Source organism: Rhinoderma darwinii, chromosome 3, assembly GCF_050947455.1.
Source record: "Rhinoderma darwinii isolate aRhiDar2 chromosome 3, aRhiDar2.hap1, whole genome shotgun sequence".
NCBI lineage: Eukaryota > Metazoa > Chordata > Amphibia > Anura > Rhinodermatidae > Rhinoderma > Rhinoderma darwinii.
Genome location: NC_134689.1, coordinates 398,421,990 through 398,494,078, shown reverse-complemented (window position 1 = coordinate 398,494,078; position 72,089 = coordinate 398,421,990). Strand labels below are relative to the sequence as shown.

General features: G+C 43.3%; 2 protein-coding genes across 4 annotated transcripts; one reads left to right on the top strand and one right to left on the bottom strand.

The window, feature by feature from the left end:
- Window positions 1–37,809: 37,809 nt before the first annotated feature.
- ODAD3 (outer dynein arm docking complex subunit 3) lies at window positions 37,810–54,212 on the bottom strand. 3 transcript variants are annotated; one of them, XM_075859063.1, is made up of 15 exons: window positions 54,019–54,212; window positions 52,930–53,019; window positions 52,540–52,661; window positions 51,367–51,444; window positions 50,280–50,459; window positions 49,394–49,429; window positions 45,070–45,171; window positions 44,850–44,975; window positions 44,456–44,578; window positions 43,339–43,482; window positions 42,957–43,117; window positions 42,048–42,204; window positions 41,768–41,923; window positions 39,995–40,079; window positions 37,810–39,730 (listed from the first exon to the last, which is right to left on the bottom strand). In XM_075859063.1, the coding sequence occupies exons 2-15, from the start codon at window positions 53,012–53,014 to the stop codon at window positions 39,600–39,602; spliced, it is 1,686 nt and encodes a 561-aa protein (XP_075715178.1). In that variant the 5' UTR covers window positions 53,015–53,019; window positions 54,019–54,212; the 3' UTR covers window positions 37,810–39,599. The 3 variants fall into 3 exon arrangements, with proteins under 3 accessions (XP_075715178.1, XP_075715177.1, XP_075715179.1); XM_075859062.1 differs by having other exon boundaries at window positions 52,930–53,016; window positions 54,019–54,211; XM_075859064.1 differs by lacking the exon at window positions 49,394–49,429 and having other exon boundaries at window positions 52,930–53,016.
- Window positions 54,213–54,379: 167 nt separating this feature from the next.
- PRKCSH (PRKCSH beta subunit of glucosidase II) lies at window positions 54,380–69,010 on the top strand. The gene is made up of 17 exons (XM_075859065.1): window positions 54,380–54,546; window positions 55,075–55,191; window positions 56,049–56,144; window positions 56,911–56,968; window positions 57,069–57,186; window positions 57,621–57,750; window positions 57,989–58,073; window positions 59,027–59,105; window positions 59,510–59,596; window positions 59,681–59,815; window positions 61,117–61,192; window positions 61,277–61,346; window positions 64,909–64,998; window positions 65,159–65,233; window positions 65,322–65,421; window positions 66,886–67,029; window positions 67,882–69,010. Exons 1-16 carry the CDS (start codon window positions 54,459–54,461, stop codon window positions 67,009–67,011), a joined length of 1,530 nt encoding a protein of 509 aa, XP_075715180.1. The 5' UTR covers window positions 54,380–54,458; the 3' UTR covers window positions 67,012–67,029; window positions 67,882–69,010.
- Window positions 69,011–72,089: the final 3,079 nt, after the last annotated feature.

The following is a 72,089-nucleotide window of genomic DNA, read 5'->3' as shown; positions in this document are numbered from 1 at the left end:
GTAATAAGAGGATCAGGAGCCGGGTTACTGTAATAAGATGTTACAGGGTAATAAGAGAATCAGAAGTCGGGTTACTGTAATAAGATGTTACAGGGTAATAAGAGGATCAGGAGCCGGGTTACTGTAATAAGATGTTACAGGGTAATAAGAGGATCAGGAGCCGGGTTACTGTAATAAGATGTTACAGGGGTAATAAGAGGATCAGGAGCCGGGTTACTGTAATAAGATGTTACAGGGTAATAAGAGGATCAGGAGCCGGGTTACTGTAATAAGATGTTACAGGGTACTAAGAGGATCAGGAGCCGGGTTACTGTAATAAGATGTTACAGGGTAATAAGAGGATCAGGAGCCGGGTTACAGTAATAAGATGTTACAGGGTAATAAGATGATCAGGAGTCGGGTTACTGTAGTAAGATGTTACAGGGTAATAAGAGGATCAGGAGCCAGGTTACTGTAATAAGATGTTACAGGGTAATAAGAGGATCAGGAGCCGGGTTACTGTAATAAGATGTTACATGGTAATAAGAGGATCAGGAGCCGGGTTACTGTAATAAGATGTTACAGGGGTAATAAGAGGATCAGGAGCCGGGTTACTGTAATAAGATGTTACAGGGTAATAAGAGGATCAGGAGCCGGGTTACTGTAATAAGATGTTACAGGGTAATAAGAGGATCAGGAGCCGGGTTACTGTAATAAGATGTTACAGGGGTAATAAGAGGCTCAGGAGCCGTGTTACTGTAATAAGATGTTACAGGGTAATAAGAGGATCAGGAGCCGGGTTACTGTAATAAGATGTTACAGGGTAATAAGAGGATCAGGAGCCGGGTTACTGTAATAAGATGTTACAGGGTAATAAGAGGATCAGGAGACGGGTTACTGTAATAAGATGTTACAGGGTAATAAGAGGATCAGGAGACGGGTTACTGTAATAAGATGTTACAGGGTAATAAGAGGATCAGGAGCCGGGTTACTGTAATAAGATGTTACAGGGGTAATAAGAGGCTCAGGAGTCGGGTTACTGTAATAAGATGTTACAGGGTAATAAGAGGCTCAGGAGCCGGGTTACTGTAATAAGGTGTTACAGGGTAATAAGAGGATTAGGAGCCGGGTTACTGTAATAAGATGTTACAGGGGTAATAAGAGGATCAGGAGCCGGGTTACTGTAATAAGATGTTACAGGGGTAATAAGAGGATCAGGAGCCGGGTTACTGTAATAAGATGTTACATGGGTAATAAGAGGATCAGGAACCGGGTTACTGTAATAAGATGTTACAGGGTAATAAGAGGATCAGGAGCCGGGTTACTGTAATAAGATGTTACAGGGGTAATAAGAGGCTCAGGAGCCAGGTTACTGTGATATGATGTTACAGGGTAATAAGAGGATCAGGAGCCGGGTTACTGTAATAAGATGTTACAGGGGTAATAAGAGGATCAGGAGCCGGGTTACTGTGATATGATGTTACAGGGTAATAAGAGGATCAGGAGCCGGGTTACTGTAATAAGATGTTACATGGTAATAAGAGGGTCAGGAGCCGGGTTACTCTAATAAGACGTTACAGGGTAATAAGAGGATCAGGAGCAGGGTTACTGTAATAAGATGTTACAGGATAATAAGAGGATCAGGAGCCGGGTTACTATAATAAGATGTTACAGGGGTAATAAGAGGATCAGGAGCCGGGTTACTGTAATAAGATGTTACAGGGGTAATAAGAGGATCAGGAGCCGGGTTACTGTAATAAGATGTTACAGGGGTAATAGGGTAATAAGAGAATCAGGAGCCGGGTTACTGTAATAAGATGTTACAGGGGTAATAAGAGGATCATGAGCCGGGTTACTGTAATAAGATGTTACAGGGTAATAAGAGGATCAGGAGACGGGTTACTGTAATAAGATGTTACAGGGGTAATAGGAGGCTCAGGAGCCGGGTTACTGTAATAAGATGTTACAGGGGTAATAAGAGGATCAGGAGCCGGGTTACTGTAATAAGATGTTACAGGGTAATAAGAGGATCAGGAGACGGGTTACTGTAATAAGATGTTACAGGGGTAATAGGAGGCTCTGGAGCCGGGTTACTGTAATAAGATGTTACAGGGGTAATAAGAGGATCAGGAGCCGGGTTACTGTAATAAGATGTTACAGGGTAATAAGAGGATCAGGAGACGGGTTACTGTAATAAGATGTTACAAGGTAATAAGAGGATCAGGAGCCGGGTTACTGTAATAAGATGTTACTGGGTAATAAGAGGATCAGGAGCCGGGTTACTGTAATAAGATGTTACAGGGGTAATAAGAGGCTCAGGAGTCGGGTTACTGTAATAAGATGTTACAGGGTAATAAGAGGCTCAGGAGCCGGGTTACTGTAATAAGGTGTTACAGGGTAATAAGAGGATCAGGAGCCGGGTTACTGTAATAAGATGTTACAGGGGTAATAAGAGGCTCAGGAGTCGGGTTACTGTAATAAGATGTTACAGGGTAATAAGAGGCTCAGGAGCCGGGTTACTGTAATAAGGTGTTACAGGGTAATAAGAGGATCAGGAGCCGGGTTACTGTAATAAGATGTTACAGGGGTAATAAGAGGATCAGGAGCCGGGTTACTGTAATAAGATGTTACAGGGGTAATAAGAGGATCAGGAGCCGGGTTACTGTAATAAGATGTTACAGGGGTAATAAGAGGATCAGGAGCCGGGTTACTGTAATAAGATGTTACAGGGTAATAAGAGGCTCAGGAGCCGGGTTACTGTAATAAGATGTTACAGGGTAATAAGAGGACCAGGAGCCGGGTTACTGTAATAAGATGTTACAGGGTAATAAGAGGATCAGGAGTCGGGTTACTGCAATAAGATGTTACAGTGTAATAAGAGGATCAGGAGCCGGGTTACTGCAGTAAGATGTTACAGGGTAATAAGAGGATCAGGAGCCGGGTTACTGCAGTAAGATGTTACAGGGTAATAAGAGGATCAGGAGCCGGGTTACTGTAATAAGATGTTACAGGGTAATAAGAGGATCAGGAGCCGGGTTACTGTAATAAGATGTTACAGGGTAATAAGAGGATCAGGAGTCGGGTTACTGTAATAAGATGTTACAGGGGTAATAAGAGGATCAGGAGCCGGGTTACTGTAATAAGATGTTACAGGGTAATAAGAGGATCAGGAGCCGGGTTACTGTAATAAGATGTTACAGGATAATAAGAGGCTCAGGAGCCGGGTTACTGTAATAAGATGTTACAGGGGTAATAAGAGGATCAGGAGCCGGGTTACTGTAATAAGATGTTACAGGGTAATAAGAGGATCAGGAGCCGGGTTACTGTAATAAGGTGTTACAGGGTAATAAGAGGATCAGGAGCCGGGTTACTGTAATAAGATGTTACAGGGGTAATAAGAGGATCAGGAGCTGGGTTACTGTAATAAGATGTTACAGGATAATAAGAGGCTCAGGAGCCGGGTTACTGTAATAAGATGTTACAGGGGTAATAAGAGGATCAGGAGCCGGGTTACTGTAATAAGATGTTACAGGGTAATAAGAGGCTCAGGAGCCGGGTTACTGTAATAAGATGTTACTGGGTAATAAGAGAATCAGGAGCCGGGTTACTGTAATAAGATGTTACAGGGTAATAAGAGGATCAGGAGCCGGGTTACTGTAATAAGATGTTACAGGGGTAATAAGAGGATCAGGAGCCGGGTTACTGTAATAAGATGTTACAGGGGTAATAAGAGGATCAGGAGCCGGGTTACTGTAATAAGATGTTACAGGGATAAGGGGTTCAGGAGCCGGGTTACTGTAATAAGATGTTACAGGGGTAATAAGAGGCTCAGGAGCCGGGTTACTGTAATAAGATGTTACAGGGTAATAAGAGGATCAGGAGCCGGGTTACTGTAATAAGATGTTACAGGGTAATAAGAGGATCAGGAGCCGGGTTACTGTAATAAGATGTTACAGGGGTAATAAGAGGATCAGGAGCCGGGTTACTGTAATAAGATGTTACAGGGTAATAAGAGGATCAGGAGCCGGGTTACTGTAATAAGATGTTACAGGGTAATAAGAGGATCAGGAGCAGGGTTACTGTAATAAGATGTTACAGGGTAATAAGAGGATCAGTAGCCGGGTTACTGTAATAAGATGTTACAGGGGTAATAAGAGGCTCAGGAGCCGGGTTACTGTAATAAGATGTTACAGGGTAATAAGAGGATCAGGAGCCGGGTTACTGTAATAAGATGTTACAGGGTAATAAGAGGATCAGGAGCCGGGTTACTGTAATAAGATGTTACAGTGTAATAGGAGGATCAGGAGCCGGGTTACTGTAATAAGATGTTACAGGGTAATAAGAGGATCAGGAGCCGGGTTACTGTAATAAGATGTTACAGGGTAATAAGAGGATCAGGAGCAGGGTTACTGTAATAAGATGTTACAGGGTAATAAGAGGATCAGTAGCCGGGTTACTGTAATAAGATGTTACAGGGTAATAAGAGGATCAGGAGTCGGGTTACTGTAATAAGATGTTACAGGGGTAATAAGAGGATCAGGAGCCGGGTTACTGTAATAAGATGTTACAGGGTAATAAGAGGATCAGGAGTCGGGTTACTGCAATAAGATGTTACAGTGTAATAGGAGGATCAGGAGCCGGGTTACTGCAGTAAGATGTTACAGGGTAATAAGAGGATCAGGAGCCGGGTTACTGTAATAAGATGTTACAGGGTAATAAGAGGATCAGAAGCCGGGTTACTGTAATAAGATGTTACAGGGTAATAAGAGGATCAGGAGTCGGGTTACTGTAATAAGATGTTACAGGGGTAATAAGAGGATCAGGAGCCGGGTTACTGTAATAAGATGTTACAGGGTAATAAGAGGATCAGGAGCCGGGTTACTGTAATAAGATGTTACAGGGTAATAAGAGGATCAGGAGCCGGGTTACTGTAATAAGATGTTACAGGGTAATAAGAGGATCAGGAGTCGGGTTACTGTAATAAGATGTTACAGGGGTAATAAGAGGATCAGGAGCCGGGTTACTGTAATAAGATGTTACAGGGTAATAAGAGGATCAGGAGTCGGGTTACTGTAATAAGGTGTTACAGGGTAATAAGAGGATCAGGAGCCGGGTTACTGTAATAAGATGTTACAGGGGTAATAAGAGGATCAGGAGCCGGGTTACTGTAATAAGATGTTACAGGGGTAATAAGAGGATCAGGAGCCGGGTTACTGTAATAAGAGGATCAGGGGCCGGGTTACTGTAATAAGATGTTACAGGTGAATAAGAGAATCAGGAGCCGGGTTACTGTAATAACATGTTACAGGGTAATAAGAGGATCAGGAGCCGGGTTACTGTAATAAGATGTTACAGGGTAATAAGAGAATCAGAAGTCGGGTTACTGTAATAAGATGTTACAGGGTAATAAGAGGATCAGGAGCCGGGTTACTGTAATAAGATGTTACAGGGTAATAAGAGGATCAGGAGCCGGGTTACTGTAATAAGATGTTACAGGGGTAATAAGAGGATCAGGAGCCGGGTTACTGTAATAAGATGTTACAGGGGTAATAAGAGGATCAGGAGCCGGGTTACTGTAATAAGAGGATCAGGGGCCGGGTTACTGTAATAAGATGTTACAGGTGAATAAGAGAATCAGGAGCCGGGTTACTGTAATAACATGTTACAGGGTAATAAGAGGATCAGGAGCCGGGTTACTGTAATAAGATGTTACAGGGTAATAAGAGAATCAGAAGTCGGGTTACTGTAATAAGATGTTACAGGGTAATAAGAGGATCAGGAGCCGGGTTACTGTAATAAGATGTTACAGGGTAATAAGAGGATCAGGAGCCGGGTTACTGTAATAAGATGTTACAGGGGTAATAAGAGGATCAGGAGCCGGGTTACTGTAATAAGATGTTACAGGGTAATAAGAGGATCAGGAGCCGGGTTACTGTAATAAGATGTTACAGGGTACTAAGAGGATCAGGAGCCGGGTTACTGTAATAAGATGTTACAGGGTAATAAGAGGATCAGGAGCCGGGTTACAGTAATAAGATGTTACAGGGTAATAAGATGATCAGGAGTCGGGTTACTGTAGTAAGATGTTACAGGGTAATAAGAGGATCAGGAGCCGGGTTACTGTAATAAGATGTTACAGGGTAATAAGAGGATCAGGAGCCGGGTTACTGTAATAAGATGTTACATGGTAATAAGAGGATCAGGAGCCGGGTTACTGTAATAAGATGTTACAGGGGTAATAAGAGGATCAGGAGCCGGGTTACTGTAATAAGATGTTACAGGGTAATAAGAGGATCAGGAGCCGGGTTACTGTAATAAGATGTTACAGGGGTAATAAGAGGATCAGGAGCCGGGTGACTGTAATAAGATGTTACAGGGTAATAAGAGGATCAGGAGCCGGGTTACTGTAATAAGATGTTACAGGGGTAATAAGAGGCTCAGGAGCCGTGTTACTGTAATAAGATGTTACAGGGTAATAAGAGGATCAGGAGCCGGGTTACTGTAATAAGATGTTACAGGGTAATAAGAGGATCAGGAGCCGGGTTACTGTAATAAGATGTTACAGGGTAATAAGAGGATCAGGAGACGGGTTACTGTTATAAGATGTTACAGGGTAATAAGAGGATCAGGAGCCGGGTTACTGTAATAAGATGTTACTGGGTAATAAGAGGATCAGGAGCCGGGTTACTGTAATAAGATGTTACAGGGGTAATAAGAGGCTCAGGAGTCGGGTTACTGTAATAAGATGTTACAGGGGTAATAAGAGGATCAGGAGCCGGGTTACTGTAATAAGATGTTACAGGGTAATAAGAGGATCAGGAGTCGGGTTACTGCAATAAGATGTTACAGTGTAATAAGAGGATCAGGAGCCGGGTTACTGCAGTAAGATGTTACAGGGTAATAAGAGGATCAGGAGCCGGGTTACTGTAATAAGATGTTACAGGGTAATAAGAGGATCAGAAGCCGGGTTACTGTAATAAGATGTTACAGGGTAATAAGAGGATCAGGAGTCGGGTTACTGTAATAAGATGTTACAGGGGTAATAAGAGGATCAGGAGCCGGGTTACTGTAATAAGATGTTACAGGGTAATAAGAGGATCAGGAGTCGGGTTACTGTAATAAGGTGTTACAGGGTAATAAGAGGATCAGGAGCCGGGTTACTGTAATAAGATGTTACAGGGGTAATAAGAGGATCAGGAGCCGGGTTACTGTAATAAGATGTTACAGGGGTAATAAGAGGATCAGGAGCCGGGTTACTGTAATAAGAGGATCAGGGGCCGGGTTACTGTAATAAGATGTTACAGGGTAATAAGAGGATCAGGAGCCGGGTTACTGTAATAAGATGTTACAGGGTAATAAGAGAATCAGAAGTCGGGTTACTGTAATAAGATGTTACAGGGTAATAAGAGGATCAGGAGCCGGGTTACTGTAATAAGATGTTACAGGGTAATAAGAGGATCAGGAGCCGGGTTACTGTAATAAGATGTTACAGGGGTAATAAGAGGATCAGGTGCCGGGTTACTGTAATAAGATGTTACAGGGTAATAAGAGGATCAGGAGCCGGGTTACTGTAATAAGATGTTACAGGGTACTAAGAGGATCAGGAGCCGGGTTACTGTAATAAGATGTTACAGGGTAATAAGAGGATCAGGAGCCGGGTTACAGTAATAAGATGTTACAGGGTAATAAGATGATCAGGAGTCGGGTTACTGTAGTAAGATGTTACAGGGTAATAAGAGGATCAGGAGCCAGGTTACTGTAATAAGATGTTACAGGGTAATAAGAGGATCAGGAGCCGGGTTACTGTAATAAGATGTTACATGGTAATAAGAGGATCAGGAGCCGGGTTACTGTAATAAGATGTTACAGGGGTAATAAGAGGATCAGGAGCCGGGTTACTGTAATAAGATGTTACAGGGTAATAAGAGGATCAGGAGCCGGGTTACTGTAATAAGATGTTACAGGGTAATAAGAGGATCAGGAGCCGGGTTACTGTAATAAGATGTTACAGGGGTAATAAGAGGCTCAGGAGCCGTGTTACTGTAATAAGATGTTACAGGGTAATAAGAGGATCAGGAGCCGGGTTACTGTAATAAGATGTTACAGGGTAATAAGAGGATCAGGAGCCGGGTTACTGTAATAAGATGTTACAGGGTAATAAGAGGATCAGGAGCCGGGTTACTGTAATAAGATGTTACTGGGTAATAAGAGGATCAGGAGCCGGGTTACTGTAATAAGATGTTACAGGGTAATAAGAGGATCAGGAGCCGGGTTACTGTGATATGATGTTACAGGGTAATAAGAGGATCAGGAGCCGGGTTACTGTAATAAGATGTTACATGGTAATAAGAGGGTCAGGAGCCGGGTTACTCTAATAAGACGTTACAGGGTAATAAGAGGATCAGGAGCAGGGTTACTGTAATAAGATGTTACAGGATAATAAGAGGATCAGGAGCCGGGTTACTATAATAAGATGTTACAGGGGTAATAAGAGGATCAGGAGCCGGGTTACTGTAATAAGATGTTACAGGGGTAATAAGAGGATCAGGAGCCGGGTTACTGTAATAAGATGTTACAGGGGTAATAGGGTAATAAGAGAATCAGGAGCCGGGTTACTGTAATAAGATGTTACAGGGGTAATAAGAGGATCATGAGCCGGGTTACTGTAATAAGATGTTACAGGGTAATAAGAGGATCAGGAGACGGGTTACTGTAATAAGATGTTACAGGGGTAATAGGAGGCTCAGGAGCCGGGTTACTGTAATAAGATGTTACAGGGGTAATAAGAGGATCAGGAGCCGGGTTACTGTAATAAGATGTTACAGGGTAATAAGAGGATCAGGAGACGGGTTACTGTAATAAGATGTTACAGGGGTAATAGGAGGCTCTGGAGCCGGGTTACTGTAATAAGATGTTACAGGGGTAATAAGAGGATCAGGAGCCGGGTTACTGTAATAAGATGTTACAGGGTAATAAGAGGATCAGGAGACGGGTTACTGTAATAAGATGTTACAGGGTAATAAGAGGATCAGGAGCCGGGTTACTGTAATAAGATGTTACTGGGTAATAAGAGGATCAGGAGCCGGGTTACTGTAATAAGATGTTACAGGGGTAATAAGAGGCTCAGGAGTCGGGTTACTGTAATAAGATGTTACAGGGTAATAAGAGGCTCAGGAGCCGGGTTACTGTAATAAGGTGTTACAGGGTAATAAGAGGATCAGGAGCCGGGTTACTGTAATAAGATGTTACAGGGGTAATAAGAGGCTCAGGAGTCGGGTTACTGTAATAAGATGTTACAGGGTAATAAGAGGCTCAGGAGCCGGGTTACTGTAATAAGGTGTTACAGGGTAATAAGAGGATCAGGAGCCGGGTTACTGTAATAAGATGTTACAGGGGTAATAAGAGGATCAGGAGCCGGGTTACTGTAATAAGATGTTACAGGGGTAATAAGAGGATCAGGAGCCGGGTTACTGTAATAAGATGTTACAGGGGTAATAAGAGGATCAGGAGCCGGGTTACTGTAATAAGATGTTACAGGGTAATAAGAGGCTCAGGAGCCGGGTTACTGTAATAAGATGTTACAGGGTAATAAGAGGACCAGGAGCCGGGTTACTGTAATAAGATGTTACAGGGTAATAAGAGGATCAGGAGTCGGGTTACTGCAATAAGATGTTACAGTGTAATAAGAGGATCAGGAGCCGGGTTACTGCAGTAAGATGTTACAGGGTAATAAGAGGATCAGGAGCCGGGTTACTGCAGTAAGATGTTACAGGGTAATAAGAGGATCAGGAGCCGGGTTACTGTAATAAGATGTTACAGGGTAATAAGAGGATCAGGAGCCGGGTTACTGTAATAAGATGTTACAGGGTAATAAGAGGATCAGGAGTCGGGTTACTGTAATAAGATGTTACAGGGGTAATAAGAGGATCAGGAGCCGGGTTACTGTAATAAGATGTTACAGGGTAATAAGAGGATCAGGAGCCGGGTTACTGTAATAAGATGTTACAGGATAATAAGAGGCTCAGGAGCCGGGTTACTGTAATAAGATGTTACAGGGGTAATAAGAGGATCAGGAGCCGGGTTACTGTAATAAGATGTTACAGGGTAATAAGAGGATCAGGAGCCGGGTTACTGTAATAAGGTGTTACAGGGTAATAAGAGGATCAGGAGCCGGGTTACTGTAATAAGATGTTACAGGGGTAATAAGAGGATCAGGAGCTGGGTTACTGTAATAAGATGTTACAGGATAATAAGAGGCTCAGGAGCCGGGTTACTGTAATAAGATGTTACAGGGGTAATAAGAGGATCAGGAGCCGGGTTACTGTAATAAGATGTTACAGGGTAATAAGAGGCTCAGGAGCCGGGTTACTGTAATAAGATGTTACTGGGTAATAAGAGAATCAGGAGCCGGGTTACTGTAATAAGATGTTACAGGGTAATAAGAGGATCAGGAGCCGGGTTACTGTAATAAGATGTTACAGGGGTAATAAGAGGATCAGGAGCCGGGTTACTGTAATAAGATGTTACAGGGGTAATAAGAGGATCAGGAGCCGGGTTACTGTAATAAGATGTTACAGGGATAAGGGGTTCAGGAGCCGGGTTACTGTAATAAGATGTTACAGGGGTAATAAGAGGCTCAGGAGCCGGGTTACTGTAATAAGATGTTACAGGGTAATAAGAGGATCAGGAGCCGGGTTACTGTAATAAGATGTTACAGGGTAATAAGAGGATCAGGAGCCGGGTTACTGTAATAAGATGTTACAGGGGTAATAAGAGGATCAGGAGCCGGGTTACTGTAATAAGATGTTACAGGGTAATAAGAGGATCAGGAGCCGGGTTACTGTAATAAGATGTTACAGGGTAATAAGAGGATCAGGAGCAGGGTTACTGTAATAAGATGTTACAGGGTAATAAGAGGATCAGTAGCCGGGTTACTGTAATAAGATGTTACAGGGTAATAAGAGGATCAGGAGTCGGGTTACTGTAATAAGATGTTACAGGGGTAATAAGAGGATCAGGAGCCGGGTTACTGTAATAAGATGTTACAGGGTAATAAGAGGATCAGGAGTCGGGTTACTGCAATAAGATGTTACAGTGTAATAGGAGGATCAGGAGCCGGGTTACTGCAGTAAGATGTTACAGGGTAATAAGAGGATCAGGAGCCGGGTTACTGTAATAAGATGTTACAGGGTAATAAGAGGATCAGAAGCCGGGTTACTGTAATAAGATGTTACAGGGTAATAAGAGGATCAGGAGTCGGGTTACTGTAATAAGATGTTACAGGGGTAATAAGAGGATCAGGAGCCGGGTTACTGTAATAAGATGTTACAGGGTAATAAGAGGATCAGGAGCCGGGTTACTGTAATAAGATGTTACAGGGTAATAAGAGGATCAGGAGCCGGGTTACTGTAATAAGATGTTACAGGGTAATAAGAGGATCAGGAGTCGGGTTACTGTAATAAGATGTTACAGGGGTAATAAGAGGATCAGGAGCCGGGTTACTGTAATAAGATGTTACAGGGTAATAAGAGGATCAGGAGTCGGGTTACTGTAATAAGGTGTTACAGGGTAATAAGAGGATCAGGAGCCGGGTTACTGTAATAAGATGTTACAGGGGTAATAAGAGGATCAGGAGCCGGGTTACTGTAATAAGATGTTACAGGGGTAATAAGAGGATCAGGAGCCGGGTTACTGTAATAAGAGGATCAGGGGCCGGGTTACTGTAATAAGATGTTACAGGTGAATAAGAGAATCAGGAGCCGGGTTACTGTAATAACATGTTACAGGGTAATAAGAGGATCAGGAGCCGGGTTACTGTAATAAGATGTTACAGGGTAATAAGAGAATCAGAAGTCGGGTTACTGTAATAAGATGTTACAGGGTAATAAGAGGATCAGGAGCCGGGTTACTGTAATAAGATGTTACAGGGTAATAAGAGGATCAGGAGCCGGGTTACTGTAATAAGATGTTACAGGGGTAATAAGAGGATCAGGAGCCGGGTTACTGTAATAAGATGTTACAGGGTAATAAGAGGATCAGGAGCCGGGTTACTGTAATAAGATGTTACAGGGTACTAAGAGGATCAGGAGCCGGGTTACTGTAATAAGATGTTACAGGGTAATAAGAGGATCAGGAGCCGGGTTACAGTAATAAGATGTTACAGGGTAATAAGATGATCAGGAGTCGGGTTACTGTAGTAAGATGTTACAGGGTAATAAGAGGATCAGGAGCCGGGTTACTGTAATAAGATGTTACAGGGTAATAAGAGGATCAGGAGCCGGGTTACTGTAATAAGATGTTACATGGTAATAAGAGGATCAGGAGCCGGGTTACTGTAATAAGATGTTACAGGGGTAATAAGAGGATCAGGAGCCGGGTTACTGTAATAAGATGTTACAGGGTAATAAGAGGATCAGGAGCCGGGTTACTGTAATAAGATGTTACAGGGGTAATAAGAGGATCAGGAGCCGGGTGACTGTAATAAGATGTTACAGGGTAATAAGAGGATCAGGAGCCGGGTTACTGTAATAAGATGTTACAGGGGTAATAAGAGGCTCAGGAGCCGTGTTACTGTAATAAGATGTTACAGGGTAATAAGAGGATCAGGAGCCGGGTTACTGTAATAAGATGTTACAGGGTAATAAGAGGATCAGGAGCCGGGTTACTGTAATAAGATGTTACAGGGTAATAAGAGGATCAGGAGACGGGTTACTGTTATAAGATGTTACAGGGTAATAAGAGGATCAGGAGCCGGGTTACTGTAATAAGATGTTACTGGGTAATAAGAGGATCAGGAGCCGGGTTACTGTAATAAGATGTTACAGGGGTAATAAGAGGCTCAGGAGTCGGGTTACTGTAATAAGATGTTACAGGGTAATAAGAGGCTCAGGAGCCGGGTTACTGTAATAAGGTGTTACAGGGTAATAAGAGGATCAGGAGCCGGGTTACTGTAATAAGATGTTACATGGGTAATAAGAGGATCAGGAACCGGGTTACTGTAATAAGATGTTACAGGGTAATAAGAGGATCAGGAGGCGGGTTACTGTAATAAGATGTTACAGGGGTAATAAGAGGCTCAGGAGCCAGGTTACTGTGATATGATGTTACAGGGTAATAAGAGGATCAGGAGCCGGGTTACTGTAATAAGATGTTACAGGGGTAATAAGAGGATCAGGAGCCGGGTTACTGTGATATGATGTTACAGGGTAATAAGAGGATCAGGAGCCGGGTTACTGTAATAAGATGTTACATGGTAATAAGAGGGTCAGGAGCCGGGTTACTCTAATAAGACGTTACAGGGTAATAAGAGGATCAGGAGCAGGGTTACTGTAATAAGATGTTACAGGATAATAAGAGGATCAGGAGCCGGGTTACTATAATAAGATGTTACAGGGGTAATAAGAGGATCAGGAGCCGGGTTACTGTAATAAGATGTTACAGGGGTAATAAGAGGATCAGGAGCCGGGTTACTGTAATAAGATGTTACAGGGGTAATAGGGTAATAAGAGAATCAGGAGCCGGGTTACTGTAATAAGATGTTACAGGGGTAATAAGAGGATCATGAGCCGGGTTACTGTAATAAGATGTTACAGGGTAATAAGAGGATCAGGAGACGGGTTACTGTAATAAGATGTTACAGGGGTAATAGGAGGCTCAGGAGCCGGGTTACTGTAATAAGATGTTACAGGGGTAATAAGAGGATCAGGAGCCGGGTTACTGTAATAAGATGTTACAGGGTAATAAGAGGATCAGGAGACGGGTTACTGTAATAAGATGTTACAGGGGTAATAGGAGGCTCAGGAGCCGGGTTACTGTAATAAGATGTTACAGGGGTAATAAGAGGATCAGGAGCCGGGTTACTGTAATAAGATGTTACAGGGTAATAAGAGGATCAGGAGACGGGTTACTGTAATAAGATGTTACAGGGTAATAAGAGGATCAGGAGCCGGGTTACTGTAATAAGATGTTACTGGGTAATAAGAGGATCAGGAGCCGGGTTACTGTAATAAGATGTTACAGGGGTAATAAGAGGCTCAGGAGTCGGGTTACTGTAATAAGATGTTACAGGGTAATAAGAGGCTCAGGAGCCGGGTTACTGTAATAAGGTGTTACAGGGTAATAAGAGGATCAGGAGCCGGGTTACTGTAATAAGATGTTACAGGGGTAATAAGAGGCTCAGGAGTCGGGTTACTGTAATAAGATGTTACAGGGTAATAAGAGGCTCAGGAGCCGGGTTACTGTAATAAGGTGTTACAGGGTAATAAGAGGATCAGGAGCCGGGTTTCTGTAATAAGATGTTACAGGGGTAATAAGAGGATCAGGAGCCGGGTTACTGTAATAAGATGTTACAGGGGTAATAAGAGGATCAGGAGCCGGGTTACTGTAATAAGATGTTACAGGGGTAATAAGAGGATCAGGAGCCGGGTTACTGTAATAAGATGTTACAGGGGTAATAAGAGGATCAGGAGCCGGGTTACTGTAATAAGATGTTACAGGGTAATAAGAGGATCAGGAGCCGGGTTACTGTAATAAGATGTTACAGGGGTAATAAGAGGATCAGGAGCCGGGTTACTGTAATAAGATGTTACAGGGTAATAAGAGGATCAGGAGCCGGATTACTGTAATAAGATGTTACAGGGTAATAAGAGGCTCAGGAGCCGGGTTACTGTAATAAGATGTTACAGGGTAATAAGAGGATCAGGAGCCGGGTTACTGTAATAAGATGTTACTGGGTAATAAGAGGATCAGGAGCCGGGTTACTGTAATAAGATGTTACAGGGCAATAAGAGGATCAGGAGCCGGGTTACTGTAATAAGATGTTACTGGGTAATAAGAGGATCAGGAGCCGGGTTACTGTAATAAGATGTTACAGGGCAATAAGAGGATGAGGAGCCGGGTTACTGTAATAAGATGTTACAGGGCAATAAGAGGATGAGGAGCCGGGTTACTGTAATAAGATGTTACAGGGTAATAAGAGGATCAGGGGCCGGGTTACTGTAATAAGATGTTACTGGGTAATAAGAGGATCAGGAGCCGGGTTACTGTAATAAGATGTTACAGGGGTAATAAGAGGCACAGGAGTCGGGTTACTGTAATAAGATGTTACAGGGTAATAAGAGGATCAGGAGCCGGGTTACTGTAATAAGGTGTTACAGGGTAATAAGAGGATCAGGAGCCGGGTTACTGTAATAAGGTGTTACAGGGTAATAAGAGGATCAGGAGCCGGGTTACTGTAACAAGATGTTACAGGGTAATAAGAGGATCAGGAGCCGGGTTACTGTAATAAGATGTTACAGGGGTAATAAGAGGCACAGGAGTCGGGTTACTGTAATAAGATGTTACAGGGTAATAAGAGGATCAGGAGCCGGGTTACTGTAATAAGGTGTTACAGGGTAATAAGAGGATCAGGAGCCGGGTTACTGTAATAAGGTGTTACAGGGTAATAAGAGGATCAGGAGCCGGGTTACTGTAATAAGATGTTACAGGGTAATAAGAGGATCAGGAGCCGGGTTACTGTAATAAGATGTTACAGGGTAATAAGAGGATCAGGAGCCGGGTTACTGTGATATGATGTTACAGGGTAATAAGAGGATCAGGAGCCGGGTTACTGTAATAAGATGTTACATGGTAATAAAAGGGTCAGGAGCCGGGTTACTCTAATAAGACGTTACAGGGTAATTAGAGGATCAGGAGCAGGGTTACTGTAATAAGATGTTACAGGATAATAAGAGGATCAGGAGCCGGGTTACTATAATAAGATGTTACAGGGGTAATAAGAAGATCAGGAGCCGGGTTACTGTAATAAGATGTTACAGGGTAATAAGAGGCTCAGGAGCCGGGTTACTGTAATAAGATGTTACAGGGTAATAAGAGGATCAGGAGCCGGGTTACTGTAATAAGATGTTACAGGGTAATAAGAGGATCAGGAGCCGGGTTACTGTAATAAGATTTTACAGGATAATAAGAGGATGAGGAGCCGAGTTACTGTAATAAGATGTCACAGGGTAATAAGAGGATCAGGAGCCGGGTTACTGTAATAAGATGTTACAGGATAATAAGAGGCTCAGGAGCCGGGTTACTGTAATAAGATGTTACAGGGTAATAAGAGGATCAGGAGCCGGGTTACTGTAATAAGATGTTACAGGGTAATAAGAGGATCAGGAGCCGGGTTACTGTAATAAGATGTTACAGGGGTAATAAGAGGCTCAGGAGCCGGGTTACTGTAATAAGATGTTACAGGGTAATAAGTGGCTCAGGAGCCGGGTTACTGTAATAAGATGTTACAGGGGTAATAAGAGGATCAGGAGCCGGGTTACTGTAATAAGATGTTACAGGGTAATAAGAGGCTCACGAGCCGGGTTACTGTAATAAGATGTCACATGGTAATAAGAGGATCAGGAGCCGGGTTACTGTAATAAGATGTTACAGGGGTAATAAGAGGATCAGGAGCCGGGTAACTGTAATAAGATGTTACAGGGTAATAAGTGGCACAGGAGCCGGGTTACTGTAATAAGATGTTACAGGGTAATAAGAGGATCAGGAGCCGCGTTACTGTAATAGTAACAAGATGTTACAGGGTAATACGAGGATCAGGAGCCAGGTTACTGTAATAAGATGTTACAGGGTAATAAGAGGATCAGGAGCCGGGTTACTGTAATAAGATGTTACATGGTAATAAGAGGCTCAGGAGCCGGGTTACTGTAATAAGATGTTACAGGGGTAATAAGAGGATCAGGAGCCGGGTTACTGTAATAAGATGTTACATGGTAATAAGAGGATCAGGAGTCGGGTTACTGTAATAAGATGTTACAGGGTAATAAGAGGATCAGGAGCCGGGTTACTGTAATAAGATGTTACAGGGTAATAAGAGGATCAGGAGACGGATTACTGTAATAAGATGTTACAGGGGTAATAAGAGGATCAGGAGCCGGGTTACTGTAATAAGATATTACAGGGTAATAAGAGGATCAGGAGCCGAGTTATTGTAATAAGATGTTACATGGTGATAAGAGGATCAGGAGTCGGGTTACTGTAATAAGATGTTACAGGGTAATAAGAGGATCAGGAGCCGGGTTACTATAATAAGATGTTACAGGGTAATAAGAGGATCAGGAGCCGGGTTACTGTAATAAGATGTTACAGGGTAATAAGAGGATCAGGAGCAGGGTTACTGTAATAAGATGTTACAGGGGTAATAAGAGGATCAGGAGCCGGGTTACTGTAATAAGATGTTACAGGGTAATAAGAGGATCAGGAGCCGGATTACTGTAATAAGATGTTACATGGTAATAAGAGGATCAGGAGCCGGGTTACTGTAATAAGATGTTACAGGGTAATAAGAGGATCAGGAGCCGGGTTACTGTAATAAGATGTTACAGGGTAATAAGAGGATCAGGAGCCGGGTTACTGTGATAAGATGTTACAGGTTAATAAGAGGATCAGGAGCCAGGTTACTGTAATAAGATGTTACAGGGTAATAAGAGGATCAGGAGCCGGGTTACTTTAATAAGATGTTACAGGGTAATAAGAGGACCAGGAGTCGGGTTACTGTAATAAGATGTTACAGGGTAATAAGAGGATCAGGAGCCGGGTTACTGTAATAAGATGTTACAGGGTAATAAGAGGATCTGGAGCCGGGTTACTGTAATAACATGTTACAGGGTGATAAGAGGATCAGGAGTCGGGTCACTGTAATAAGATGTTACAGGGTAATAAGAGGATCAGGAGCCGGGTTACTGTAATAATATGTTACAGGGTAATAAGAGGATCAGGAGTCGGGTTACTGTAATAAGATGTTACAGGGTAATAAGAGGATCAGGAGCCGGGTTACTGTAATAAGATGTTACAGGGGTAATAAGAGGATCAGGAGCCGGGTTACTGTAATAAGATGTTACAGGGTAATAAGAGGCTCAGGAGCCGGGTTACTGTAATAAGATGTTAAAGGGGTAATAAGAGGATCAGGAGCCGGGTTACTGTAATAAGATGTTACAGGGTAATAAGAGGATCAGGAGCCGGGTTACTGTAATAAGATGTTACAGGGTAATAAGAGGCTCAGGAGACGGGTTACTGTAATATGTTGTTACAGGGTAATAAGAGGATCAGAAGCCGGGTTACTGTAATAAGATGTTACAGGGTAATAAGAGGCTCAGGAGCCGGGTTACTGTAATAAGATGTTACAGGGTAATAAGAGGATCAGGAGCCGGGTTACTGTAATAAGATGTTACAGGGTAATAAGAGGATCAGGAGCCGGGTTACTGTAATAAGATGTTACAGGGTAATAAGAGGATCAGGAGCCGGGTTACTGTAATAAGATGTTACAGGGTAATAAGAGGATCAGGAGCCTGGTTACTGTAATAAGATGTTACAGGGGTAATAAGAGGATCAGGAGCCGGGTAACTGTAATAAGATGTTACAGGGTAATAAGTGGCACAGGAGCCGGGTTACTGTAATAAGATGTTACAGGGTAATAAGAGGATCAGGAGCCGCGTTACTGTAATAGTAACAAGATGTTACAGGGTAATACGAGGATCAGGAGCCAGGTTACTGTAATAAGATGTTACAGGGTAATAAGAGGATCAGGAGCCGGGTTACTGTAATAAGATGTTACATGGTAATAAGAGGCTCAGGAGCCGGGTTACTGTAATAAGATGTTACAGGGGTAATAAGAGGATCAGGAGCCGGGTTACTGTAATAAGATGTTACATGGTAATAAGAGGATCAGGAGTCGGGTTACTGTAATAAGATGTTACAGGGTAATAAGAGGATCAGGAGCCGGGTTACTGTAATAAGATGTTACAGGGTAATAAGAGGATCAGGAGACGGATTACTGTAATAAGATGTTACAGGGGTAATAAGAGGATCAGGAGCCGGGTTACTGTAATAAGATATTACAGGGTAATAAGAGGATCAGGAGCCGAGTTATTGTAATAAGATGTTACATGGTGATAAGAGGATCAGGAGTCGGGTTACTGTAATAAGATGTTACAGGGTAATAAGAGGATCAGGAGCCGGGTTACTATAATAAGATGTTACAGGGTAATAAGAGGATCAGGAGCCGGGTTACTTTAATAAGATGTTACAGGGTAATAAGAGGATCAGGAGCAGGGTTACTGTAATAAGATGTTACAGGGGTAATAAGAGGATCAGGAGGCGGGTTACTGTAATAAGATGTTACAGGGTAATAAGAGGATCAGGAGCCGGATTACTGTAATAAGATGTTACATGGTAATAAGAGGATCAGGAGCCGGGTTACTGTAATAAGATGTTACAGGGTAATAAGAGGATCAGGAGCCGGGTTACTGTAATAAGATGTTACAGGGTAATAAGAGGATCAGGAGCCGGGTTACTGTGATAAGATGTTACAGGTTAATAAGAGGATCAGGAGCCAGGTTACTGTAATAAGATGTTACAGGGTAATAAGAGGATCAGGAGCCGGGTTACTTTAATAAGATGTTACAGGGTAATAAGAGGACCAGGAGTCGGGTTACTGTAATAAGATGTTACAGGGTAATAAGAGGATCAGGAGCCGGGTTACTGTAATAAGATGTTACAGGGTAATAAGAGGATCTGGAGCCGGGTTACTGTAATAACATGTTACAGGGTGATAAGAGGATCAGGAGTCGGGTCACTGTAATAAGATGTTACAGGGTAATAAGAGGATCAGGAGCCGGGTTACTGTAATAATATGTTACAGGGTAATAAGAGGATCAGGAGTCGGGTTACTGTAATAAGATGTTACAGGGTAATAAGAGGATCAGGAGCCGGGTTACTGTAATAAGATGTTACAGGGGTAATAAGAGGATCAGGAGCCGGGTTACTGTAATAAGATGTTACAGGGTAATAAGTGGCTCAGGAGCCGGGTTACTGTAATAAGATGTTAAAGGGGTAATAAGAGGATCAGGAGCCGGGTTACTGTAATAAGATGTTACAGGGTAATAAGAGGCTCAGGAGCCGGGTTACTGTAATAAGATGTCACAGGGTAATAAGAGGATCAGGAGCCGGGTTACTGTAATAAGATGTTACAGGGTTAATAAGAGGATCAGGAGCCGGGTTACTGTAATAAGATGTTACAGGGGTAATAAGAGGATCAGGAGCCGGGTTACTGTAATAAGATGTTACAGGGTAATAAGAGGATCAGGAGCCGGGTTACTGTAATAAGATGTTACAGGGTAATAAGAGGCTCAGGAGACGGGTTACTGTAATATGTTGTTACAGGGTAATAAGAGGATCAGAAGCCGGGTTACTGTAATAAGATGTTACAGGGTAATAAGAGGCTCAGGAGCCGGGTTACTGTAATAAGATGTTACAGGGTAATAAGAGGATCAGGAGCCGGGTTACTGTAATAAGATGTTACAGGGTAATAAGAGGATCAGGAGCCGGGTTACTGTAATAAGATGTTACAGGGTAATAAGAGGATCAGGAGCCGGGTTACTGTAATAAGATGTTACAGGGTAATAAGAGGATCAGGAGCCTGGTTACTGTAATAAGATGTTAGAGGGTAATAAGAGGATCAGGAGCCGGGTTACTGTAATAAGATGTTACAGGGGTAATAAGAGGATCAGGAGCCGGGTTACTGTAATAAGATGTTACTGGGGTAATAAGAGGATCAGGAGCCGGGTTACTGTAATAAGATGTTACATGGGTAATAAGAGGATCAGGAGCCGGGTTACTGTAATAAGATGTTACAGGGGTAATAAGAGGATCAGGAGCCGGGTTACTGTAATAAGATGTTACAGGGGTAATAAGAGGATCAGGAGGCGGGTTACTGTAATAAGATGTTACAGGGTAATAAGAGGATCAGGAGCCGGGTTACTGTAATAAGATGTTACAGGGTAATAAGAGGTTCATGAGCCGGGTTACTGTAATAAGATGTTACAGGTAATAAGAGGGTCAGGAGCCGGGTTACTGTAATAAGATGTTACAGGGTAATAAGAGGATCAGGAGCCGGGTTACTGTGATAAGATGTTACAGGGGTAATAAGAGGATCAGGAGCCGGGTTACTGTAATAAGATGTTACTGGGTAATAAGAGGATCAGGAACTGGGTTATTGTAATAAGATGTTACAGGGTAATAAGAGGATCAGGAGCCGGGTTACTGTAATAAGATGTTACAGGGTAATAAGAGGCTTAGGAGCCAGGTTACTGTAATAAGATGTTACAGGGGTAATAAGATTATCAGGAGCCGGGTTACTGTAAAAAGATGTTATAAGAGGCTCAGGAGTCGGGTTACTGTAATAAGATGTTACAGGGTAATAAGAGGATCAGGAGCCTGGTTACTGTAATAAGATGTTACAGGGTAATAAGAGGATCAGGAGCCGGGTTACTGTAATAAGATGTTACAGGGTAATAAGAGGATCAGGAGCCGGGTTACTGTAATATGATGTTACAGGGGTAATAAGAGGATCAGGAGCCGGGTTACTGTAATATGATGTTACAGGGGTAATAAGAGGATCAGGAGCCGGGTTACTGTAATAAGATGTTACAGGGTAATAAGAGGATCAGGAGCCGGGTTACTGTAATAAGATGTTACAGGGGTAATAAGAGGATCAGGAGCCGGGTTACTGTAATAAGATGTTACAGGGTAATAAGAGGATCAGGAGTCGGGTTACTGTAATAAGATGTTACAGGGTAATAAGAGAATCAGGAGCCGGGTTACTGTAATAAGATGTTACAGGGTAATAAGAGGATCAGGAGCCGGGTTACTGTAATAAGAGGTTACAGGGTAATAAGAGGATCAGGAGCCGGGTTACTGTAATAAGATATTACAGGGTAATAAGAGGATCAGGAGCCGGGTTATTGTAATAAGATGTTACAGGGGTAATAAGAGGATCAGGAGCCGGGTTACTATAATAAGATGTTACAGGGTAATAAGAGGATCAGGAGCCGGGTTACTGTAATAAGATATTACAGGGTAATAAGAGGATCAGGAGCCGGGTTACTGTAATAAGATGTTACAGGGTAATAAGAGGATCAGGAGCCGGGTTACTGTAATAAGATGTTACAGGGTAATAAGAGGATCAGGAGCCGGATTACTGTAATAAGATGTTACATGGTAATAAGAGGATCAGGAGCCAGGTTACTGTGATAAGATGTTACAGGGTAATAAGAGGATCAGGAGCCGGGTTACTGTAATAAGATGTTACAGGGTAATAAGAGGATCAGGAGCCGGGTTACTGTAATAAGATGTTACAGGGTAATAAGAGGACCAGGAGTCGGGTTACTGTAATAAGATGTTACAGAGTAATAAGAGGATCAGGAGTCGGGTTACTGTAATAACATGTTACAGGGTGATAAGAGGATCAGGAGTCGGGTCACTGTAATAAGATGTTACAGGGTAATAAGAGGATCAGGAGCCGGGTTACTGTAATAATATGTTACAGGGTAATAAGAGGATCAGGAGTCGGGTTACTGTAATAAGATGTTACAGGGTAATAAGAGGATCAGGAGCCGGGTTACTGTAATAATATGTTACAGGGTAATAAGAGGCTCAGGAGCCGGGTTACTGTAATAAGATGTTACAGGGTAATAAGAGGATCAGGAGCCGGGTAACTGTAATAAGATGTTACAGGGGTAATAAGAGGATCAGGAGCCGGGTTACTGTAATAAGATGTTACAGGGTAATAAGAGGACAAGGAGCCGGGTTACTGTAATAAGATGTTACAGGGTAATAAGAGGATCAGGTGCCGTGTTACTGTAATAAGATGTTACAGGGGTAATAAGAGGATCAGGAGCTGGGTTACTGTAATAAGATGTTACAGGGTAATAAGAGGATCAGGAGCCGTGTTACTGTAATAAGATGTTACAGGGTAATAAGAGGATCAGGAGCCGGGTTACTGTAATAAGATGTTATAGGGTAATAAGAGGATCAGGAGCCGGGTTACTGTAAAAAGATGTTACAGGGGTAATAAGAGGATCAGGAGCCGGGTTACTGTAATAAGTTATTACATGGGTAATAAGAGGATCAGGAGCCGGGTTACTGTAATAAGATGTTACAGGGTAATAAGAGGATCAGGAGCCGGGTTACTGTAATAAGATGTTACAGGGTAATAAGAGGCTCAGGAGACGGGTTACTGTAATAAAGTGTTACAGGGGTAATAAGAGGCTCAGGAGCCGGGTTACTGTAATAAGAGGTTACAGGGTAATAAGAGGATCAGGAGACGTGTTACTGTAATAAGGTGTTACAGGGTAATAAGAGGCTCAGGAGACGGGTTACTGTAATAAGGTGTTACAGGGGTAATAAGAGGATCAGGAGCCGGGTTACTGTAATAAGAGGTTACAGGGTAATAAGAGGATCAGAAGCCGGGTTACTGTAATAAGATGTTACAGGGTAATAAGAGGCTCAGGAGCCGGGTTACTGTAATAAGATGTTACAGGGTAATAAGAGGCTCAGGAGCCGGGTTACTGTAATAAGATGTTACAGGGGTAATAAGAGGATCAGGAGCCGGGTTACTGTAATAAGATGTTACAGGGTAATAAGAAGATCAGGAGCCGGGTTACTGTAATAAGATGTTACAGGGTAATAAGAGGCTCAGGAGCCGGGTTACTGTAATAAGATGTTACAGGGGTAATAAGAGGATCAGGAGCCGGGTTACTGTAATAAGATGTTACAGGGTAATAAGAGGATCAGGAACCGGGTTACTGTAATAAGATGTTACAGGGTAATAAGAGGATCAGGAGCCGGGTTACTGTAATAAGATGTTACAGGGTAATATGAGGATCAGGAACCGGGTTACTGTAATAAGATGTTACAGGGTAATAAGAGGATCAGGAGCCGGGTTACTGTAATAAGATGTTACAGGGTAATAAGAGGATCAGGAGCCGGGTTACTGTAATAAGATGTTACAGGGTAATAAGAGGATCAGGAGCCGGATTACTGTAATAAGATGTTACAGGGGTAATAAGAGGATCAGGAGCCGGGTTACTGTAATAAGATATTACAGGGTAATAAGAGGATCAGGAGCCGAGTTATTGTAATAAGATGTTACAGGGGTAATAAGAGGATCAGGAGCCGGGTTACTGTAATAAGATGTTACAGGGTAATAAGAGGATCAGCAGCCGGGTTACTGTAATAAGATGTTACAGGGTAATAAGAGGATCAGGAGCCGGGTTACTGTAATAAGATGTTACAGGGTAATAAGAGGATCAGGAGCAGGGTTACTGTAATAAGAAGTTACAGGGGTAATAAGAGGATCAGGAGCCGGGTTACTGTAATAAGATGTTACAGGGTAATAAGAGGATCAGGAGCTGGGTTACTGTAATAAGATGTTACAGGGTAATAAGAGGATCAGGAGCCGGGTTACTGTAATAAGATGTTACAGGGTAATAAGAGGATCAGGAGCTGGGTTACTGTAATAAGATGTTACAGGGTAATAAGAGGATCAGGAGCCGGATTACTGTAATAAGATGTTACATGGTAATAAGAGGATCAGGATCCGGGTTACTGTAATAAGATGTTACAGGGTAATAAGAGGATCAGGAGCCGGGTTACTGTAATAAGATGTTACAGGGTAATAAGAGGACCAGGAGTCGGGTTACTGTAATAAGATGTTACAGGGTAATAAGAGGATCAGGAGCCGGGTTACTGTAATAAGATGTTACAGGGTAATAAGAGGATCAGGAGCCGGGTTACTGTAATAAGATGTTACAGGGTAATAAGAGGATCAGGAGCCGGGTTACTGTAATAAGATGTTACAGGGTAATAAGAGGATCAGGAGCCTGGTTACTGTAATAAGATGTTAGAGGGTAATAAGAGGATCAGGAGCCGGGTTACTGTAATAAGATGTTACAGGGGTAATAAGAGGATCAGGAGCCGGGTTACTGTAATAAGATGTTACTGGGGTAATAAGAGGATCAGGAGCCGGGTTACTGTAATAAGATGTTACATGGGTAATAAGAGGATCAGGAGCCGGGTTACTGTAATAAGATGTTACAGGGGTAATAAGAGGATCAGGAGCCGGGTTACTGTAATAAGATGTTACAGGGTAATAAGAGGTTCATGAGCCGGGTTACTGTAATAAGATGTTACAGGTAATAAGAGGGTCAGGAGCCGGGTTACTGTAATAAGATGTTACAGGGTAATAAGAGGATCAGGAGCCGGGTTACTGTGATAAGATGTTACAGGGGTAATAAGAGGATCAGGAGCCGGGTTACTGTAATAAGATGTTACTGGGTAATAAGAGGATCAGGAACTGGGTTATTGTAATAAGATGTTACAGGGTAATAAGAGGATCAGGAGCCGGGTTACTGTAATAAGATGTTACAGGGTAATAAGAGGCTTAGGAGCCAGGTTACTGTAATAAGATGTTACAGGGGTAATAAGATTATCAGGAGCCGGGTTACTGTAAAAAGATGTTATAAGAGGCTCAGGAGTCGGGTTACTGTAATAAGATGTTACAGGGTAATAAGAGGATCAGGAGCCTGGTTACTGTAATAAGATGTTACAGGGTAATAAGAGGATCAGGAGCCGGGTTACTGTAATAAGATGTTACAGGGTAATAAGAGGATCAGGAGCCGGGTTACTGTAATATGATGTTACAGGGGTAATAAGAGGATCAGGAGCCGGGTTACTGTAATAAGATGTTACTGGGGTAAAAAGAGGATCAGGAGCCGGGTTACTGTAATAACATGTTACATGGGTAATAAGAGGATCAGGAGCCGGGTTACTGTAATAAGATGTTACAGGGGTAATAAGAGGATCAGGAGCCGGGTTACTGTAATAAGATGTTACAGGGGTAATAAGGGGATCAGGAGCTGGGTTACTGTAATAAGATGTTACAGGGTAATAAGAGGATCAGGAGCCGGGTTACTGTAATAAGATGTTACAGGGTAATAAGAGGATCAGGAGCCGGGTTACTGTAATAAGATGTTACATGGTAATAAGAGGCTCAGGAGCCGGGTTACTGTAATAAGATGTTACAGGGGTAATAAGAGGATCAGGAGCCGGGTTACTGTAATAAGATGTTACAGGGTAATAAGAGGATCAGGAGTCGGGTTACTGTAATAAGATGTTACAGGGTAATAAGAGAATCAGGAGCCGGGTTACTGTAATAAGATGTTACAGGGTAATAAGAGGATCAGGAGCCGGGTTACTGTAATAAGAGGTTACAGGGTAATAAGAGGATCAGGAGCCGGGTTACTGTAATAAGATATTACAGGGTAATAAGAGGATCAGGAGCCGGGTTATTGTAATAAGATGTTACAGGGGTAATAAGAGGATCAGGAGCCGGGTTACTATAATAAGATGTTACAGGGTAATAAGAGGATCAGGAGCCGGGTTACTGTAATAAGATATTACAGGGTAATAAGAGGATCAGGAGCCGGGTTACTGTAATAAGATGTTACAGGGTAATAAGAGGATCAGGAGCCGGGTTACTGTAATAAGATGTTACAGGGTAATAAGAGGATCAGGAGCCGGATTACTGTAATAAGATGTTACATGGTAATAAGAGGACCAGGAGCCAGGTTACTGTGATAAGATGTTACAGGGTAATAAGAGGATCAGGAGCCGGGTTACTGTAATAATATGTTACAGGGTAATAAGAGGATCAGGAGTCGGGTTACTGTAATAAGATGTTACAGGGTAATAAGAGGATCAGGAGCCGGGTTACTGTAATAATATGTTACAGGGTAATAAGAGGCTCAGGAGCCGGGTTACTGTAATAAGATGTTACAGGGTAATAAGAGGATCAGGAGCCGGGTAACTGTAATAAGATGTTACAGGGGTAATAAGAGGATCAGGAGCCGGGTTACTGTAATAAGATGTTACAGGGTAATAAGAGGACAAGGAGCCGGGTTACTGTAATAAGATGTTACAGGGTAATAAGAGGATCAGGAGCCGTGTTACTGTAATAAGATGTTACAGGGGTAATAAGAGGATCAGGAGCTGGGTTACTGTAATAAGATGTTACAGGGTAATAAGAGGATCAGGAGCCGTGTTACTGTAATAAGATGTTACAGGGTAATAAGAGGATCAGGAGCCGGGTTACTGTAATAAGATGTTACAGGGTAATAAGAGGATCAGGAGCCGGGTTACTGTAATAAGATGTTACAGGGGTAATAAGAGGATCAGGAGCCGGGTTACTGTAATAAGTTATTACATGGGTAATAAGAGGATCAGGAGCCGGGTTACTGTAATAAGATGTTACAGGGTAATAAGAGGATCAGGAGCCGGGTTACTGTAATAAGATGTTACAGGGTAATAAGAGGCTCAGGAGACGGGTTACTGTAATAAAGTGTTACAGGGGTAATAAGAGGCTCAGGAGCCGGGTTACTGTAATAAGAGGTTACAGGGTAATAAGAGGATCAGGAGACGGGTTACTGTAATAAGGTGTTACAGGGTAATAAGAGGCTCAGGAGACGGGTTACTGTAATAAGGTGTTACAGGGGTAATAAGAGGATCAGGAGCCGGGTTACTGTAATAAGAGGTTACAGGGTAATAAGAGGATCAGAAGCCGGGTTACTGTAATAAGATGTTACAGGGTAATAAGAGGCTCAGGAGCCGGGTTACTGTAATAAGATGTTACAGGGTAATAAGAGGCTCAGGAGCCGGGTTACTGTAATAAGATGTTACAGGGGTAATAAGAGGATCAGGAGCCGGGTTACTGTAATAAGATGTTACAGGGTAATAAGAAGATCAGGAGCCGGGTTACTGTAATAAGATGTTACAGGGTAATAAGAGGCTCAGGAGCCGGGTTACTGTAATAAGATGTTACAGGGGTAATAAGAGGATCAGGAGCCGGGTTACTGTAATAAGATGTTACAGGGTAATAAGAGGATCAGGAACCGGGTTACTGTAATAAGATGTTACAGGGTAATAAGAGGATCAGGAGCCGGGTTACTGTAATAAGATGTTACAGGGTAATATGAGGATCAGGAACCGGGTTACTGTAATAAGATGTTACAGGGTAATAAGAGGATCAGGAGCCGGGTTACTGTAATAAGATGTTACAGGGTAATAAGAGGATCAGGAGCCGGGTTACTGTAATAAGATGTTACAGGGTAATAAGAGGATCAGGAGCCGGATTACTGTAATAAGATGTTACAGGGGTAATAAGAGGATCAGGAGCCGGGTTACTGTAATAAGATATTACAGGGTAATAAGAGGATCAGGAGCCGAGTTATTGTAATAAGATGTTACAGGGGTAATAAGAGGATCAGGAGCCGGGTTACTGTAATAAGATGTTACAGGGTAATAAGAGGATCAGCAGCCGGGTTACTGTAATAAGATGTTACAGGGTAATAAGAGGATCAGGAGCCGGGTTACTGTAATAAGATGTTACAGGGTAATAAGAGGATCAGGAGCAGGGTTACTGTAATAAGAAGTTACAGGGGTAATAAGAGGATCAGGAGCCGGGTTACTGTAATAAGATGTTACAGGGTAATAAGAGGATCAGGAGCTGGGTTACTGTAATAAGATGTTACAGGGTAATAAGAGGATCAGGAGCCGGGTTACTGTAATAAGATGTTACAGGGTAATAAGAGGATCAGGAGCTGGGTTACTGTAATAAGATGTTACAGGGTAATAAGAGGATCAGGAGCCGGATTACTGTAATAAGATGTTACATGGTAATAAGAGGATCAGGATCCGGGTTACTGTAATAAGATGTTACAGGGTAATAAGAGGATCAGGAGCCGGGTTACTGTAATAAGATGTTACAGGGTAATAAGAGGACCAGGAGTCGGGTTACTGTAATAAGATGTTACAGGGTAATAAGAGGATCAGGAGCCGGGTTACTGTAATAAGATGTTACAGGGTAATAAGAGGATCAGGAGCCGGGTTACTGTAATAACATGTTACAGGGGTAATAAGAGGATCAGGAGCCGGGTTACTGTAATAAGATGTTACAGGGTAATAAGAGGATGAGGAGCCGGGTTACTGTAATAAGATGTTACAGGGTAATAAGAGGATCAGGAGCCGGGTTACTGTAATAAGATGTTACAGGGTAATAAGAGGCTCAGGAGCCGGGTTACTGTAATAAGATGTCACAGGGTAATAAGAGGATCAGGAGCCGGGTTACTGTAATAAGATGCCACAGGGGTAATAAGAGGATCAGGAGCCGGGTTACTGTAATAAGATGTTACAGGGGTAATAAGAGGATCAGGAGCCGGGTTACTGTAATAAGATGTTACAGGGTATTAAGAGGCTCAGGAGCCGGGTTACTGTAATAAGATGTTACAGGGGTAATAAGAGGATCAGGAGCCGGGTTACTGTAATAAGATGTTACAGGGGTAATAAGAGGATCAGGAGCCGTGTTACTGTAATAAGATGTTACAGGGTAATAAGAGAATCAGGAGCCGGGTTACTGTAATAAGATGTTACAGGGTAATAAGAGGATCAGGAGCCGGGTTACTGTAATAAGAGGTTACAGGGTAATAAGAGGATCAGGAGCCGGGTTACTGTAATAAGATATTACAGGGTAATAAGAGGATCAGGAGCCGGGTTATTGTAATAAGATGTTACAGGGGTAATAAGAGGATCAGGAGCCGGGTTACTATAATAAGATGTTACAGGGTAATAAGAGGATCAGGAGCCGGGTTACTGTAATAAGATATTACAGGGTAATAAGAGGATCAGGAGCCGGGTTACTGTAATAAGATGTTACAGGGTAATAAGAGGATCAGGAGCCGGGTTACTGTAATAAGATGTTACAGGGTAATAAGAGGATCAGGAGCCGGATTACTGTAATAAGATGTTACATGGTAATAAGAGGATCAGGAGCCAGGTTACTGTAATAAGATGTTACAGGGTAATAAGAGGATCAGGAGCCGGGTTACTGTAATAAGATGTTACAGGGTAATAAGAGGACCAGGAGTCGGGTTACTGTAATAAGATGTTACAGAGTAATAAGAGGATCAGGAGTCGGGTTACTGTAATAACATGTTACAGGGTGATAAGAGGATCAGGAGTCGGGTCACTGTAATAAGATGTTACAGGGTAATAAGAGGATCAGGAGCCGGGTTACTGTAATAATATGTTACAGGGTAATAAGAGGATCAGGAGTCGGGTTACTGTAATAAGATGTTACAGGGTAATAAGAGGATCAGGAGCCGGGTTACTGTAATAATATGTTACAGGGTAATAAGAGGCTCAGGAGCCGGGTTACTGTAATAAGATGTTACAGGGTAATAAGAGGATCAGGAGCCGGGTAACTGTAATAAGATGTTACAGGGGTAATAAGAGGATCAGGAGCCGGGTTACTGTAATAAGATGTTACAGGGTAATAAGAGGACAAGGAGCCGGGTTACTGTAATAAGATGTTACAGGGTAATAAGAGGATCAGGAGCCGTGTTACTGTAATAAGATGTTACAGGGGTAATAAGAGGATCAGGAGCTGGGTTACTGTAATAAGATGTTACAGGGTAATAAGAGGATCAGGAGCCGTGTTACTGTAATAAGATGTTACAGGGTAATAAGAGGATCAGGAGCCGGGTTACTGTAATAAGATGTTACAGGGTAATAAGAGGATCAGGAGCCGGGTTACTGTAATAAGATGTTACAGGGGTAGTAAGAGGATCAGGAGCCGGGTTACTGTAATAAGTTATTACATGGGTAATAAGAGGATCAGGAGCCGGGTTACTGTAATAAGATGTTACAGGGCAATAAGAGGATCAGGAGCCGGGTTACTGTAATAAGATGTTACAGGGTAATAAGAGGATCAGGAGCCGGGTTACTGTAATAAGATGTTACAGGGTAATAAGAGGACCAGGAGTCGGGTTACTGTAATAAGATGTTACAGAGTAATAAGAGGATCAGGAGTCGGGTTACTGTAATAACATGTTACAGGGTGATAAGAGGATCAGGAGTCGGGTCACTGTAATAAGATGTTACAGGGTAATAAGAGGATCAGGAGCCGGGTTACTGTAATAATATGTTACAGGGTAATAAGAGGATCAGGAGTCGGGTTACTGTAATAAGATGTTACAGGGTAATAAGAGGATCAGGAGCCGGGTTACTGTAATAATATGTTACAGGGTAATAAGAGGCTCAGGAGCCGGGTTACTGTAATAAGATGTTACAGGGTAATAAGAGGATCAGGAGCCGGGTAACTGTAATAAGATGTTACAGGGGTAATAAGAGGATCAGGAGCCGGGTTACTGTAATAAGATGTTACAGGGTAATAAGAGGACAAGGAGCCGGGTTACTGTAATAAGATGTTACAGGGTAATAAGAGGATCAGGAGCCGTGTTACTGTAATAAGATGTTACAGGGGTAATAAGAGGATCAGGAGCTGGGTTACTGTAATAAGATGTTACAGGGTAATAAGAGGATCAGGAGCCGTGTTACTGTAATAAGATGTTACAGGGTAATAAGAGGATCAGGAGCCGGGTTACTGTAATAAGATGTTACAGGGTAATAAGAGGATCAGGAGCCGGGTTACTGTAATAAGATGTTACAGGGGTAGTAAGAGGATCAGGAGCCGGGTTACTGTAATAAGTTATTACATGGGTAATAAGAGGATCAGGAGCCGGGTTACTGTAATAAGATGTTACAGGGCAATAAGAGGATCAGGAGCCGGGTTACTGTAATAAGATGTTACAGGGTAATAAGAGGCTCAGGAGACGGGTTACTGTAATAAAGTGTTACAGGGGTAATAAGAGGCTCAGGAGCCGGGTTACTGTAATAAGAGGTTACAGGGTAATAAGAGGATCAGGAGACGGGTTACTGTAATAAGGTGTTACAGGGTAATAAGAGGCTCAGGAGACGGGTTACTGTAATAAGGTGTTACAGGGGTAATAAGAGGATCAGGAGCCGGGTTACTGTAATAAGAGGTTACAGGGTAATAAGAGGATCAGAAGCCGGGTTACTGTAATAAGATGTTACAGGGTAATAAGAGGCTCAGGAGCCGGGTTACTGTAATAAGATGTTACAGGGTAATAAGAGGCTCAGGAGCCGGGTTACTGTAATAAGATGTTACAGGGGTAATAAGAGGATCAGGAGCCGGGTTACTGTAATAAGATGTTACAGGGTAATAAGAAGATCAGGAGCCGGGTTACTGTAATAAGATGTTACAGGGTAATAAGAGGATCAGGAGCCGGGTTACTGTAATAAGATGTTACAGGGTAATAAGAGGCTCAGGAGCCGGGTTACTGTAATAAGATGTTACAGGGGTAATAAGAGGATCAGGAGCCGGGTTACTGTAATAAGATGTTACAGGGTAATAAGAGGATCAGGAGCCGGGTTACTGTAATAAGATGTTACAGGGTAATAAGAGGATCAGGAGCCGGGTTACTGTAATAAGATGTTACAGGTTAATAAGAGGATCAGGAGCCTGGTTACTGTAATAAGATGTTACAGGGTAATAAGAGGATCAGGAGCCGGGTTACTGTAATAAGATGTTACAGGGGTAATAAGAGGATCAGGAGCCGGGTTACTGTAATAAGATGTTACTGGGGTAATAAGAGGATCAGGAGCCGGGTTACTGTAATAAAATGTTACATGGGTAATAAGAGGATCAGGAGCCGGGTTACTGTAATAAGATGTTACAGGGGTAATAAGAGGATCAGGAGCCGGGTTACTGTAATAAGATGTTACAGGGGTAATAAGAGGATCAGGAGCCGGGTTACTGTAATAAGATGTTACAGGGTAATAAGAGGATCAGGAGCCGGGTTACTGTAATAAGATGTTACAGGGTAATAAGAGGTTCATGAGCCGGGTTACTGTAATAAGATGTTACAGGTAATAAGAGGATCAGGAGCCGGGTTACTGTAATAAGATGTTACAGGGTAATAAGAGGATCAGGAGCCGGGTTACTGTGATAAGATGTTACAGGGGTAATAAGAGGATCAGGAGCCGGGTTACTGTAATAAGATGTTACTGGGTAATAAGAGGATCAGGAACTGGGTTATTGTAATAAGATGTTACAGGGTAATAAGAGGATCAGGAGCCGGGTTACTGTAATAAGATGTTACAGGGTAATAAGAGGCTTAGGAGCCAGGTTACTGTAATAAGATGTTACAGGGGTAATAAGATTATCAGGAGCCGGGTTACTGTAATAAGATGTTATAAGAGGCTCAGGAGTCGGGTTACTGTAATAAGGTGTTACAGGGTAATAAGGAGATCAGGAGCCGGGTTACTGTAATAAGATGTTACAGGGTAATAAGAGGATCAGGAGCCGGGTTACTGTAATAAGATGTTACAGGGTAATAAGAGGCTCAGGAGCCGGGTTACTGTAATAAGATGTTACAGGGTAATAAGAGGAGCAGGATCCGGGTTACTGTAATAAGATGTTACAGGGTAATAAGAGGCTCAGGAGCCGGGTTACTGTAATAAGATGTTACAGGGTAATAAGAGGATCAGGAGCCGGGTTACTGTAATAAGATGTTACAAGGTAATAAGAGGATCAGGAGCCGGGTTACTGTAATAAGATGTTACAGGGTAATAAGAGGATCAGGAGCCGGGTTACTGTAATAAGATGTTACTGGGGTAATAAAAGGATCAGGAGCCGGGTTACTGTAATAAGATGTTACAGGGGTAATAAGAGGATCAGGAGCCGGGTTACTGTAATAAGATGTTACAGGGGTAATAAGAGGATCAGGAGCTGGGTTACTGTAATAAGATGTTACAGGGTAATAAGAGGATCAGGAGCCGGGTTACTGTAATAAAATGTTACAGGGTAATAAGAGGTTCATGAGCCGGGTTACTGTAATAAGATGTTACAGGTAATAAGAGGATCAGCAGCCGGGTTACTGTAATAAGATGTTACAGGGTAATAAGAGGATCAGGAGCCGGGTTACTGTGATAAGATGTTACAGGGGTAATAAGACGATCAGGAGCCGGGTTACTGTAATAAGATGTTACAGGGTAATAAGAGGCTCAGGAGCCGGGTTACTGTAATAAGATGTTATAAGAGGCTCAGGAGTCGGGTTACTGTAATAAGGTGTTACAGGGTAATAAGAGGATCAGGAGCCGGGTTACTGTAATAAGATGTTACAGGGTAATAAGAGGTTCGGGAGCCAGGTTACTGTAATAAGATGTTACAGGGGTAATAAGAGGATCAGGAGTCGGGTTACTGTAATAAGATGTTACAGGGTAATAAGAGGATGAGGAGCCGGGTTACTGTAGTAACATGTTACAGGGTAATAAGAGGATCAGGAGCCGGGTTACTCTAATAAGACGTTACAGGGTAATAAGAGGATCAAGAGCCGGGTTACTGTAATAAGATGCTACAGGGGTAATAAGAGGATCAGGAGCCTGGTTACTGTAATAAGATGTTACAGGGTAATAAGAGGATCAGGAGCCGGGTTACTGTAATAAGATGCTACAGGGGTAATAAGAGGATCATGAGCCTGGTTACTGTAATAAGATGCTACAGGGGTAATAAGAGGATCAGGAGCCGGGTTACTCTAATAAGATGTTACAGGGGTAATAAGAGGATCAGGAGCCGGGTTACTGTAATAAGATGTTACAGGGTAATAAGAGGATCAGGAGCCGGGTTACTGTAATAAGATGTTACAGGGTAATAAGAGGATCAGGAGTCTGGTTACTGTAATAAGAGGATCAGGAGTCGGGTTACTGTAATAAGATATTACAGGGTAATAAGAGGATCCGGGAGCCGGGTTACTGTAATAAGATGTTACAGGGTAATAAGAGGATCGGGAGCCGGGTTACTGTAATAAGATGTTACAGGGCAATAAGAGGATCAGGAGCCGGGTTACTGTAATAAGATGTTACAGGGTAATAAGAGGATCAGGAGCCGGGTTACTGTAATAAGATGTTACTGGGGTAATAAGAGGATCAGGAGCCGGGTTACTGTAATAAGATGTTACAGGGGTAATAAGAGGATCAGGAGCCGAGTTACTGTAATAAGATGTTACAGGGGTAATAAGAGGATCAGGAGCCGGGTTACTGTAATAAGATGTTACAGGGGTAATAAGAGGATCAGGAGTCGGGTTACAGTAATAAGATATTACAGGGTAATAAGAGGATCGGGAGCCGGGTTACTGTAATAAGATGTTACAGGGTAATAAGAGGATCGGGAGCCGGGTTACTGTAATAAGATGTTACAGGGCAATAAGAGGATCAGGAGCCGGGTTACTGTAATAAGATGTTACTGGGGTAATAAGAGGATCAGGAGCCGGGTTACTGTAATAAGATGTTACAGGGGTAATAAGAGGATCAGGAGCCGGGTTACTGTAATAAGATGTTACAGGGTACTAAGAGGATCAGGAGCCGGGTTACTGTAATAAGATGTTACAGGGGTAATAAGAGGATCAGGAGCAGGGTTACTGTAATAAGATGTTACAGGGGTAATAAGAGGCTCAGGAGCCGGGTTACTGTAATAAGATGTTACAGGGGTAATAAGAGGATCAGGAGCCGGGTTACTGTAATAAGATGTTACAGGGGTAATAAGAGGATCAGGAGCCGGGTTACTGTAATAAGATGTTACAGGGGTAATAAGAGGCTCAGGAGCCGGGTTACTGTAATAAGATGTTACAGGGGTAATAGGAGGATCAGGTGCCGGGTTACTGTAATAAGATGTTACAGGGTAATAAGAGGATCAGGAGCCGGGTTACTGTAATAAGATGTTACAGGGTAATAAGAGGATCAGGAGCCGGGTTACTGTAATAAGATGTTACAGGGTAATAAGAGGATCAGGAGCCGGGTTACTGTAATAAGATGTTACAGGGTAATAAGAGGATCAGGAGCCGGGTTACTGTAATAAGATGTTACAGGGTAATAAGAGGATCAGGAGCCGGGTTACTGTAATAAGATGTTACAGGGTAATAAGAGGATCAGGAGCCGGGTTACTGTAATAAGATGTTACAGGGTAATAAGAGGATCAGGAGCCGGGTTACTGTAATAATATGTTACAGGGTAATAAGAGGATCAGGAGCCGGGTTACTGTAATAAGATGTTACAGGGTAATAAGAGGATCAGGAGACGGGTTACTGTAATAAGGTGTTACAGGGTAATAAGAGGATCAGGAGCCGGGTTACAGTAATAAGATGTTACAGGGTAATAAGAAGATCAGGAGCCGGGTTACTGTAATAAGATGTTACAGGGGTAATAAGAGGATCAGGAGCCGGGTTACAGTAATAAGATGTTACAGGGTAATAAGAGGCTCAGGAGTCGGGTTACTGTAATAAGGTGTTACAGGGTAATAAGAGGATCAGGAGCCGGGTTACTGTAATAAGATGTTACAGGGTAATAAGAGGCTCAGGAGCCGGGTTACTGTAATAAGATGTTACAGGGTAATAAGAGGCTCAGGAGCCGGGTTACTGTAATAAGATGTTACAGAGGTAATAAGAGGATCAGGAGCCGGGTTACTGTAATAAGATGTTACAGGGTAATAAGAGGATCAGGAGCCGGGTTACTGTAATAAGATGTTACAGGGTAATAAGAGGATCAGGAGCCGGGTTACTGTAATAAGATGTTACAGGGTAATAAGAGGATCAGGAGCCGGGTTACTGTAATAAGATGTTACAGGGTAATAAGAGGATCAGGAGCCGGGTTACTGTAATAAGATGTTACAGGGTAATAAGAGGCTCAGGAGCCGGGTTACTGTAATAAGGTGTTACAGGGTAATAAGAGGATCAGGAGCCAGGTTACTGTAATAAGATGTTACAGGGTAATAAGGGGCTTCGGAACCAGGTTATTGTTACAACGGTAATAGCATTTACAGGATGTCATGTCCATGGCCGCGGACCGTCAGGCTCACTCACCTCCTGACGGCCGCAGCCATGGTTCTGCAAGCGCTGGCCCCAGTCTCCTCCTCAGGTGACGCCAGTGCTCACTTCGGCTGGGTCCCATACGCACGCTCGTTTCGGCTCTTAAAGGGGCAGCGCGTGCACCCGACTTTTATGTTTAATTAGCCCATGAGCACCCTGGACTATAAGAAGGGCCCAGCCCCTTCCTCTCATGCCTGAGCGTTGTTGTCGTACCCTGTTTGTCTATGCAAATGTTCTCCTAGTGTCTTCCAGTTCCCAGTGTTCCCTGTTCCTGTATCCTGTATCCCGTGCTATCCTGGTCAAGTGCCGTGCTGAGCAATAGTTGTACTGTGCTGCATACCACGCCTGTCCTGCTACATCACGCCGGACGTCTGCCTGCAGCCTAGTCCCAGCCGAGCCTGCCTTGCTACTGTCCGTGCTGCCACAGGTACCCTATACGTACTATAGACTGGACCTGCTTCCTGTTGGCCAGCTGCCATACCACCAAGGCGGTACAGCCCAGTGGGTCGACGTACCCAACGTGACACAGGCTGGGTGACGATGTGATCTATGGTTGTAACTTCCTGTTCCAATTTACAAAAGAGAGCAGCTCTGAGGCACAAACTGCTGCTCTAACAAGTGAAAGACTGTGCAGACTAAAAGAGTGTTATTCAGAACAGTATGGGTGGATATATGCTTTGCATCAGCCATAGACACAAACTTTTGGCCTCAAATTTACCTATTGTACTATTGGAAAGTTCATCCGTAGCCAGTTCTAGCTCACTGTTTTGACTGTACACCATCCTTGCCCCTCTATATTACATTAATCAAGGAAGGGGAGGAGGTCCTAGGTATGGACAAGTCCAAAGATGTCATCATTTCTAACAACTACCCCCACTACAACGCAAGCAGTATGGCAGTACCAGGGCCATTCCCTTGGGACTTGACCGTAGCTGTAACCTCTGTAGCTACCTCCCTATATGCAGCCATTGCGTACAGTGGCAGAATCTGGTGACGGCCATGTCACGTACATTACTCTATATACCCTGCGCTGCTTCCTTTTGGCTGCCATTGTAATAAATTAGTTATAGTAAGAAATTACGTAAAGCAATTTTTTTGTGGAAAAGTCCAAACGTAGGGGCACACGATACATTAAATCTCTGAGGTCATTAGCGAATGAAGACAATTTCTTAGAGAATTTTTATTCATTTGTTTTAGAAAAAACACAAGAGGTCACATTTTAGCGTCGCTCCCTCTTCTGGATAACGTCAGAAAGCAGCTGTTCCCACAACATTTGTGATCTTGACAGCGTCATGAGACGTCAGAGCCTGATCCTGTGCCACTTACAGAGGGGGAAGGGACAGTGGTGGTGGGGAAGGGGGACTGAAAGAAACCACTCGTAATCACAAAGGGCATGATTAAGTGTCTCAACTGGACATAGCAGATATATATTATCCTGTAAGAGCTGGGCTATAATGAACTTATAACAGCATGAGGGTTACATTTGGAGTATAAATCTATGATACAGGGCAGGTAGATGAGTGTAGATAAGCGTAGAACCATAAAGCAGGACAAGTAGATGAGCAAAGAACTATGATGCAGGGCAGGTAGATGAGCATGGAATTTCAAAACAGAACAGGTAGATGAGCATAGACCCAGGAAATAGGAGAGTAGATGAATGTAGAACTAGAAAACGCAACAAGAAGACGGGCATAAAACAATGAAGCAGGACAGGTAGCGGAGTGTAGAACTGCAAAACAGGATATGCGTATGAGATTAGACTATGAAGCACGACAGGTACCTGGGCATAGAACTACAAAACAGGACAGGCAAATAAGCATGGAACTATGATCCAGGACAGGTAGACGAGCATAGAACTATGAAGCAGGACAGGTAGATGAGCATAGAACAGGTACCGGAGTGAATAACTACAAAAGAGGATGGGCAGATGAGCAAAGACCTATGAAGCAAGGCAACTACAAAGCACTACAGCTGAATGAGCATAGAAATTCCAAACAGAACAGTTAGATGATGGTAGAACCAGGAAGAATGACAAGTAAATGAAAGTAGTACTAAAAAACGCAACAGGTAGAGCATAGAACTATAAAACAGGGAAAGGTCGCCAAGTGTATAACTACAAAACAGGACAGGCAGATGAGCACAGAACTATGAAGCAGGAAAGGTGGCTGATTGTAGAACCGCTAAACAAGACAGCTGTATGAGAGTAAACTATGAAGCAGGACAGGTAGCCGAGCATAGAACTACAAAATAAGACAGACAGGTGAGCATAGAATTATTATGCAGGACAGGTAACTGAGCATAAAATGTCAAAACAGGACAGGTAGATGAGTATAGAACTACGAAGCAGGACAGGTAGATGAGCATAGAACTATGAAGGAGGACAGGTAGCTGTGTGTAGAGATACAAAAAAGGACAGGTAGATGAGTGTATAACTACAAAACAGGACAGGTAGCTAAGTGTAGAACTACAAAACAGGACAGTTAAACGAGCATAGAACTTTAAAACAGGGTAGGTAGATCAGTAGATAGGGATAGAACATAGAGAAGGACAGGTAGACGAGTGTAAAAAAAAGGAAGCAGGACAGGTAGCTGAGCATAGAACTATGAAAAAGAACAGGTAGATGAATGAAGAGGAGTATAGATCTATAAAGCAGGAATAGTAGGCGAGTGTAGATCTATGAAGCAGGAGACATAGATGAGTGTAGATCCATGAAGCTAGACAAGAAGGTGACTGTAATTCTATTAAGCAGGACATGTAGATGAGTGTAGATCTGTGAAGCAGGACAAGTAGATGAGTGTAGCTCTATTAATCAGGACAAGTTGATGAGTGTCAATCTATGAAGCAGGAAAAGTAGGTGAGTGTAGAATTATAAATCAGGACGGGTAGATGAATGTAGAACAATGACGTATGTGAGGGTAGAACTAAGATAAATGTCCGGTAGGTCACCACTATCCCTCACTGCTTCCCCTTTTTCTTCTTGGGACGGGACTTTCTCTTGGTTTTAGACTCTATGATTTGTTGAGACTGTTTCTTTAGACTGGCTCGTGTCACCACATCACCTTCATCCTCTCCGCTGTCCTCGTCATCTGTAGGAAGAGATATTAATGAGCAGTGAGCCTCTAAAATATTTTTTAAAAAACCTGAACCTGGCAATTTCCTGTTAGTCCCGGACTAGGACTAATTTGGTCAGATTACCAGAAATTCTAGAACCGGGGATGCTGGATTAATGGAGTTTTACTGAAAATCTTTCAAGCTATAGTCTATTTTTGGAAAAACGCATCATTCGCGTCTGTGTATGAACCCACCCTTGCCCATTACCGTTTCTCCTCGAATCCATATTCCTCACTTACCATCAAATGTATCTTGCTTGGCTGGTGCCGGCAGTGAGATGCGAACGTTGAATGCTGGGAGTTTGCCCTCAATGGAAGCCTGAAACTGCAAACAAGGGGTTATTGTATATTTCACCATGGTATATATAGCTTCTGCTAATACCACCCTAGTCACTTGAATGGGGAGGAGCTGCAAAACCAGACAAAGCCCAAGGACAAGAGTGGCGCTGTTTCTGGAAAAAAGTTTGAAGTTGAAGTACACATTGTATATACCAACAAGGTTATCCAACGATTGGCTAAGAGCTAAGGTATTCTGCAGTAAGGTCATCCGCAAGGTCTACCCTGACTGACTATTCTGGCAAAACTGAAAAGGAAGAGTCAGCACTCGAATGTAAGGGATAAACTAGTACGGTCATATAGGCCATAGGTTGGAAAAATGAGATCCCAAGGACTAAAATAGGCACTTTACTTCGCTATTATAATGTGCACATGACTCGTATCTTCACCCATTTATTCTGTTACTTTCCTTTCAGGCTTCCGTACCCGGTAGGAGGTCCATATTACAGGGAGGTGGGTCTCTGACATAGCGGTCCATAGATCATGTGATCACTATACTGTGCGCTCCCCACATACGTGCTGGACATAAGTATATACAAAGTACCTGCTGATAAGAGATGCAACTGTTTGCCATTATAGCTATTAACGTATCTTGATGCATGTACCGGATTTCTTCTGCCTTTTTGAGTTTTATGTCTATAAATCGTTGCTCTAAATATTGTTCTATTTAGTCTTCGGGAAACCATTTAAGAGTCCATTGCCCTTTATCATTGACAAACATCGCTGCTACAACTAGCCATTATACTAGACATACTTATTATAACAACTTACTGGTCTCTTTATAGCGTTCAGGTTGCCTCCTATAGGTGTGCACTACTGACTTGGCCACCACATATTTTGCTACCTTTGTCCCTTCTCCAGTTTGGCTACCCCAATGCCGCCCGCCCACTTGCGCTAGCCTCTCCCATATACCCACCCCTTTGTACACTCACAGCTTTACACAGTGCAATGGTCATGCTCTATGCCCCTCCCCCTGGAAGTGACATATCATCACCGGTCCCCACACCAGCACCGGGAAATGAAACAGTTGGCGGTCTACTTATTCACCATACCATCATCCCTGTGATCAAAGAACCATTGAGTTGCGCTGCACAAGTTTGTGTTGACTTTTCCATTAATGTCATTGGGTCAATTCCCCTAAATTTGTCTTATTAGACCTCTGTATACGCTCTATGTTCAGCTCCATGGTTCTGTGCAATTTGTTAGTTCGCTGGCACTACGTCGACAATTCTTTTGTGTCCTGCATTCAGTGTGGGTCACCCCTACATAACACTGCATGCCCGATGTACCTCTGCGTGGTTCATTCCTACATAGTACTGCGTGGTATATATACAGTCCTAACAACGCTCTAGTTTAATAGTTGTCCCTCTTGTTATTTCCTGCATGTTCAGTTTCCTTTTGTTTAGTCAAGCCGGGTCACACACACATTAACTTTTATGAGGTTGGCTTACCGGCTATTTTAGCTACCGGTCTAGTAGGGGTGGTTAATGTCATTTATGTAATCTATGGAACTAATCTGACCTTGCGATTCATTCATCCAGAGTGCTGACCCATTGGAGGTTAACCAACTGGGTACTGGCACCCAACAGACTGAATCGGTCCAATAGGCTCCAATTTCTTCTAGATTTTTCTGTCAAAATGTCACGCATCTGGGGTCTTACAAAGTCTTCGGCTTACCTCCTCTTCCTCCATCTGCCTTAGGATCTCTCCAATGTTCTGTCCATCTAAGCCCTCCAGGAGTTTCTGCAGCTTCTGATCTGTGGTGTCCATGAGATCCAGGACATACTCATCTGACTGAGAAGTCAGATCCTTTGCAGGAAAATGTCTCCTGGGCTGATAAGAGAGTATAGATGTAACCATAAACCATATGACCTGTTGATTTTCCATTACCGGCTTTACCTTCCACAGGGTGGAGCTCCATATAATCAGATCTGTCCCATATGAACTGAGCACTCACCACCTTGATATGCTGCACCTTGGTAGCAAGGTGCTCCACTCCAGATTTTGATGAACCGAAAATTTTGGTCATTTTATCAAGCTCCTCCTTATATTTGTCTCGTCTCTTCTCTTCCTTCTGTAGATGAGCTTGGAGCTCTTCTAAAACCTGTTGACCGCTGTGGTTGTGGAAGATGGGACATGACTAGTAAAGTAGTGTATATGGTCTTGACATCCCTTGTTACTATATGGAACTGTACTTTACATCTAGAGCAATGTGACCTGTCATCAATTTGTTTTTTAATCTGACCCTAGCGGCGCAACCTCATTGTTTACAGAGACACAGCTCCGTACGTACGATGGTGACTGGGCCTGGTACTGCAGCACAGTCCTATGGACTATAAACAGCAACGTGTACGGATGAGCCGCTGAGTCTGTGTAAATAGTGAAGCTGGCGCCATGGCCCTTCATTCTGCTAATTAGCGGTGTTTGGACCCACAGATCAAAGGATATGCCATCAGTATTTATGTCGTGGAAAACCCCTGGCCAGGCACATTGTATAAATGATGGCGGATTCCAACAATTTTGGTGGGATCTGTTAATTTTCTTGGAGGCCGCACGACAGTCCCCTGATGTCTGGTGTAACAAAGATTGTGTATATTGGTTTCAGGGCCATAAGCAGCGGCTTAGCCATCTCTCCCACATTCGGGACACCTTTGTCATCGGTTGATGACACCTCGGTGAAGCATTTGCAGGGGAAATTAAGCACAACCCATCGAAATGCACAGATGTATCGGATCCTCTGCCTGCTTATGGTATTGATCCAGTTTGCCCTAAAAGAACATTTCAAATGGGGTTGTCTTAAAGGTGTATTCCCATCTGATAATGGGATGGGTGGGAAAACTGTTTGTCTTGACTTGTGTGTCGGTACCTGGACAGCTTGGCCTCCCCCGAATACTTTAGCTCCTGGAAGGCATCCTGCAGTCTTTCCTTTTCTTCTTTAAGCCTCACCAAAGTCCTTTCGTTCTCACTCTTCAGCTCCTCCAAGTGTCTGTGTGTCTCTCCCTGGGCAATGAAGCGTCTCACCACTTCCTGATCATTGGAGAATACAAGGGGTTAACTTTTGCATCCTGGTGTCAATTCAATTAAGGGTGTTGACCGATTTGCGAGGTGTCAACTTTTTCATTTGGCGAAACAAAAATTTGTATTCTCAAGGGCAAGAATATGTTCTCTCCATGAGCCACCTAGATGTCTACCAGACAACCTCACCCCATATCTGGCCATCCATCTCCAACATCACTGAGATCTCTCACCTGTGTATCGGTCACGCCTGTGGCCTCCTTTATCCTTTGAAAGGCCTCCTGATAGGAACGGATCGCCTTTTCCTCCTCATGTCCGTTAGATACTTGTTGGGTGTCGGTAGGGGCATCTTCCCCAGGCAAAGTCACACGCTGAGCCTAAAAAAAGGCAAGAATGGAGACAGTGTTAGTTTCATTATATTGAGACTACGTAGTAATGTGCTGTGTTTCAGCCTGGCAGGAGATATGGAGAGCCATCAGCCGATCCATATAGACATTAGATGGTCGGCGGATCCCATAAAAATCTATCGTCAAATTTAGATCTGTGAGGTCCATTTAAACAGGGGCGTCAGAGTTTTCCTGCATAGAGCGGATGTCCATGCAGTCAAGTGTCCTGCAAAATACTATAACTTTATACTCTGTGCTGGAAGGCTCAGATCTGTCCTTGATGGAGGTTGTAATGCCACCAGAGGAAGCCACCGGACCTAAAGCTTACAGGATTGTCAGACTAGGGCAGTCTGTCAGGCTTAAAGGGGGTCCTAAGGTCTTTTTTTTTTTCTTTTCTTATTTAGCCATTTTATTCATGAAAAAAAATTACTGAGTAAATTCTTAATATATCTTTATAGCAGTCAGGACTCGTTTCATACGCCAGTCTTAACAGGAAACAAGCTGGCGTAAGATGCAATAAATGTAATAATAGTTGCACGTCTCTTAATAAATTTGTTGCATCTACAGCTGTCCGTGCGGCACTGAGTGAAATCCGTGGATGACTCCGTCCCTTTTATTAAGCTCCGCCTGCTTTTTAGAAAATAGCCGCATGCAACAGAAACGGCCCAAAAGGCGCAATTTTTGCAGCTTTTGAGCCGTTTGCAACTTTTAACGCAAGGAAACGACAGTAGAAAAGTTAATAAATCCCCCCCATAGAGTCATATGATAAAACTCTGTCTGCCTGCAGCGACCACTAGGGAAGTGTAGGAACATTTACTATATAATGAAACCAGTATGCCAAAAAGTCAGAAGCTCCCCCTAGTGGTGTAGTACCATCAGCAGCACCATCGGCTCTGCCTCTCACCATCGTCAGGATAGTCCCGTACTTGGTGTGAGATTCAGCTGGTCACAAATGTCTACTCACCCTTCTTTCTGCTCGCTCCGCATACATACGTCTCTCCTCGGCCTGCCGCTTGTATTCTTGAAGGATCCGCTCCCTCTCCCTGCGCTCGCGGTGAAACTCTTCCTCCTGTCGCTGAAGTTCTGTCTGTAATGAAAATCGCTTGTAGTTCTTGTATTGTATACGGTATAGCCGCCAGAGCTAGATAAATGGGATGAGGTGGACCCCTAAATGGTGGGGGCCCGAGGGTAACTGTAATACTGTATTGTAATGTACTGTATAAAACCATATAGCTATTCCTGGATATTTCCCTATGATACCTTCTGTATTATACACATATATTACTATAAAATCTGTGTACAACCATATAGATAGAATGCATATTATGTCATAGCTCAACACCCCATCCCCCGCATACCCGAGTCATATCCCGTGACATTACTGCATCCTTATTCATCATCTGAAGTTCCTTCAATTCATTCCGTTGGCGCAGGATTTCGGCCTCTAGTAGATCCAGCTGTGACTGAAATGTCAGGCTTTCCTCCTGCAGAAAGCGTGATAATGACCATAATGTACAACCCGGGAGCTACAGGCACAACAGAGCGGACGACGGCAAATATGGCGCTCTCATACATCACCTGCATATGGTCCTTGAGCTTCTGGTACACGCTGTAGATGTGTTCTGATTCCTGTAATTTCAGCTGTGCTTTTTCCAGTCGATTTTCCAGTAAGCGCAGAGTCTGTAGGAGGCAGAGGGCATAGTAAGGGGTTAAAAGCTGTGTATTGGAGGTAAAGCAGAATGGAGCAGTTGATATATGGACATGAGGCGTATGGGGTACGATCTTGGATCACAAAAATCTATCTTGTAAACACTATATTAATAATATTTCACAAAATTGTATTTTGTGTCACAGAATGGCATTTAGAGTTACAGAATGGTATATAGTATCACAGCTTAATATTCTGTGTCCACAAATATAATCTGAGCCACAAAATGGTATAACAGAATTTGGCTGTCAAAAAAATCGAGCCAACCAAATAGTCCACTACAGACAAAATCCCATAAGCAAGCAGTGGAGTCAAAAAAACAATTCCAGGGCATTTGTTATATGCCTTCAGTTTACATCTCTTCTATAAAGTCCCACAGAAGAAGTTGTGTGAAATATAAAATTCGTAAAATATGTATATTCTGTGACACATAATACCTCTGGTGGTGGAATAAAATGTCATTATTTGACACAAAATACCAACCTGTGACACAAAATACCATTCTATGATACAAAATACCATTCTATGATACAAAATAGCATAATGTGACTCATCGCTCCATTCTGTGACACAAAATACCATTCTGAGACAAAATACCATTCTGAGACACACAATACAATTCTGAGACACAAAATACCATTCTGAGACACAAAATACCATTCTGAGACACACAATACAATTCTGAGACACAAAATACCAATCTGAGACACAAAATACCATTCTGAGACACACAATACAATTCTGAGACACAAAATACCATTCTGCGACACAAAATACCATTCTGCGACACAAAATACCATTCTGAGACACAAAATACCATTCTGCGACACAAAATACCATTCTGAGACACAAAATATCATTCTATGATACAAAATAGCATAATGTGACTCATCGCTCCATTCTGTGACACAAAATACCATTCTGAGACAAAATACAATTCTGAGACACAAAATACCATTCTCAGACACACAATACCATTCTGAGAAACAAAATACCATTCTGAGACACAAAATACCAATCTGAGACACAAAATAGCATTCTGAGACACAAAATACCAATCTGGGACACAAAATAGCATTCTGAGACGCAAAATAGCATTCTGAGACACAAAATACCATTCTGAGACACAAAATACCATTCTGAGACACAAAATACCAATCTGAGACACAAAATACCATTCTGAGACACAAAATACCATTCTGAGACACAAAATACCATTCTGAGAAACAAAATAGCATTCTGTGACACAAAATAGCATAATGTGACTCATCGCTCCATTCTGTGACACAAAATACCATTCTGAGACAAAATACAATTCTGAGACACAAAATACCATTCTGAGACACACAATACCATTCTGAGAAACAAAATACCATTCTGAGACACAAAATACCAATCTGAGACACAAAATACCATTCTGAGACACAAAATACCAATCTGGGACACAAAATAGCATTCTGAGACGCAAAATAGCATTCTGAGACACAAAATACCATTCTGAGACACAAAATACCATTCTGAGACACAAAATACCAATCTGAGACACAAAATACCATTCTGAGACACAAAATACCATTCTGAGAAACAAAATAGCATTCTGTGACACAAAATAGCATAATGTGACTCATCGCTCCATTCTGTGACACAAAATACCATTCTGAGACAAAATACAATTCTGAGACACAAAATACCATTCTGAGACACAAAATACCATTCTGAGACACAAAATACCATTCTGAGAAACAAAATACCATTCTGAGACACAAAATACCAATCTGAGACACAAAATACCATTCTGAGACACAAAATACCAATCTGGGACACAAAATAGCATTCTGAGACGCAAAATAGCATTCTAAGACACAAAATACCATTCTGAGACACAAAATACCATTCTGAGACACAAAATACCAATCTGAGACACAAAATACCATTCTGAGACACAAAATACCATTCTGAGAAACAAAATAGCATTCTGTGACACAAAATAGCATAATGTGACTCATCGCTCCATTCTGTGACACAAAATACCATTCTGAGACAAAATACAATTCTGAGACACAAAATACCATTCTGAGACACAAAATACCATTCTGAGACACAAAATACCATTCTGAGACACAAAATACCATTCTATGATACAAAATAGCATAATGTGACTCATCGCTCCATTCTGTGACACAAAATACCAATCTGAGACACAAAATACCATTCTATGATACAAAATACCAATCTGAGACACAAAATACCATTCTGAGAAACAAAATACCATTCTGAGACACAAAATACCAATCTGAGACACAAAATACCATTCTGAGACACAAAATACCAATCTGGGACACAAAATAGCATTCTGAGACGCAAAATACCAATCTGAGACACAAAATACCATTCTGAGACACAAAATACCATTCTGAGACACACAATACAATTCTATGATACAAAATAGCATAATGTGACTCATCGCTCCATTCTGTGACACAAAATACCAATCTGAGACACAAAATACCATTCTGAGACACAAAATACCATTCTATGATACAAAATACCAATCTGAGACACAAAATACCATTCTGAGAAACAAAATACCATTCTGAGACACAAAATACCAATCTGAGACACAAAATACCATTCTGAGACACAAAATACCAATCTGGGACACAAAATAGCATTCTGAGACGCAAAATACCAATCTGAGACACAAAATACCATTCTGAGACACAAAATACCATTCTGAGACACAAAATACCATTCTATGATACAAAATAGCATAATGTGACTCATCGCTCCATTCTGTGACACAAAATACCAATCTGAGACACAAAATACCATTCTGAGACACAAAATACCATTCTATGATACAAAATACCAATCTGAGACACAAAATACCATTCTGAGAAACAAAATACCATTCTGAGACACAAAATACCAATCTGAGACACAAAATACCATTCTGAGACACAAAATACCAATCTGGGACACAAAATAGCATTCTGAGACGCAAAATACCAATCTGAGACACAAAATACCATTCTGAGACACAAAATACCATTCTGAGACACACAATACAATTCTATGATACAAAATAGCATAATGTGACTCATCGCTCCATTCTGTGACACAAAATACCAATCTGAGACACAAAATACCATTCTGAGACACAAAATACCATTCTATGATACAAAATACCAATCTGAGACACAAAATACCATTCTGAGAAACAAAATACCATTCTGAGACACAAAATACCAATCTGAGACACAAAATACCATTCTGAGACACAAAATACCAATCTGGGACACAAAATAGCATTCTGAGACGCAAAATACCAATCTGAGACACAAAATACCATTCTGAGACACAAAATACCATTCTGAGACACAAAATACCATTCTGAGACACAAAATACCATTCTATGATAGAAAATAGCATAATGTGACTCATCGCTCCATTCTGTGACACAAAATACCATTCTGAGACACAAAATACCATTCTGAGACACAAAATACCATTCTATGATACAAAATACCATTCTGAGACACAAAATACCATTCTGAGACACAAAATACCATAATGTGACTCACAGCTCCATTCTCTCACACAAAATACCATTCTGTGACAAATTATTATACAAAATTACATTTTGATACACATACTAAGGCCTCATGCACACGACTGTAGCCATGTGCACGGCCGTGATTTTCGGGTCGGCCGGCAGCGGACGGGCACATGGCCGCGGCCATTATTTTCAATGAGCCCGGCCCGCAGAAGACGGCCGTAATAAGACGTGTCCGTTCTTTCTGCGGTCCGGGCTCCCGGGCCATGCACAGACCGTAAAAACTACGGTCGTGTGCATGGCCCCATAGAAATGAATGGGGCCGCAATTCTCCCGTGGATTTTCGGGGGGGAATTGCGGCCGCAATAGCACGTTCGTGTGCATGGGGCCTAACTCTATTTTTTGTAATAGAATACTAGCTTTGACAGAACACTTTTTATTTTGTGACACAAAATGTATTTTTGTGAAATTAGGGTATAGTTGAATGTTTTTGTGCTTACAAAACACAATTTTTGCCACATACAGTATACTAAAGTACACACAGCCCCCCGCCAAGGTGCAGATAGTGAGAATCACAGGGGACACGTGAACATGTGATTTTCGAGGGATTATTGGTTTACGGATAATAAATATTTAACCTGTTGAGGAGTTTCCTCCTGTTCTGTAGCTTCATTCTGTGGACAAAACAAGTAAACAATGAAGAATATACTGAACGCCCACAGAGTCTGCCCCTTGGTTATATACAGGGTATGAAGGGAGTGATGCAGTGCTGAATGAGCCACTCCAGTAAGTATAAGTCCTTAATGTTCTATTTTTCCTGGACTAGAAAAATATGTCCGCTTTCTTCCAGAAACAGCGCCACCCCTGTCCAGGGGTTGTATCTGGTATTGCAGCTCAGTTCCATTGAAATGAATAAATTGTTAAAAATTCCATTCAGCCTGTTAAGCTATTTCTGTTTCTGGGAAAAGCTAACAAGCAACATGACGACAATACAACCCCCAAAATGGTGGTCACTCAGCTTTCCTAGAGTCCTGAATGGCAAATCCTTCTATTAATGTAGAAGGGGATATATCCCTACATGACTAGGCATGTTTGTCATTGAGGAGACTGGAAAAGCTGAGTGACCACTCCTGTGATGGCGGCCCAGTTGATTGTTACCCAGCTTTCCCAGAAAAATACAGAAGAAACAGCTTAAACCTGACTGTTTATTTGACAGAACTCATTAATTTAATTTCCAAAGAAGCTAGTTAGCAAGCAATATGGCTGCCAAACAACCCCTAAAGTGGTAGTTATCCAGCTTTCCTAGAGTCCTGAATGGCAAGTCTGCCTAGTAATGTAGGGTTATGGGAGAAAGGGATATATACCTACTACCTAGGTACATTGAGGAGTCTGGAAAAGCTGGGTACAGCGAGAGCTATGATGGCTGTTACTCAGCATGGTTTTTGGGGTGCTGTATGTGACTTCCACCATGTACTGTGCTGCCCGCAGGCTGACCATAGATAAATTAGATTGATAGGCAGCTACCTGTTCCTCCTGTGCCACCACTTCATCTCTCTCAGACTTGTCCTGCTCCACAGCAGCGTTCTGCCTGTATACAATCTGCAGTTCCTCCAAGTGTTTCCTCCGAACTTCCGTCTGATGGCGTAAGGCGTTGAGACGCTTGATCTTGTCGCAGAGCTTCTGGTCCATTAGCTGGACAGCAGCCTGAGAAAAACATTGTGAAATAAAACAAATATTCTCCTCTTAAGTGATAACTAATATGGCCACCATTGCAACTCCCACCCAGCTTTTCTGGAGCCCTGATTGGCAAATCTGCCATAGGACAAACTAGAAGATCTTGATTAAAATCTGTACACCTCATTTCCGTGAATATAAGTCAAAGCAACCAATATGGCTACCATCATAAGGGCGAAAACGCAGTTTCCCAGATGCCTGAACAGCACATTGCCGACCTATCCGTCAAGGGGGTCACTTATTTTCAATTGTGGAAAGAAACATTGGACATTGGATATAACTTTTTTTTTTTCTTTCATCAAGTAAGCCATGTGACAAGTTGTTTTTTGCAGGACACCTTGTAGATTATTTTTTTAGGAACCATTCCCCGGGAAAATGTATGTAGTATTCAATGTATTTTATGAGGAAAATGCATAAAATCGCAATAAAAAACAATGTAGCTGTAGACTTTTTTTTTTCTTCGTCATTCACTGACCATCATGCATGCGTTTTTTATTCATTTAGCGGGTTTTTGTGGATATGGTAATAAATATATATATATATATATACATTTTTTTTTTTCATTTATTTTATACCTTGTAACGTTTTATTTTCCACATTTTATTGGAGTGGGGAAGCACGGGGCTTGAACCCATCAGCAAGTGGAATCTTGCAGCAGGACTGCAGAAAACAAGGCGGCACGGACAGCGGAGCAAAGGTGAAGAGTGGAGGGATAGAGCACATAAAGTGGGGATGAAGAGGCGAGGGTACATTTATATACTATTTATCACTGTGGTTTTTGTTGCAAATTTTGTCAAAATTTTGTAAAAAAAAATTACAGGAAATATTTTTTTTGTCATTTAAAAAAAATCCAAAGAATAAGCGTATAACCACTTACTTGTCCACTTTTGCTCCTCATCGCCGCCCTCTCCACCACATGACTATGAAAAGCCTCCTTAATCACCTTCTCGTCACCCTGAAGAACACACAAGGAGGGGAAGGAGATGAGTCTGGAGACTGCTCCATTATCTGGACTGGAACAAGTCAGTACTGAGAGGATCCCGGACGCCATTGTGCCCACTCGGACACTAGTACTATTCCATTGTATTTATTCACAAGCCCTAATAAATTATCTAAGCAAGTGCCAAGCTTGCTGGGTGGTACCTGCATGGAGGTGACTATGCTGCGTCTCCATACTCCTCAGGAGACCAATGGCGTGACATTGCTAGCACCGGGCATTTCTGGGGCAGTGGTGATGCATCTATAGGTGCTGATTTTCATTATAAAGTAATATCCAGATACAGCTGAGGTGGTGTATCTAAGCCATCACGTGTTTTGAGGAGGGGCAAAAGCTATGCCTTGGGGCTTGTGTCCCTGATCTTTTAAGACCCTAGCGACACCCCTAGTGGTTACCTTCCCTTCTCCGGAACCTGTATGGAGGCACAAGCCATTCCGTATACACTCCACGTGCGCCATATGGCAGAATACCTCTGTAATACAGCGTTGGATACAACACAATTTTTCTGTCAGGTTCTGTCTGAAATTGGAGGCATATAGCAGTACAGTATGGGCCGTATACTTCTATTATGAGAAATTGGCACCTATATAGAACTGTAATATACCCATGTGCAGTGCATGAGCCTTTATAGGGGTTGTCCAGCTGGACAATCCCTACTTATTATAGGGGTCCATTGGCAATAGGCTGATCACAAAGTGTCCCCCTGCTCGGACCCCCAGCAATCAGATCTGATCTGTGAGGAAACCTGGCAGTGTTTAATTTCCCTGCAGCGCCACCACAGGGGAAATGAAGCATTACACACTGTCTATTCATATCAATGTGTTGTCTGTGTAATGCAGGACAGGACAGGTCCTCCAGAGAGAGACGCTCTTTGTAACCACTCTCCACTATGGCCAAGACATGAGGATCCTAAACAGAAGACCCCCCTCTATTAACTCAGAATTCCCTGACAGGGGTGTATGGAAATGGGTTTTCTAAAGTGGACAATCCCTTTAATGTCAAACAGTCAGGCCATTGAGAGCTTGACGCGCGGTTCCACTTCTACGACCTTACCGCAAGGGCATCAGCCAACTTCTTATGCAGCTTCTTGTTCTCATGCCGCAGGAACTGAATGGTCTCCCAGTTTTTCTGGATGGCTGAGCTGGCGCTCTCCTGATACGCCTTGTGGTCGCCATCTGCCATAAACATGCAAAAATCAGATACAAGTCGCCGTATCCCACAACACTGCTCTATATCACGTTACAACGATGTACTACTTGTCCGCTAATTAAAATAAAATGTCTGATAAACACCTACAATTTGCATATACATTTACATAATTGACTCCGCCTCCTTTTTGGTGACCACTGAGTCTACACTGCTCATAGTGGCCATATCTGTGGTCAATGGTCGACAACATCTCCCTTCGGTACGTCTATTGCTGATGAATGACCCGCGTCTTACCCAGCAGCTGGATTTTCTTCTGTAGCTCCGTGATCTGCTCATGAATCGGAGGTCTCACTCCAGAAAGAGTCGCTGTGCTGGGCATGGCTGCTTGAGAGAGGAGCAAAGGGCTTATAAAGGGTCTGTTCACACTGGCATTGGACAATATATGCAGTCATCTCCGGAGGAACAGTACAAGGGGCCATAGAGGTCAAGGATGGGGAGTGCGGTTTTGACCCTGTAACCCCTTTTTAGTATAGCGCTATATGTACATGTATACAGTCAAATTCCTTTATTCCGCAATGTACAGAACCTAGGAGGTGCCGGATAATCAAATGTTCCGGATTAACAGTCACGGGTAAAAATATGAAATGAACTAAAAGGATTTTTCTGCTTTTATGTCAATCATTGTATGCTGAAAAGTTCTGCAAATTTCTAATATACTTCGCGTTTCAATTGTTTACTATTTTCAAGATTTGTGCTTGCTGTCAGTGGATTGGAAAATTCTTGTTTGCATTCAGAGGTTAAAAACCTGTCCTGAGCTCCTACTTCTCACAGCTGAGGGCTTGTTACAATGTATCCAGTTTAGACAAGACACATCAGCAGCACAGATCTCTCTGCTGTTCTGATCGTTTGTTACAATGTATCAGTGCGTGTAGACTGTATCATCTACCTCACAGAGGATTGCCTAGATCGGAAACAAAACTGTGAAAAGTATTAGGTCTGGACAGGTTTTCAGCCTCCAAAATGTTACCATCCATTGACAAAAAGCAGAGATCTTGAAATTATGAAGAATTTAAATGCGAACTATATTAGAAAGTTCCAGAAAATTGCATTATGCAATTATTAAAGGGGTTGTTCGGTTTAAGCAAATTTATATAAAGTAAAGGAATACAATTTCCCAACATCATTCTGCATTAATTCCTTGCGTTTTTCAAGATCTCTGCTTGCTGTGATTCAACCTTGATGGATTTCATGGGATCAAAATCTGTCCTTGTCATGTGATGGACACACAGGTGCTCGGCACGGTCGCCTGTGTGTATATATATATAATTTGCACGCAAATATTTAATATTGAGAACTAATGTATACATAGGACTGGTTTCTCACCTTTTATATGTCCTATGTATCCTCTCCAGCAGCCTGCTCCTCTGTCCCACAACAACTCTGTTGCTCAGCAACGGTTTCCTCAGTAACGATTAACACGCTTTCCCATTGGCTAAGACCTAACCGCCATCTTGGTACTCTCAAGCCACTTCCTATCAGGAGGAATCGACCATGATACTACACTCAACTGTCCTCCATTTTAGCTAAAAAATAAAATAAAAATCCATAATTAGTAAGCATTCAACATACTCCTAAATCGATTTAGGTGAGAAATAGTTACAAAACCTAAAAAGAAAACAAAAAAAAAACGGGATTGCCTCAACAGAGATGGCTGCCAGTGTCGTCCGGAAGTGACGTCGACGGAAGTGTGGCTTTCGGAGACTTTGCCCCCGGCTGACAGTGTCAGTGCTAGTAGGCGGATATCGGGTTCCTGTTGTGCGGAGATGCAGGTAGCTGTTGTTTTGGGGCTACTGGCGGTGCTGGGCTGCCGGGCGGTGGAGGTGAAGAGACCCCGGGGGGTTTCCTTGTCTAGTAAGTGCTGACTTCATTCATTATAACTGCTATACTATATATCTATGCTATATATCTACTATACCCCCTCCGTGACGCTGGGCGGCGCTGTAGCACGGCTCTGTTACTGACAGTGCTTGTAATAAGCCTCATTCGAGGGTCTGCGTCAAATGCCCCTTATGCCAGTCGTTGTTTGTTAGATTGTAGCGCCCTCTGCCGCCCAGTCTGTGAACTGCAATAGTACATTCAATGCACTGCTCATTTTCCAGATTTTTCTATGGGGTAGTAACCATATTTTGTCACCCAGCTTTCCCAGACTCATGGGGGCGGGGGGCGGCAAAGCCGTATAGTTATGTATTCTTACAGCCCATACCAAAGCAGATCTCACATTCAGGAGTCTGGTAAAGCTGGGTGATAAGTTTGGTATTTAGGCAAATTCTCTTTGTATTTGCAATGTTTACCGTAATAAAGGGGCGTGTCTTGATAAGGCCGCCATGTTCTCATCGCCGCTGTCTTTCCTGTTCTGAGATGTGGTCCTTGTTTTTACAGATCGCAGCTTCTATGATGAGGCCAAACCCTTCACCTGCCTGGATGGCTCCAAGACGATTGCCTACGACCGCGTAAATGACGACTACTGCGACTGCGCCGATGCAAGTGATGAGCCCGGTAAGATCTGGAGTATTGACAGAGCGACCACTGTTGGAGAAATGTGTTATTACATGGCACCCATTCAATTGAAGGGTGAAGATGTTATACATGGTCGCGCTGCCCTCCAGTGGCGGAGCTGATCATTGCAGCAGTTTTTAGAGAGTGGTCCTGAGCTGGGGACCCCCCCCTCCATGTTGTTCACATGATAAGGGGTTGTCCTGGCATGGGGCGGTATTTCATACTGATGACCTATCTACAGGATAAGATCGTGGGGGTCCGACACTTGGACCCTGCACCGATCGGGTGTTCTGGCTGCCTCCGTGTGCTGGAAGTTAGTGGTTGGAGCCTTCTGCTTCCAGCTCCGACCACTCCATAGCTTACGGTACCCAAAGGCAGCTGGAGCAGCTGATCGGTGCAGGGTCCGGGTTTCAGACCCCCACCGATCATATACTGACGACCTATCTGGCGTCAAACGTCGGTAAGGGGTTAATCTCTGTGTCCTACAAAGGCCTGCAACTTTCTAACAGGCTTTGTATCCATTTCTCACTATTTTCACAATCTCTGCTTGCTGTCACCGAATGGGAACATTCTTGTTTACACAAACAGGCTGAAAACCTGTACAGACCTAACACTTCTCACAGCTGAGGGTGTGTTACAGTTACACCTCCGCAGCATAGATCGCTCTCCTGTCCTGATCGTTTGCTACAATGTATCGGGCTGGGTCTAAGAATGTTCTCACACTGACAGCAAGCAGAATTTTTGAAAATGGGGAGGGATTGGTACAGAAAGTATATGCTAAAGTTGCCCAGCGCTGTATTACACCGCGCGCTGGCGGGATGACTTCTAGTGATTGATGTCTTTCTTCTTCCCGTCAGGCACTGCTGCCTGCTCCAATGGACGCTTCCACTGTACCAACGCTGGTTTCAGACATCAGTACATTCCGTCATCGCAGGTCAACGACGGCATTTGCGGTAAGTGGTAGTAGGAATATTCTGCTAAACGGGGTTCGAAACCTTTGTGTTTAACCCTTATGCTACCAGAGCCATATATTTATTGATAGCAGGCGCCTCGCACATGGTAAAGATACCACCCTGCACGTTACACTCATGAGCGCCGTCGTGCAACTTTGCATCAAAGCGTAAGTGATTTGTAAGAAAAAGTGTAAAGTCATGTATCGGCGCGACCAGTAGGCGGCAGAGTCCAGAGTGACATCACGCCATGTCACTATTTATAGGGACGTAATCTCCTGCAGCGGCCATTGGACAGCACGACCATGTGACGTGACCGCAATATGGACGCAGTCTAAGGCTTCGGAGTGTGAAGGACTTGGCACAAAAGTCTCTTTTGCCCTAAGGGTTTGCTACAATGTAACAAACACTCAGTTGTGAGAATTTATAGGTCTGTGGATGGAAACCAGAATGTTCCTATTCACTGACCGCAAGCAGAGGTTTGGAAAATGGTCACGAATTGAAGCACACGGTATATTAAAAAGTTGCAGAACGTCTTATTGTACGGTAATTGAACTTTATTTACATGAAACTGGAAACCCCCCCCCCCCCCCTTTAAGGTCAATGGCTGGGATGGGATCCAGGGCATTACTGCGGCCCTATTAGAATTCCCTATTACTCTGAGTTCCCCCACAACTTTTCCTTTGTTCCTATTATGTAATATTTATTGAATTTCTGGGGCAGTGAAATCCTGACCTGCAGAGCTTACAATCATCTCCTCTACCCGCAGATTGCTGCGACACCACTGATGAATATAACAGCGGAGCTCATTGTCAGAACACCTGCAGGTGAGACTTTTCCTTTCCAGGTAAGATGATGATGATGTTTTGACGGGACTTTTTTTTTTTGATTTCCCTCTGAATTCTTCATGTCGTCCGTCTTCTTCAGAGAGATGGGCAAGAAAGAACGAGAGGAGCTGGAGAAGAAGGCCGAAATGGCTCGGGAGGGCATGCTCCTGAAGCAGAAGTTTATTGAGGAGGCCCAAAAAGGCAGAGAAGAGAAGCAGGTGATGGACAACTTTTAAAGGATTAGTCCAGGATTAGAAAACAGCGCCTCTCATCTGTTGGTTGTGTCTGGTATTGCAGCTCTGCCCCATTCACTTAAATAGAAAGGAGCTGCAATACCAGACAGCCTATAGACAAGAGGGGCGCTATTTTTTTTTGGGGGGGGGGGGGAGCTGCAAAGACTTTATATCCAGAGGTGTGACTGAGCCAGAGTGGAAAAATAAAAAACTATTACCTGCAAATGGCAAGCGGGTGACGTGACTGCGACCCATGTAAAGAAGTGCCCAGAATGATGTCATGTTCTTGAGTTTAACAGTAGAGCGTTCTCCATGCCCGCGCTCTCACACTTCACAATTATATTGGCACTTGCCCAGGTGCATTGTGCAGGGAGGCTTGCCATATCCTTGACCCGCTATGCTGCTTCTTCCTATGACAGGTGAGGCTGCAGGAACTGGTGGAGAAGCGTCAGAGCGTACAGACCCAGGTGGATACCCTGCGTGCGGAGAAGGAGGAGGTGGAGAAACCGGAGAGCGAAGCCAAAGACGCCCACAAGAGCGAGTGGGAAGGTGATGACCTGTGGCCCCTCCGTCTTGTTTCTTTATCAGGGGTCCGCAAGCCTTCGGCACTCCAGCTGTTGTCAAACCACAACTCCCAGCAGCCAAAGACTTTATTAAACCAGCCAAAGGTTGGCATGGCATGCTGGGAATTGTAGTTTGGGAGTGCTGAAGGTGAAGCTTGCTGCCCCCTGATCTATATCTTTACCTGACTCTTGTGTGTTGATGGAGATATCTGTCGGTATTACAGAGAGGAAGGATGTGGAGAAGGCAGCGATGGAGAAGAGACGCTCCCTGGACGTGTTCTCCGAGCTGGACCAGGATTCGGATGGAATGTGAGTGAAATTGAATGGCCGCACTTCATGAAGGCGAGCTAGTAATGCATCCAAAATAAAAAATCTACCAGGTTGTGGTGGTTCGACCTCTGGGACACCCGCCGGTCCTGAGAATGAAGGGGCAGCACAGCCAGGTGATATGCAATCACTTTATAAGATAGGAATGACCCTTTAACCCCTTGCAGTCACAGCCATTTTTAGTTTTTGTTTTTTTTTCGTTTTTCCGTCAATGGTTCAATGCACTGCAATACTAATGTATTGCAGTGTATTGTCATTTTTACCTGCTTCTGTAAAGTCGTGCCAGAGGCCGCGCTTAACCGGAGCAGAGAGAAGGCGGAGTTGGGGGGCCTTCATTAGGCCCTCGGGCTGGCATGGGAACCATTGCGGCATCTAAGTGTTTAAACGGCCAGGGTCAGAGCGATCTCTATTCCTGGCCGTTCGTGTGAGGTGTCAGCTGTAATACTGCAACCCCCACACCAGGACATACGGGCATGGCCTGGTGCGTTAAGGGCAATTTGACTTTATAATCTGGATGGCTAGCCGTGTCCCTCCTCGTATTATCATGTGGTGGTGAGGGGTTTGTAGTCTCCTCAAATGACGTTATAGGTTTAAGTCCGGATGTTTTTTAGTTCCACACATGATTATTTCTATTAAGGGGGGGGGGGGGGGGGATGCTGCTTCAGTTTAAAGGGAAAGGCCAATAAAAGCGAGTTTCCCCACTGTGATCATTCCGTGTCTCTCATACACCCAAATGAATATTTCGATGCAACGTCAGATGAATGTTTGGGCTGAGGGATGGTGTGGTGGGTCTGGGTGCAGCCGGTGTCCAGTTCGGGAGTGTCTGCTTTCTCCAGGGTAGATCGCTCGGCCAATAAAATGGCGGCTTCCACCCTTTATGGGCCGTGGGGGTGGAGTTTTTAATCTGCTTGTCATTGTATGTCTGTTTTGTACAGGCTCTCTGCTCCTGAGCTGCTCCATCGCACTGAGCTGGATTCGGATGGGGATGGTTTGTTATCGGAGAAAGAAGCTCTGGTGAGGCCCGTGGACTGTTCTGAATCTCCTGTCTTAGAGACAGGTGGGGGCCGGGATCCTTTGCTAGAACTTGGGGAAAGGTGGCGCTATTCAGAGAACTGTGCCCTTGCGATTTCAGTCAAGAAATGCACTTTTGGCCCATAGACCGTCATAGCCGCACAGCCGTCGCCTCAGCCCTATTGTTCCAGCAACACTCTGGCTCCCACCAGACGCGTTCTTATGACCTGTCCCTATGATATGTGGTCACGTACACTTTAAATCTCTTTGCCATTTCCACAGCTATATTTCCAGAATTGGGCTCGAACAACAGCCGTAGCATCGTCCTGGCCATATGTGATTGGGGGAGGGGTGAGATTATAGTATTTACAGAAGGCGTTCAATCTGCTTTTTTTCCCCCGGTGCAGGAGCTCCTTGGAGGGTCTTACTCTGTGGACGCTGGCTCTTTCCTGGAGTCCGTATGGCCGCAGATTAAAGAAAAAATCAAGTCAGAGGTAGGCGCGGAGATGAGAATTTGTAGGCATAGCGCGTGTCGGCTGTTTGATGTTGAGATCTGACTTGTGGGTTATGTGTGCCAGAGCGACGACCCTCCAATGCCTCCGGTAGAAGAGGGGACGGAAAGCCACCCAGAAATGCCCCCTGAGGAAGATGAGGAGGATGATGTAGAAGAGGGAGATGAGGAAGATGATGACGACTCGGATGAAGATCACAAGGTGTGTCCAGTGGTAGTTACATGATACAATTGTGCCTACCTGCAGCAACCACTAGGGGGAACCTATGAGCTTACGGATTTATTATAGACTTCAATGGGAGGTAGCTCCCCCTGGTGGTGCCTGCTGCTAGGCCAAATTATTATTCATTACGGGGTCTAAAGGCTCTCTAAGCATAATGATAAAAGGGAAAGTCCATTTAATGCAGGACCTGTCCTTTCAGTGTCTGTATATTACATCGCAGTTTAGACGCCATATTGCCTCATTCCATATACTTAAAGGCATTGTGTTGCCAGAAAAACATGTTTGTTTTTTTTAAATTAAACATATAGTGTGTGGGTGATTAAACATTGTTCAAATTTTTTTTATTTTTTTCACGAGTCAGGAAATATTATAAATTATTTCTAATTTATAATACTACCCATTTTTGGTCACTAGATGGAGCTATTTCCCAAAATTGCAGCATTGCAACATTGGGTTAAAAGCCCTCGCTCTAGTGAGCTCTCAGCATCCCCCCCTCCTTTATCCTGGCTAGTGCCGGGATAAACGAGGGGTTTGAACGGTGTAACCTCCTACACTGTGTGTCGCCATTTTTTGAGCTAACACACAGCGTAGTAGGTTTACATACAGTAGTAAACAAACACGAACATACATTGAAATCTCTTACCTGCTCCTGCCGCCGCGGCTCCCTCCGGCCCGTCCGCTCCGTTTGCTGCCGCTGGTCCAAGTGCACAAATCCGGAAGCCGCGACCGGAAGTAGTAATATTACTGTCCGGCCGCGACTTCCGGTCCACAGGAAAATGGCGCCGGACGGCGCCAATTTCGAATTGGACTGTGTGGGAGCGGCGCATGCGCAGTTCCCACACAGACGCCGTACACGGAAGTCAATGGGACGGGAGCCGTTCGCAGTCCCTATGGGACTGTGGCTGCCGTATTCCATGTCTGTATGTGTCGTTAATCGACACAGACAGAAATGGAACAAAAAATGTCAGCCCCCATAGGGAAGAAAAAGTGTAAAAATAAGAAAAAGTAAAACACAAACACACAAATGAATATAAACGTTTTTAATAAAGCACTAACATCTTTAACATATAAAAAAATAATTTGTGATGACACTGTTCCTTTAAAGATTGAGCACCAAGGCGTATCAGGGGGTGTAAGGATGGCATTAGCGTTCCCTATACAGAAGTGCCAGAGAAAGATGTAATTCCCATTACAATGCAATCTGAAATCTCATTAACTGAGATCATATTACATCTTGTGGGGAATTAGTGAAATATTATACGGTCGTGTGTTTATCGCAGGCTCCACCTAGCAAGTCAACTGTAGAAGAGCTGGAGATGCCACCATACGATGAGGCCACCCAGGCTCTGATAGACAGTAAGTGACATTTTCCATGTAAGTAATGACGGGCTACGACCTCCATCATCTGTTCTAAAACGTTCAATATTATCTTTCTTGCAGCTGCCCAAGCAGCTCGTAATCAATATGACGAAGCAGAAAAGTCCCTGCGAGAAATAGAGGATACAATCAGGTCTGTAGTAACCTGGCTCCTGATCCCCTTATTACAGTAACCCGGCTCCTGATCCCCTTATTACAGTAACCCGGCTCCTGATCCCCTTATTACAGTAACCCGGCTCCTGATCCCCTTATTACAGTAACCCGGCTCCTGATCCCCTTATTACAGTAACCCGGCTCCTGATCCCCTTATTACAGTAACCCGGCTCCTGATCCCCTTATTACAGTAACCCGGCTCCTGATCCCCTTATTACAGTAACCCGGCTCCTGATCCCCTTATTACAGTAACCCGGCTCCTGATCCCCTTATTACAGTAACCCGGCTCCTGATCCCCTTATTACAGTAACCCGGCTCCTGATCCCCTTATTACAGTAACCCGGCTCCTGATCCCCTTATTACAGTAACCCGGCTCCTGATCCCCTTATTACAGTAACCCGGCTCCTGATCCCCTTATTACAGTAACCCGGCTCCTGATCCCCTTATTACAGTAACCCGGCTCCTGATCCCCTTATTACAGTAACCCGGCTCCTGATCCCCTTATTACAGTAACCCGGCTCCTGATCCTCTTATTACCCCTGTAACATCTTATTACAGTAACCCGGCTCCTGATCCTCTCATTACCCCTGTAACATCTTATTACAGTAACCCGGCTCCTGATCCTCTCATTACCCTGTAACATCTTATTACAGTAACCCGGCTCCTGATCCTCTCATTACCCTGTAACATCTTATTACAGTAACCCGGCTCCTGATCCTCTCATTACCCTGTAACATCTTATTACAGTAACCCGGCTCCTGAGCCTCTTATTAACCTGTAACATCTTATTACAGTAACCCGGCTCCTGATCCTCTTATTACCCTGTAACATCTTATTACAGTAACCCGGCTCCTGATCCTCTCATTACCCTGTAACATCTTATTACAGTAACCCGGCTCCTGATCCTCTCATTACCCTGTAACATCTTATTACAGTAACCCGGCTCCTGATCCTCTCATTACCCCTGTAACATCTTATTACAGTAACCCGGCTCCTGAGCCTCTTATTACCCTGTAACATCTTATTACAGTAACCCGGCTCCTGAGCCTCTTATTACCCCTGTAACATCTTATTACAGTAACCCGGCTCCTGATCCTCTTATTACCCTGTAACATCTTATTACAGTAACCCGGCTCCTGCTCCTCTTATTACCCCTGTAACATCTTATTACAGTAACCCGGCTCCTGATCCTCTTATTACCCTGTAACATCTTATTACAGTAACCCGGCTCCTGAGCCTCCTATTACCCCTGTAACATCTTATTACAGTAACCCGGCTCCTGATCCTCTTATTACCCTGTAACATCTTATTACAGTAACCCGGCTCCTGATCCTCTTATTACCCCTGTAACATCTTATTACAGTAACCCGGCTCCTGATCCTCTTATTACCCTGTAACATCTTATTACAGTAACCCGGCTCCTGAGCCTCTTATTACCCTGTAACATCTTATTACAGTAACCCGGCTCCTGATCCTCTTATTACCCTGTAACATCTTATTACAGTAACCCGGCTCCTGATCCTCTTATTACCCTGTAACATCTTATTACAGTAACCCGGCTCCTGCTCCTCTTATTACCCCTGTAACATCTTATTACAGTAACCCGGCTCCTGATCCTCTTATTACCCTGTAACATCTTATTACAGTAACCCGGCTCCTGATCCTCTTATTACCCTGTAACATCTTATTACAGTAACCCGGCTCCTGATCCTCTTATTACCCTGTAACATCTTATTACAGTAACCCGGCTCCTTATCCTCTTATTACCCTGTAACATCTTATTACAGTAACCCGGCTCCTGAGCCTCTTATTACCCTGTAACATCTTATTACAGTAACCCGGCTCCTGATCCTCTTATTACCCTGTAACATCTTATTACAGTAACCCGGCTCCTGATCCTCTTATTACCCTGTAACATCTTATTACAGTAACCCGGCTCCTGATCCTCTTATTACCCCTGTGACATCTTATTACAGTAACCCGGCTCCTGAGCCTCTTATTACCCCTGTAACATCTTATTACAGTAACCCGGCTCCTGATCCTCTTATTACCCCTGTGACATCTTATTACAGTAACCCGGCTCCTGATCCTCTTATTACCCTGTAACATCTTATTACAGTAACCCGGCTCCTGATCCTCTTATTACCCTGTAACATCTTATTACAGTAACCCGGCTCCTGATCCTCTTATTACCCTGTAACATCTTATTACAGTAACCCGGCTCCTGATCCTCTTATTACCCCTGTGACATCTTATTACAGTAACCCGGCTCCTGAGCCTCTTATTACCCCTGTAACATCTTATTACAGTAACCCGGCTCCTGATCCTCTTATTACCCCTGTGACATCTTATTACAGTAACCCGGCTCCTGATCCTCTTATTACCCTGTAACATCTTATTACAGTAACCCGGCTCCTGATCCTCTTATTACCCCTGTGACATCTTATTACAGTAACCCGGCTCCTGAGCCTCTTATTACCCCTGTAACATCTTATTACAGTAACCCGGCTCCTGATCCTCTTATTACCCCTGTGACATCTTATTACAGTAACCCGGCTCCTGATCCTCTTATTAACCTGTAACATATTATTACAGTAACCCGGCTCCTGATCCTCTTATTACCCTGTAACATCTTATTACAGTAACCCGGCTCCTGATCCTCTTATTACCCTGTAACATCTTATTACAGTAACCCGGCTCCTGATCCTCTTATTACCCTGTAACATCTTATTACAGTAACCCGGCTCCTGATCCTCTTATTACCCTGTAACATCTTATTACAGTAACCCGGCTCCTGCTCCTCTTATTACCCCTGTAACATCTTATTACAGTAACCCGGCTCCTGATCCTCTTATTACCCTGTAACATCTTATTACAGTAACCCGGCTCCTGATCCTCTTATTACCCTGTAACATCTTATTACAGTAACCCGGCTCCTTATCCTCTTATTACCCTGTAACATCTTATTACAGTAACCCGGCTCCTGAGCCTCTTATTACCCTGTAACATCTTATTACAGTAACCCGGCTCCTGATCCTCTTATTACCCTGTAACATCTTATTACAGTAACCCGGCTCCTGAGCCTCTTATTACCCCTGTGACATCTTATTACAGTAACCCGGCTCCTGATCCTCTTATTACCCCTGTGACATCTTATTACAGTAACCCGGCTCCTGATCCTCTTATTAACCTGTAACATATTATTACAGTAACCCGGCTCCTGATCCTCTTATTACCCTGTAACATCTTATTACAGTAACCCGGCTCCTGATCCTCTTATTACCCCTGTAACATCTTATTACAGTAACCCGGCTCCTGATCCTCTTATTACCCTGTAACATATTATTACAGTAACCCGGCTCCTGAGCCTCTTATTACCCTGTAACATCTTATTACAGTAACCCGGCTCCTGATCCTCTTATTACCCCTGTGACATCTTATTACAGTAACCCGGCTCCTGAGCCTCTTATTTCCCCTCTAATATCACATACCACATCTTCTAAGTTGAGCTTTTAACACTTTTTCTTGTTTTATGTCTTTAGGAGTTTAGAGAAGGAGATTTCACTGGATTTTGGACCACATGGAGAGTTTTCTTATCTATATGGACAGTGCTATGAACTTTCAACTAGCGAGTGAGTTTACTGGGGTGGGATGAAGGGGACAGTAGGAATAATGTGGGGGTGATGTTCCTATGTGGATGAGAACTGTTTAGAGGACTATTATTTGCTGAATATAATGTAGTGTCATTTGTACCTTTTCATTGGATGACATTTCTGTGGTTTGCTTTCCTAGGTATATTTACCGATTATGTCCGTTCAATCGTGTGACGCAGAAACCGAAGGTTGGAGGATCAGAGACTAACCTGGGGTGAGAGATTTTGGCATTATGATCTCATTATGTCAAAGGGATTTTTGAATCCATGAACATTTTCTGATGATTTTTTTCTCCTTCGCAGGGTGTGGGGATTCTGGGCAGGACCAGAAAATGACAAGTTCAGTGTAATGAAATATGAACAGGGAACCGCCTGTTGGCAGGGACCAAACCGTTCTACACGGGTGAGTGATGGAAACCAGGTGCGGATTATTGCGGATAGTGCATGTATTACGTTTTACGCCCCCTGCCTGTTGTTGCCGTGCTATAAAAATAACTTGCCTGTATACCAGAGAGATGTCTAAAATTGAGTCTGCTTCACCCACCACCGGGTAACAGACAGGAGGAAGGCGCTATGTGGCTCCTCCCACCAGTTACCAAAAGCAGGGAGGAGCTATGTGACATAGAATCTGCTCCTCCCACCACAGGAGGACCGATAGCAGGGAGGAGCTATGTGACATCGCGTCTTCACCTATCACAGGGTGACTGATAGGGTGGAGCTATGTGATGTGGTGTCTTCTCCTACCACAGGGTGACCGATAGCAGGGTGGAGCAATGTGCCATGGTGTCTTCTCCTACCACAGCGTAACTGATAACAGGGTGGAGCTATGTGACGTGGTGTCTTCTCCTACCCAGGGTGATGGATAGCAGGGTGGAGCTATGTGACATGGTGTCTTCTTCTACCACAGGGTGACCAATAGCAGGGTGGAGCTATGTGACGTGGTGTCTTCTCCTACCCAGGGTGACGGATAGCAGGGTGGAGCTATGTGACATCTTGTCTTCTTCTACCACAGGGTGACGGATAGCAGGGTGGAGCTATGTGACGTGGTGTCTTCTTCTACCACAGGGTGACGGATAACAGGGTGGAGCTATGTGACATGGTGTCTTCTCCTACCACAGGGTGACGGATAGCAGGGTGGAGCTATGTGACGTGGTGTCTTCTTCTACCACAGGGTGACGGATAACAGGGTGGAGCTATGTGACATGGTGTCTTCTCCTACCACAGGGTGACGGATAGCAGGGTGGAGCTATGTGACATGGTGTCTTCTTCTACCACAGGGTGACGGATAGCAGGGTGGAGCTATGTGACATGGTGTCTTCTTCTACCACAGGGTGACGGATAGCAGGGTGGAGCTATGTGACGTGGTGTCTTCTCCTACCCAGGGTAATGGATAGCAGGGTGGAGCTATGTGACATGGTGTCTTCTTCTACCACAGGGTGACGGATAGCAGAGTGGAGCTATGTGACGTGGTGTCTTCTCCTACCCAGGGTAATGGATAGCAGGGTGGAGCTATGTGACATGGTGTCTTCTTCTACCACAGGGTGACGGATAACAGGGTGGAGCTATGTGACATGGTGTCTTCTCCTACCCAGGGTAATGGATAGCAGGGTGGAGCTATGTGACATGGTGTCTTCTTCTACCACAGGGTGACTGATAGCAGGGTGGAGCTATGTGACATACATAGTGTCTTCTCCTACCACAGCGTGACTAGCGAAGCTGTATATGTCAAGAATTTGACCTACGGGATACCATTTTGAGACCATGTTTGTCACCAGCACACAGTGGCATGGTTTTTTTCTCTGTGCGGTTACTGTGTGTTTATTGCTAGTAGTTTGATACATGGCTTTTCTGATATTTGTTTCTGCAGGTGAAGCTTTCCTGTGGTAAAGAGACTGTAGTCACGTCGACATCAGAGCCCAGTCGCTGTGAATACCTCATGGAGTTCTTCAGTCCGGCCGCCTGTCAGCATCCGGAAATACATGACGAGCTGTGATACCAGCCAGCAGAACAGGTGCCATATATCTCTACTCCACCTGGGCTCGATACACAGGCCACAAATACACTTTCAGTATCTAGAATTCTACTGCAAGGCATTAAAGAAACACGTTGGGCAAAACGGATACCCCATGTTATGTCTAGTTCAGGGCCTGAGGTGCATGACATATGGATTCACCAAACAACAAGGATAATCCCTATGTTCTGCTATGACCCATCAGGCCCCTCTCTCTAGATGTACCAAAGTGTACCCACCTTGCCCGCAGTGTGTTTCTTCAAGCATAAAGGAACTCTTATTTTATTTTTTTATTTTTTTTCCCCCTTAGGGGGCAGTATTGAGCATTTATGCTTGACATTCCACTTCCTGTGTCCTTATTTAAACAGCCAAGGATTTAATAGTTCCATCCTGGCAATGAAAGGCCTAAATACAACCAAACTTGCAGAATTTTTCTTTAATTTTTGTCAACGATTGTCCATTTATAAGATCTGGCATCATTGGTGAACAGGCAAGAAATTAAATGGACTAATGATACACTTCTTATACAGTAGTGTCCCAGCGTCTAGTTGGATCCAGGCAAATCCCTTGTGATTGACCATAATTATATATGTGTGATCAATAGACCGGCATGACCCCCATACAGAGCTGATACTTCTCACAGCAGGGGGTTTTCTGCAATTGTGTCCAGTGTAGATAATCCTCAGTGAGCTGAACAGCTTGGACAAAGAGGAAAAATGTTACCTGCACTGACACATTGTAGCAAACTATCAGGACGGGACAGATTTATGCTGTTGGCGTGTGTATGTAAGCTCCTTGATATTAGATCCACTTAATGACCTTCTCTTGTTCTTTCTCTAATGTTCCCCGCAGACGTAGATCGCACGGCCCCGTGCGAGATTCTAGTGGAACCGTAAGAGCTGTGAATATTTGGATCGGTCACCCTGGTTCCTCACTTCTGTGTCGTCCTCTTCAAACCTCATTCCAGACCCCGGCCCATCTTTTCCTTGTCTCTGCAGTAAAGGACACTGGCAACCGAAAGACACATTCCATCCACCAACCCCTCCATTGCTGCCCGTATCCCTCTCCTATTATGTGTACTTGGGACTTAAAGCGGTTTCTAGGATTAGAAAAAGGATTTGCTTATTTTTTTTGTTTGAAACCGTGCCACACTTCTCCATGGATTGTTTCTGGTATTGCAGCCCCATAATTATGAGCTGCAATACCATAGACGGCCCACAGGAGCAGCGCAGTTTCTGGGAAAAAAACAAATGATCCTTTTTCTCATTCTGGATAATCGCTTTAAAAGACTGTTCCCAGGGGCTGCTACCATTTCTTTCTTGTTCCTATGCTAGTGGAGGGATTCTTCTATGCTAAATGTGTTTAAAAATACAAGTTGCTTTATATAAAAGCTGAAGGTGTCGTTCGTCGTTCCTCTTATACGTCATCAGTGTCGCTAGGGGTTTGTTCACAAAGTGCAGTTATCGAGTCTTTAAGAACTGCTTAAAGGGTTTGTAGAGGGTTAGTAAAAAAAACTTTCCGTGGGTTGTGTCTGGTATTGCAGCTCAGTTTCATGGAAGAGAATGGGGATGAGCTGAAATCCCGCACTCAAGGTGTGGTGCTGTTTTTGGAAGGCAGCAGCTATGTTTTTCTAATCTTGAACAAACCCTTTAAAGCCTACCTTTTTATTTATAAAACTTGAAATGGGTCGAACATTCCTTTCTAGACAAGGGTTGGATGAATCATAAAAAAATAAAAATTCTGTCTCCCTGCATCCACCACAAGGGGGAGCTTACCGAAGATGGATTGGTCTTGAGTTCAGTGGAGGTTGTATAAGTCTGCATGTAGTGAACTCCCCCTAGTGGTGGCTGAAGGCAGTCTGAATTTTTATTTTTTTTATTTTGCTCTTTTATCACAAAAAAACAGCTGTAAAGATTTAGGATAACATAAATTGTCAAAAACTAATCCAATTAATAAAACTGTACCCTTTAGGTTTTGTCTACATTGCAGTTGTGCTGTGATTTTTCAGACACTACATTATTTTTTTTTCCCCCGTAAATTGCGGCACGACAAAACACTAACGTGTGGACACCACCTCAAGATGAAGGTGCGTTAAAGGAGTTTTCCGGGACATTTAAAAGGCTGCTCAGGTGCTCCCCGCCAGGCTGTTAAAGGCGATCTCCCACCACAAAAACGTATTACCTATCCACAGGATAGAGGATATATATATGAGCGATGAGGAGAACGGGGTAAGCAAAAAAAAAAAAAAAAACCCGAAGTGACCCATGATGATGGTGCGCATGCTCAGCCAGCGCTCCATTAATTTCTAAGGGACTTTCGGGACCACTTTCTCCAGCAGCTCCTTAGAAATTAATGGAGCGCTGGTCAAGCATGCGCTCCATGCTCATGGAGCACTTCAGGGGATTTTTGGTTACCCCATTCTCATCACTGTGGGTCCCAGTGGTCTGACCCTCAACGTTCACACATGTATCCCCTATCCTGTCCTCAGCGCTGCGTCCTCTTCTTTGTTTAACAGGCATAGCTGCGTACTTGTAGCGGCTGTGCCTGGTACTGCAGCTCCTATCCATGGAAGTTAATTCGACTGAGCTGCAATACCAGACACAGCCACTACCAAATGTACGGCACTATTTGGTAAACAATGAAAGGGATGCAGCGTCTTTCAGTCAGCTGATCGGTAGTGGTTCGAGGAGTTGGTCCCCCACTGATCTAATATTGATGACCTAATAATAATTTTTTTTCCCCAAGTTAAGTAGAGGAAAAAAAATATGGAATTTTGATTTTTTTCCAGGTGTTTTATCAGGCAGCATACCATACCATGGAAGGAAAACCTCTACTGCAAGTTACTACCGATGGGTTAATAACCAAATTTAGAGACACCAAGTCATGTTTCAAGACTCTCTAGAAAGGGTCGGAAATTGACTTACAGGGTAGTCGGCCATAGGTGACGCTAAAGAGACAGCTATTTTGCATACTTTTTTTCCCAGAGAGCATTGCCCTTAAGACTCACTACGAGCTGAATCTCTGCAATGAGAATTAGTACATTCCAAGAACAGGTCACTGGGCTAAAGTGCAATAGACTTTAGCAGTGTTCTCCAACCACCGGGCTGCGGACCAATACTGGGCTGTGGATCATTTGGTGGCAGGCCGCGGTATCTTCGATTCCGCAGCAATAAAAGCAACATCTGCTATTTGTTGTAGGTTTTACCTCCCCATTGAGTTCAATACAATTGACATGCTGTGGAATAAAACTGCACCGCGTGTAAATTTCTGAGCAGTTTTTCCGCTCACTATTTACGCAGCGTATGGATGAGATGTGTTCTATTTAATCCACTTTGGTTGGGGACCGCTGGACTTTAAGGACCTCAGCAAGACATAACTTACCTCACTAGGATATGCCATCACCTACTCATTGGTGGGGTTTGGACTGCCAGGACCACCGCTGATCCTGAGAGAGAATGGGTGACCGTACTTAACTTGAATGGAGCTGTGTTGCAGTTCCCTGCGTGCTGGGTGGACAAGAGTGCAGCTGTGCGGGGGGAAAGCCGAAGAGACCTTGGACCCTTCATTCATAATGTCATGCGTCCTCCTAAAAGGAAGATATCCCATAATATCAGTAGTGATGACATCACAGGTGGCCTGGACCTAACCCCTGAGGTCCATGCCAAAGATGAATATGTAGAAGCATTTTAACACCTCCAATGTCAGGCCTCGTTCACACTTGGTAATCGTGATTGGGCAGGAAGGCTCACTACTACGGCATCACAAAAAAATGTTCGTGTTCTTTTTTCCCTTATAGGCGCCCAAAATGTCCCTAGTGAGTATATCCAATTATTGTGTGAACAACAATTGTAAATGTCTTATTTCTATGCTGAGCTCTCATCGCATGAAGTTATAGGCCCAAAGCCTGAGGCTGCACTGCTGAGAAATTCTGATGATGTGTCCTCTTCTGATTTCTGTCAGGTGAAGTGTTGTAGTGGGGACCTTGTGCAAATTGAAATCTCTAATTATGAGATTGTCCTCCCATATACACATAACAGACACTGTTCAATACAGGAATGATGTTGGTAGTGATGTATTTGGGGGTTGGAAACAAACGTTATGTCCACGAATTATTAAAAATGACTAGAACAATGCTTACCTGTTAGGCTATGTTCACACGCTTAACAAAAAACGGCTGTAAATACGGAGCTGTTTTCAAGGGAAAACGGCTCCGGAATTTCAGCCGGTTTTTAAGCAACTTGCGTTTTTTGCGGCATTTTTTACGGCCGTTTTTGGAGCTGTTTTTCTATTGAGTCAATGAAAAATGGCCTTCAAAACGGCTCAAGAAGTGACATGCACTTCTTTTTTCGGGGCCTTTTTTTACGCAGACGTTTTTAAAAGCGGCCGCGTGAAAAACACCCTGTGGGTACGGAACGCCGTTTTCCCCATGGAAATCAATGGGCAGATGTTTGTAGGCGTTCAGCCTCCGCATTTTTAGCCATTTTTCGGCGCATTTACGGCACAAAAAACAGCTGAAAATAGCCGTGTTAACATACCCTTAATGCCCACATTCTTTATTCATAGGGGCAGTAATATAGTAGTTATATTCTTGTATATAGGGGGCAGTATTATAGTAGTTATATTCTTGCACATAGGGGCAGTATTATAATAGTTATATTCTTGTATATAGGGGGCAGTAATATAGTAGTTATATTCTTGTACATAGGGGCAGTATTATAGTAGTTATATTCTTGCACATAGGGGCAGTAATATAGTAGTTATATTCTTGTATATAGGGGGCAGTATTATAGTAGTTATATTCTGGTACATAGAGGGCAGTATTATAGTAGTTATATTCTGGTACATAGGGGGCAGTATTATAGTAGTTATATTCTTGTATATAGGGGGCAGTATTATAGTAGTTACAGTGAAGGACATAAGTATTTGATCCCTTGCTGATTTTGTATGTTTGCCCACTGTCAAAGACATGAACAGTCTAGAATTTTTAGGCTAGGTTAATTTTACCAGTGAGAGATAGATTATATTAAAAAAAACACAGAAAATCACATTGTCAAAATTAT

What these genes read in the sequence shown, in the direction of transcription:
- ODAD3 (XM_075859063.1), bottom strand. Translation starts at nt 53,014, where the DNA reads ATGCCCAGCACAGCGACTCTTTCTGGAGTGAGACCTCCGATTCATGAG. An exon ending in GAAGAAAATCCAGCTGCTGG is followed by an intron (nt 52,662 to 52,929) that starts GTAAGACGCGGG and finishes TGTTTATGGCAG; the next exon opens with ATGGCGACCACAAGGCGTAT. An exon ending in AGGAGGAAACTCCTCAACAG is followed by an intron (nt 45,172 to 49,393) that starts GTTAAATATTTA and finishes TGCCTCCTACAG; the next exon opens with ACTCTGCGCTTACTGGAAAA.
- PRKCSH (XM_075859065.1), top strand. Translation starts at nt 54,459, where the DNA reads ATGCAGGTAGCTGTTGTTTTGGGGCTACTGGCGGTGCTGGGCTGCCGG. An exon ending in GACCAGGATTCGGATGGAAT is followed by an intron (nt 58,074 to 59,026) that starts GTGAGTGAAATT and finishes TGTTTTGTACAG; the next exon opens with GCTCTCTGCTCCTGAGCTGC. An exon ending in TATGAACTTTCAACTAGCGA is followed by an intron (nt 64,999 to 65,158) that starts GTGAGTTTACTG and finishes TTGCTTTCCTAG; the next exon opens with GTATATTTACCGATTATGTC.